The sequence below is a fragment of the Bos mutus genome, chromosome 1 (assembly GCF_027580195.1).
Source record: "Bos mutus isolate GX-2022 chromosome 1, NWIPB_WYAK_1.1, whole genome shotgun sequence".
Taxonomy (NCBI): Eukaryota; Metazoa; Chordata; class Mammalia; order Artiodactyla; family Bovidae; genus Bos; species Bos mutus.
In genome coordinates this window covers 82,525,458-82,597,546 of record NC_091617.1, presented here as the reverse complement: position 1 = coordinate 82,597,546, position 72,089 = coordinate 82,525,458, and the positions used below count along the sequence as shown (strand labels likewise).

Below are 72,089 nucleotides of genomic sequence, written 5' to 3'. Positions count from 1 at the left end.
ATTGTACAGGAGGCAGCGATCAAGACCATCCCCAAGAAAAAGAAATGCAAAAAGGCAAAATGGTTGTCTGAGGAGGCCTACAAATAGCTGAGAAAAGAAGAGAAGGATATACCCATTTGAATGCAAAGTTCCAAAGAATAGCAAGGAGTGATAAGAAAGCCTTCTTCAGTGATCAATAAAAAGAAATAGAGGAAAACAATAGAATGGGAAAGATTAAAGATCTCTTCAAGAAAATTAGAGATACCAAGGGAACATTTCATGCAAAGATGGGCACAATAAAGGACAGAAATGGTATGGACCTAACAGAAGCAAAGATGTTAAGAAGAGGTGACAAAAATAAACAGAAGAAATATACAAAAAAGATCTTCATGACACAGACAACCACAACAGGGTGATCACTCACCTAGAGCCAGACATTCTGGAGTGTGAAGTCAAAGGGGTCTTAGGAAGCATCATTATGATTAAAGCTAGTGGAGGTGATGGAATTCCAGTTGAGCTATTTCAAATCCTAAAAGATGATGCTGTGAAAGTGCTGCACTCAGTATGCCAGCAAATTTGGAAAACTCAGCAGTGGCCCCAGGACTGGAAAAGGTCAGTTTTCATTCCAATCCCAAAGAAAGGCAATGCCAAGGAATGTTCAAACTACCACACAACTGCACTTATCTCACACGCTAGCAAAGTAATGCTCAAAATTCTCCAAGCCAGGCCTCAACAGTATGTGAACTGTGAGCTTCCAGATGTTCAAGCTGGATTTAGAAAAGGCAAAGGAACCAGAGATCAAATTGCCAACATCTGCTGGATCATCAAAAAAGCAAGAGAGTTCCAGAAAAACATGTGCTTTATTGAATATGCCAAAGCCTCTGTGTGGATCACAACAAACTGTGGAAAATACTTAAAGAGATGGGAATACCAGACCACCTGACCTGCCTCCTGAGAAATCTGTATGCAGGTCAAGAAGCAACAGTTGGAACAACAGACTGGTTCCAAATTGGGAAAGAAGTACGTCAAGGTTGTATATTGTCATCCTGCTTATTTAACTTATATGCAGAGCACATCATGCGAAATGCCAGGCTGGATGAAGAACAAGCTGGAATCAAGATTGCTGGGAGAAATATCAGTAACCTCAGATATGCAGATGACACCACTCTCATGGCAGAAAGCAAAAAACTAAAGAGCCTGTTGATGAAAGTGAAAGAGGAGAGTGAAAAAGTTGGTTTAAAGCTCAACATTCAGAAAACAAAGATCATGGCATCCAGTCCCACCACTTCATGGCAAATGGATGGGAAAACAATGGAAACAGTGACAGACTCTATTTTGGGGGCTGCAAAGTCACTGCAGATGGTGACTGCAGCCATGAATGTAAAAGATGCTTGCTCTGAAAGAAAAGCTATGACCAACCTAGACAGCATATTAAAAAGCAGAGACACTGCTTTGCCAACAAAGGTCTGTCTAATCAAAGCTGTGGTTTTTCCAGTAGTCATATATGGGTACGAGAGTTGGAGTATAAAGAAAGCTGAGTGCTGGAAGAATTGATGCTCTTGACTATGGTGTTGGAGAAGACTCTTGAGAGTCCCTTGGACTGCAAAGAGAGCCAACCAGTCCATCCTAAAGGCAATCAGTGCTGAATATTCATTGGAAGGACTGATGCTGAAGCTCAAATTCCAACACTTTGGCCACCTGATGCGAAGAACCAACTCACTGGAAAAGACCCTGATGCTGGGAAAGATTGAAGGCGGGAGGAGAAGGGGACGACAGAGGATGAGATGGTTGGATGGTATCACCGACTCAATGGACACGAGTTTGAGCAGGCTCTGGGAGCTGGTGATGGACAGGGAAGCCTGGCGTGCTGCAGTCCATGTGGTCTCAAAGAGTCAGACATGACTGAGCGACTGAACTGAACTGATGTACCATTTTTCTGTAACCCTTATGATAATCACAGATCAAAAACCTACAGTAGACACACAAAATATAAAGAGAAGAGAATCAAAGCACACCATTACAAAAAATCATCAATTCACAAAGGAAGATAGCATGAGAGGAAAAAAGAACAATGGAACAAAATAGCCAGAAAGCAAGCAACATTTCATAAGGCTATAACTGCCATAGATAGTGATTCTTCTGATGAATCTAGGCATAGTAAATTGAAAACCATCTGGTAAGGATTCTCACCATTCTATGTGTCATTAAGAACATCCATGATTCATGGGAAGAGGTCAAACAGAGGTTAACAGGAGCTGGGAAGAAGTTGATTCCAGTCCTCATGAATGACCTTAGGGGATTCAAGATTTCAGTGAAAGAAATAACTGCAGTGGTGGAAGTAGCAAGAGAACTAGAATTAGAATTGGAGACTGATTTTTCTGATGTGGACCATTTTTCAAGTCTTGATTGAATTTGTTACAATATTGCTTCTGTTTTATGTTTTTGTTTTTTTGGCTATGAGGCATGTCATAGTTCTTGACCAGGGATTGGAATTGGAGCCTGAAGATACAAGTAACTGAATTGGTGCAATCTCATAAAAAAAACTTTTCATGTTATGCAATATGATAGATTTTTTTCTGTGCCTCATTTTGAATTTGAATTGCTATGGCTTCAGCTTCACTGATTTTTTTTCCTTCTGCAGTATCTTATCTGCAGACAGCAAGGAATCAAACCAGTCAATCCTAAAGGAAACTAACCCCAAATATTCATTAGAAGGACTGATACTGAAGTTCCAATACTTTGACCACCTGATGCCAAGAGCTGACTCATTGGAAAAGACTCTGATGCCGGGAACAATTGAGGGCAGGAGAAGGGGGTGACAGAGGATGAGATGGTTGGATGGCATCATCGATTCAATGGACATGAGTTTGAGCAAACTCTAAGAGATAGTGAAGGACAGGGAGGCCTGGAATGGTGCCATCCATGGGGTCACAAAGAGTCAAATATGACTGAGTGACTGAACAACAACAACAAATCTCATTTACTATATTTTCATCCTTAGAAGTTCTATTTGGATCCATTTTGCATCTTCTATTTCTGTCTCAGGTGTTCCTTCGCCCTCTTGAACATATGGAGTATATTTATAAAAGCTGCTTTAACATTTTTGTTTTCTCATTCTATCATCTCTGTCATTTCTGAGTCTGTTTATATTGGTTGATTTTCTCCTGCTTATGGATCTTATTTTCCCACTTCTTTACATGCCTGGTAATTTATTCTATTGGATGCCCGATAATGTAAATCTCACACCTGGGGGCTCGGTTTTGTTAAATTTCCTCAATTAGTGTTAGATTTTGTTCTGGTGTACAGTTAAGTTACCTAGAATCAGTTTGTTCTTTTCAAAGCATTCCTTGAGGCCAGAGCAGCCTTTAATTTAGTCTAGGCCTAATTTAGCCTCACCACTAAGGAAATACTCCTCTGACATCTCTAGCTGATGCCTTAGAAATTATGAGCTCGTTCTACTCTGCCTGCTGGAGCAGACTATTCCCAGCTCTGTGTGAACTCCAGGAATGGTTCAGTTTCCTACTTTGTGGAGATCCTTTCTGTAGCATCAGTAGCTTCCCCTCACACATGTGCAGATCACTGAGCCAAGGACTTATCCAGAACTCTTTCTTTGTGCCTTTCCCTCCCCTCCTGTACTCTGCCCCATGACTTCTAGCTACATTAATGTCTCAACTCCAGTTTACATCTTTTAGCCCAAAGAGTTTCTTCGTCCTACACTAAGTCCACTCAGGCAGTACGCTGAGTCAATTGTAAAACTCACCTCACTTTTTTTTCCTTCTCTCAGGGGCTACAGATCTGTTCTAGTTGCCATCCAAATTCCAAAAATAATTTTTCTTAATGGATATTTTGTCCAGTGTTCTAGCTGTTTAAGGGTTGAGGGTAAATCCAGTCTCTATTATTCAAACATGTCTGGGAGCAAAATCAGCTTACAGAAATGACAGGAATCACCCCTTTTGTTTAAACTACCACTAATAATAGGGAAAATATTATCAGTCAGGATAAAAAAAGAAAAAAAATCAAGGTAATATTATTATGTATTTAGCAAATACAAACACACTACCTGTACTGTGTCAAGACTATTCCTGGTCATTTGAGTTTTGATGCAGTTCTTTGAGAGCTGTAATCAAGAAGAGTACAATGTTCCAGTCCTCAACAAACAGGAGAGCCTGGGGAGCCCATGTCCAGAAACCAGTAAGAGAATGGCCCACACTTCTCTGCCTATTTCAATCAACACTTAGTCACGAAGTTACAATCATGCTACCCTCTTGTACTTCATTTTATTACCACTAAAGATCCTATGTATCACATTTTTCTTATTTTTAAATGTATACTGTCTGCCCATGTTCACAATAGAAAAAAATCAGAAATATAGAGAAACTAAAATGGGAGGAACATTGACCCAAAGTTTAGATACAGGTTACAGGAGATGACAACTAAAATACAATAAGATATTTCAAAAACTAAAATTCCTTAGTGAAATTTAATATGAGAAAACTACCAAGAATATGAATGATCATTTAAATGGATGTAATCATAATTATGAAATCTGTTTTCTATGGAGCTAAAATCAGGAAAAAATGACAAAATTAAACCGAGTTGAGCACCCAGAAATATATTCAAGATACCAGACCTGAAGCACCTACTATACACAAAATAAGTAACACCTATGAAACATTTAATATTGGCAAATGAATTAACATTAAGTATTTAACACCTACTCTTCACTATTTTAAGCTGCTGATGTATTAAAGAACCAAATACATTGAAATTTTTTTGTATAAGATGTAAATTTTTATATATAAAATTATATATTTCGGTACAATGAAATGGAAAAAGAGCCAACCACAAATGATGCAGACTGGGAAAAGGTATACAAGGCAAAAGGGATTGAAAACACTTACAAAATGTCTGAAATTTTGAGCCTTACATAAAAGAGAAGGTCTCAGCACCCATCACAAATGTAAATATTTTTAAAGTATCACTATTTCCAGGATTTTGGAAATAAATACACCCAGATGTTAAATTTGCATTTCAAATTGGCCCAGTTTTTCTTGGTACCAACTAGTATACAACTGTTTACACATTTGACCTAATCATTTCACTTCTAGGAATATAGCGCCAAAGAAATTTGCATTCAGGGCCAAAGCTTTTTTGCTAGCGCTGTTTTGAATAGTTTAGACAACAAACCTTAGAAAATTTAAACATTAAAAAAAGCTACAGCTACAGAAAATATATAACCAAACTAATATATTTTAGTTTGATGGGATACTATACAAAACAATATTAATCATTTTAACCATCTATTGAGCACTTGCTATGTGTCAGGTGCTGTTCTGGGCATTTTATCCTATTACGTATTTGCATTTAACTGCTTAATAGTCTGTATCTTAGGTACATATTTACAGATGGGGAAATTAAGGCTCAGAGAAGGGCTCTGCAATTAATAATAGCAGACAGACAAATCAGGTCTGTCTGACTCCAATTTCTGCGAAGGGGCCCAGAATGCCTTTGATACATGGAAGGCATGAATTTAAAATGTAACTGATGGTGGAGGGACTGTACATTTTTAAATGATCTGAGAATCATCTGGAAAACCTTCACATACATATTGATAATGAAAGAGGAGAGAGAGAACCTACCTGCATTTACCTAGGACTGTCCACAGGAGAGAGACAGGACTTAGTGAATTCTAATCTCTAGAAAAGTGTACTTTAATAGTGGAGGAGAAATTCTCCTCACTGTCATAGCCCAGCTGATGCTCACACACACACAGGACTGAACTCAAAAGGTACGAACAGGAAATGGCTTTGTCTCCTAACACTGTCCTTTAACATGCCTCACCGGATCTCTTTTTTTAGTCCCTGGACAGGATCTCAGGAAGATCTTAAAGTTTTTTAGGCTCTTGTGGCTATAGGAATAACCTCAGCTGGAGACCTTAAAAAAAAAATCCAGTCCATGGTAAGGAGAAAAAAAAAAAAACAACTCACATCGAATTCTGCACTGCTCTCCACCCCTCAGGCTTGACCTGTGGCTAGGGGATCAACACTAGGTTAGAAGGCATGTGTGGTCTGCAATTTCACTCTCTTGTTTCACCTCATCTTCTGGCTCTTCCAGGATCGGGTTAGGGGGAAGGGAATGGTCTTTTAACTCAGGCTGGTGCAGTTTGTGGTTTCTCTTGGCTAACTTGGCTGAGGGTCACATACTAGGTCTTCAGAGGGGGAGCATTTGTGGGTTTGTCAGAGGCCACATGGTATCTTTGCTGTGCATGGTTCCCTGATGTGGGTGATGTCTTGTACCCTCTGGCTAATTTAATACAATCCACCCTTGCATCTCTTGACCTCCAGAGATAACCACCATTTCCTCATACTCCTGGATTCCTGGCAGATAGCCCTCTGGGACAGGACCCCATCCAGGCAACTGAAAGCCCACTACCCACTGCAGCATCCATTTGGCCAGGGAAATCACCATTCATGCTCCACTAAACTATTGCCCTCTCTTGAACAATACCATCATAGCCTTCTCCAGCCCACTTTCTACTTTCAGAATTCTCCAGATCAAAAGCAAACACCAGTGCCTAACCTCATTCCCACCTTCCACCTCAAATTTCAGAGTCTGTATGTCAGGCTTCCCTCAAACTCTCTTAATCCTATGCTCTGGTTCTACAGAAGCACAGGGGCTGTAATTCCTTGTCAGTCCATTACTTAACCACATCACTCCCTCCAAGGCAGATTCTGAAATGAGCCCCCTTTAAAATCCTAGTCCCCTGTGAGGCTGGAGGTGGGTGGCAGAGGCTGCTAGTCTCAGGACCAGCTCTGTCCTCTTTTTTTTTCAATTGGAGGATAATTGTTTTACAATGTTGTGTTGGTTTCTGCCGTCCAACACCATGAATCAGCCACATGTATACATATATCCCCTCCTTCTTGTACCTCCCTCTCACCTCTGTCCATCCCACCCCTCTAGGTTGTTACAGAGCACAGGGTTGAGCTCCTGGTATTATACAGCAACTTCTCACTAGCTAGCTATTTTACATATGGTAATGTATACGTTTCAATGCTACTCTCTCAATTCGTCCCACCATCTCCTTCCCTCGTTGTGTCCACAAGTCTGGTATCTTTTTTTTTCCTGTAATATTTTAGGAGATCCTAAAAGTATGTCTGACAACGTTGTTTAGAAGGGAGAGAGGTATTTATTACTGGCTTTGAGCATTTGGCCAAAATTCTGAGACATCAGAAAAATCTCATTTCATACCCTTTTATATAAAGAACCATTCAGTTATATTTCTTGACATGGTTATTGGTTACTTCAGCGTGTTCACATTAAGAAAAATTCACTGAACTGTGTGCTTATACTTTGTGTATTTGGGTTGTTGTTGTTGTTTTGTTTTTGTTTTGTAGGTTATACCTTCACAAGGAGCTTCCCTGATGGCTCAGCAGGTAAAGTATCTGCCTGCAATGCAGGAGATGCAGGAGGCACGGGTTTGATCCCTGGGTGAGGAAGATCCCTTGGAGGAGGGCATGGGAACACATCCCAATATTCTTGCCACGAAAATTCCATGGACAGAGGAGGTTAGTGGGCTACTGTCCATGGCATTGCAAATAGTTGGACATGAATGAAGCGACTGAGCACACACATACTTGCATAAAAATTTACTTACAGGAAATGATCCTGAACCCATGGTGCACTGAATTTTGTGCCAGACCTTTTACATATCTTATCTCATTTAATCAGGTTGACTGTCATTTATTAAGCACCTACTATATTTTCCTGTGGTCATGTATGGATGTGAGAGTTGGACTGTGAAGAAGGCTGAGCGCTGAAGAGTTGATGCTTTTGAACTGTGGTGTTGGAGAAGACTCTTGAGAGTCCCTTGGACTGCAAGGAGATCCAACCAGTCCATTCTGAAGGAGATCAGCCCTGGGATTTCTTTGGAAGGAACGATGCTAAAACTGAAACTCCAGTACTTTGGCCACCTCGTGTGAAGAGTTGACTCATTGGAAAAGACTCTGATGCTGGGAGGGATTGGGGGCAGGAGGAGAAGGGGATGACAGAGGATGAGATGGCTGGATGGCATCGCTGACTCGATGGACGTGAGTCTGAGTGAACTCCGGGAGTTGGTGATGGACAGGGAGGCCTGGTGTGCTGAGATTCATGGGGTCACAAAGAGTTGGACATGACTGAGCGACCGATCTGATCTGATCTGATATGTCTGCACTGTTATATTCTTTCTTTTTTTATATATATTCTTTCTTTTAATGTTTATTGAGATGTATAATATATATACAGAATATGTTCAGTTTAACAAATAGTTACAAAGTGAACACACATGTAAGTACCACCCAGATTAAAAAAATACATTGCCAGCATCCTAGAAGCCCTTTTCCTGATAACAATCCCCTGCAATATCCTTCATATGAATTATTTGATTTAATCTTCACAAACAATCATGGGAAATTATCAGTGGTTGAGGTTGCAAGCTGGAAAATTCCCAGTGCTCACCTAGATCTGGGACACATTTGAGTCTGATCAGGCAGAATTTGGAAACCTCACTAAGCACCTTGGTCATTTAGCAAAGACCCCAGAAGGGATTTAGGTCTTTCTCTGTATGACCTATTTTACGTAATAGAATGCCTTCCAGGTTCATCCGTGGATCAAGCATCTTAATCAGAAATTGAAGCTTAAGTCCCTGTTTATTTTCTATAATAGTAGGTTCTGCTCTGCTCTCAAAACCCAGAGGGTGGACCAAGCTCCTGAGGTCCAGTTCCTGGATGTATAGCTCCTACATTTTTCTGCTTATTTCCTTAGCTCTGAATTCCTAGACGTGCCTGGCCACTGGCCATTAGAACTTACTTCTTTACTTGCTCCATCCTCATGAATCCCTAGGCTCTGGTTCCAACTACCCAGGATGTGGCTCACTCATTCAGTCTACAAACATTTATTGAGCACCTACTGTGTATCAGGCACTAAGCAAGGTGTTGAAGATACAGCCATGAACAGGACAGACATGGTCACTTTCCTAAATAAGTTGTAGTCTCATGGGGGATACAGACAAGTCATAAGACACTATGATCAGTCCTATGCACAAGCAAGTCCAGGGGCCTTTGAAAGTGCAAAGGGTGGATGCTTAATTTAGACTTCAGGTTTAGGAAAGACTTTTCAGAGGTAATAAAATCAAAACTGAGACCTGAAGGATGAGAGGAGTCAGTCAGAAGGACAAAAAGAGTAGTAAAAGTTGTAGGCCTGAAGTTCTCAAAATGCGTTTCCAGACCAGCAGCAGCAGGATCAACTGAGAACTTGTTAGAAATGCAAGTTTCCAGACCTACAAAATCAGAAATCCTAAGTATTGGGCCCATAAGTATTTGTGATTCTAAGACACCATATAATTTAAGAATCACTGGACTTCCCTGGTGGTCCAGTGGCTAAGATTCCACACTCCCAATACAGGGGGCCCAGGTTCAATCCCTGGTTGGGGAACTAGATCCCACATGACACAGCTAAAGATCTTGCATGCCAAAACTAAAGAGCCTGCATGCTGCAACAAAAAAGATCCTGCGTGCCGCAATGAAGATCGAAGATCCAGCATATCGTAATAAGAAACAAAACATCAAAAGGCCTGGAGAGATTGTGGCTTCCTTCCCCTACAAAAGAATCATACCCCAGTTATGAGAATGATGATTGCAGTGCCTTATCTGAGATGGCAACTCCAGGCCCAGTTCAGTCGAGTGACAGAAAAACAGAATAGAGAAGGACTACCATTCATTAAGGGCTTCCGAGGTGGCGCTAGTGGTAAAGAACCTACCTGCCAATGCAGGAGACATAAGAGATGAGGGTTTGATCCCTGGGTTGGAAAGATCCCCTGGAGAAGGGCATAGTAACCCATTCTAGTATTCTTGCCTGGAGAATCCCATGGACAGAAGAGTGGGCTTCAGTCTGTAGGGTTACAAACAGTTGGACACGACTGAGTGACTAACACTTTCACTTTGTTTCAAGGGACTTAGGCTTTCAGATGCTGACCTAATCATATCTATAAACAAACCATAACCATGAGAATAGTCACGATATATTACTAAGAAATATAAAAAAGGCGGAATAAAATTATACATACAGAGTGATTCTAATAATTTTTAAATGCTGAATAAAAAGACTAGAAGGGAACACACCAAAATGTTAAAATAGCTTTCTTCCCATCTAATACTCATAAAACAGGTCAAATTTAAGAGAATGATTTATGTGACAACATGTTTTTTATTGCAGGGGTCCCCAATCTCTGGGGTCTAATGCCTCATGATCTGGGGTGGAGCTGATGTAATAACAATAATAGAAATAAAGTGCACAATAAGTGTAATGAGCTTGAATCACCCCAAAACCAGCCCCCTGACCTGGTCTGTGGAAAAACTGTCTTCTGTAAAACTGGTCCCTGGTGCCAAAAAGGTTGGGGACCACTGCTTTTTAGTACTTTAACAGAAAACTAGAAGCAACTTAAATACTCAGCATAATGAAAAGGGATAAATAAATTATATTTTGATCATGTGATAGAATGTAAAGCAATCATTCAAAGTGACAGTTTAAAAAAGTTTTTTTGTCAAATCCTTGGCTCTGGCCTGCACACAATCTGCCCCCAGAGGCAGGGCCCACATATACTTCCAAAATTACGGTGGAAGGCAGGGTCACAGAGAACAAAAATCACCCATCTTTTCTGGGGCTTCCTGGAATTTCACTTCCAGATAAGGTCTTAGCTTTCCTCTCTAACAGAATTCATACCACTGTTTTAGATATAAACATGGACCCAGAGAACCCCAGACTAACTGGGGTTTAAACAGATTTAAACAAAAGGCAGTCTGTTTAGATCTCATCTCGTGCCAACTTATCCCCCAGCACCCTATCCGTCATAGATGATGAGTTTCCTCTAAGGAGAAATGTGACCAATTAACCTCTGAATCCTGGAGCAGAACATCTTCATTTTTCATTCTCAATCGTGACATTATCAATGGCTACCCCTTGTTCTGCACCAGGGCAGGCCAGCCATTGGACTCTCTATACCCAGAGTCAGCCAGCTGTCCCCCAACAAAATCTGATGCATCATCTGCTTTGTAGGTAATTGTATTGGAACACGTGCACACACAGTATAGTTGTAACCATGAGAACAGTTGTAAGGACTTCCCTAGCAGTGCAGTGGTTAAGAATCTGTGCTTCTACTGCAGGGGCCTGGGTTCCATCCTGGTCAGGGAGCTAAGATACTGCAAGCCATACGGTAGGCCTTAAAAAAAGAGAGAGAGAGAGAGAGAGAATAGTCACGATATTTGTTAAGGGAAAATGTGAGGAAAAAAATATGTATATACAATGTGATTCCAGTCTTAAAGTGCATAATGGAAAGAATCAAATGAAACTTATCAAAATGTTAAATAGCTTCTCTCTCATCTCATGTAACAATCCAGCATAGTAATTATGTCTATTTCACAGTTGCAGAAGACAGGTGACTGTCTTTGAAAAGTGGAATTGTGAGTGGCTTATTCCATATTTTTACACTACTTTCTATATTTTATATAATTCCACCCCTCATTCCTTTCCCCAGAGGTGGGAGGCTGGGTCCTGCAAGAAAAATCCGAAGTTGATCCCTGATGCACAAATGAATGCCCTCTGCCAAAGGACCAGCCTGCCATCTGTCATGAGCCTCTGGGGAAGGGAGGGTACAGGCAGGCACTGCACTTCCCTGAAAGGTCTGGTTCCCTGAAGGCCTAGAAGGACCATCCTGTGGGTGCAACTGTCTGTAAAAATTAATTTTCAAATTAAATTTCAATTAAAAAACCTGAGCCATCCCTGATTAACTCAACTTAATCCAGTTTCTTTTTTAAAGAGAAAAAACTTAACCCAAGGAGAGCTATGCCCGAAATTTGGAAATTTCCTGGTGCTGTCTCTAGTCCTCCAGCCTCAATTTCTGCCTTATCCACTCCCCTGGCTCAGAATCTGTGTGTAAACCAGAGAACCCAGCTTCCCTCTGATGGTTTACTAATCTAATGCCTCTTTACGACCATAGCTCACCCGGATCCTGTTTGAGCCTGTTGTGACCCAGCCCTTGGCTTCTGCCAAGCCCCTGCCTCCTAGCTCTGCCCTTCTGGCTGCCCACCCAGCCAGCACCCTCACACCAGCTCTTGGTCCTGCCCTCAGCACACAAGACAGACACAGCATTTTGTTAGTGAAGGTAACAGTGTGGAGGAGTCAGATTTTACTTCTGGTGGTGACATCAGCAGGAGTTTGGGTAGCTCCTGGCTACAGTTAATGGCACAGAGACTCCCTCAGACAATTTGAGTGCTCAGCAGTTTTGTTCTTTCTAGCTCTTTGTCTGCACTTGCCACTGCCACACTTTTCCCACCAAGCTTTGCTGTTACCATTAAGTATCTCAAATAGAAGTTCTCTGATTCTGAATGGGGTCAGACCCATCAACCAGACCTGAAGTCCCCCAGCTCCCAATAGTTCTTCAAAAAAGGTTGGAAACTTGTGAAATAAAAAAAAAACGAAAGGTCTTAGCACTGCCCGGCTCCCTGCTCTGCTTTATATTCACCTCTCTCTCAGCTGCAAGTTCACCTTACACTCCAGGGCAAATTTCATTCCTGAGCAATATGAGGTGCCTGGACCAATAATTCAATAATAACCAATAATAACCTCTACATCCTTATCTTGTGGCCAGTTCTACTCTGAACCCGCTAATAGAATGGGAATGATTTGTAACCAAATCCTTGCCTTGGAACCTCAGACAATCTTGATCCTCGCTTCTTGGGTTCCCAAGTCTACACCAGCCTGGCATCCCAGGGATATCAAGGCAGTTACCTTATAGAAGAGTCATGTCTCAGGTATCTTGACAGGTACTACTGACTACTATTGTTGGTTACATCTTGCAGCCCGACTGTTCCCTTACGTGGTCACAATGTTTCACCCATCATCTTAGTCATTGTCAACTTTAGTATCTGTTTTAAGATGTGCATGCGTGCTCAGTCACTTCAGTCGTGTCCAACTCTTTGCGACCCCATGGACTGTAGCCTGCTAGGCTCCTCTGTCCATGGGATTCTTCTGACAACTGAAGTAGGTTGCCATGCCCTCCTCCGTGGGATCTTCCCTACCCAGAGATCGAACCCATATCTCCTGCGTCTCCAGCATCTCCTGCACTGCAGGGAGATTTCTTTACCCCTGAACCACCAGGGAAGTTTTATGATGTAAGTTTTATCATTATTCAAGTATAATGAGGCCAGCACAGGAGGAGGTGATTGCCATTGAAAAGATTGTTGTTCACAGTTCCCAAAGGGGTACATTGTGCCAAACACGGCCATGTGGGGGAGCAGAAGGGTTGATGAGGAGTGGAGGAATTGAGGGGAAAATGTGGGCAAGAGCCTTCATTATGGTTTTCACAGGAAGGAATAAAGGTAAGCAGGTTTAAGGTTGGCTAGTTTGAATGATTTCAGTCAACTCTGGGGCACTGGGGCTGTCCTTAGTTGTCAGGTACATAGCCCTGGGGGGATTAGGACAAGGGAACAGTGGCCCAAAGCTGAGTCCTGTGAACACCTAATAAAGCAGATGGTTGGGATATAATCTTGAGTTGGTTGGTTCGCGCTTCCAGGAAATTTTTTGCTATTGGTAGGGATTTGCTAACCCTGGGAAGGACAGATGGAGAAGGAAATGGCAACGCACGCTGGTATTCTTGCCTGGAGAATCCCTGTGGACAGAGGAGCCCGGTAGGCTACAGTTCATGGTGCGGTCACAGTCGGATACGACTGAAGCGACTGAGCACACCTACTCGCACGAAGGACAGAAGCTCCCAGTGTCAGCAAAGCTCCCAAAAGCATCAAAATAAAGAGACTTAACCCATCCCGATGCTTAATACACATCCTCACTAGGTATTAATTAACTGTCACAGTTAGTTCAATTGAAACTGAGTAATATTTGAATGAAAGATTTAATCTTGTTGCCAATTTCTCTTTAACAAAAAGTGAAAGGGAGGAATATAAAAATAAAATGAAAAATAAAAAATAAGGGAACACTGATGCTTTTGAACTGTGGTGTTGTTGAAGAAGACTTTTGAGAGTCCCTTGGACTGCAAGGAGATCTAACCCATTCATCCTAAAGGAGATCAGACTTGGGTGTTCATTGGAAGGACTGATGCTGAAGCTGAAACTCCAATACTTTGGCCACCTCATGTAAAGAGTTAACTCATTGGAAAAGACTCTGATGCTGGGAGGGATTAGGGGCAGGAGGAGAAGGAGACGACAGAGGATGAGACGGCTGGATGGCATCACCGACTCCATGGACATGAGTTTGAATGAACTCAGGGAGTTGGTGATGGACAGAGAGGACTGGCATGCTGCAATTCATGGGGTCGCAAAGAGTTGGACACGACTGAGCGACTGAACTGAAGAAATTTTTTAAAAAAACAATAAATTTGTCCTGGGATTCATGTCTGCAGAGTTGATGAGCCTAAATCGCCGTCAGTTTGGGAAGTGATATCTAAGCATGTAGAACTCTAACTCATCTCAGTAATAACATGCTGATATAAGCCAGTTCCACACTGCAGGTCAGTGTCATTGGGACTGCCAAGAGGTCAACCTAGATCAGAGAGAAGGAAATAGAAAGCCGCCTATTAAATGGTAATACACAAGAGTATATTTTTCATGTATATATTATTAAATATTCAAAAATATGTATAAATAGCTATAGAAAGTAAGAAAGTGCTAGTCACTCATGCCCAGCTCTTTGTGACCCCAAGGGCTATAGCCCACCAAGCTCCTCTGTCCATGAATTCTCTAGACAAGAATACTGGAGTAGGTTGCATTTCCTTCTCCAATAAATAGCTATAGATACACTATAAATACAGATACAAAGAAATAAAAGATTGGAAATATATTGCTAGCACGTAGCTCTCTTTGGGTTGAAAGATTATAAATGATATCCAATTTCTTCCTTATCCCTCTCAAGTTTTTTACAGTTGGCACATAATACTTTAAAATTTAGAGGAAAGGAACTTTACAAACTACGTATTTCTTCTTTCTAAAGCAAGAGATTAATAATGAGAAGGTAAGAGGGAGAGTGAGAGCCAGTACTGTCATAATTCCCTAGGGCATGTGATTATGTACTCCAGAAGTTCCTGAGTTGAGAAGTAAAAATAGGAAGAGCTGGGGTTAAATTTGGGGAAGCAATGAGTCTCATAAGAAGGGCTGTGAGCAGGGCAAACTAAGGTGAGGCACAGGAGTGGGGTGACTTAGAGGGAGGGTGGGGCTGCAGGGACAGGTGGCACTGATCCAGGAATTCAGCCGGGAAAGGCTTTGGGGAGGGTGTGGGAGAGTTGTTTTAAAGGTTCAGGCGAGGACCCGAGTTCAGTTTGATCCCAAAGGAAGCAGCTGCGTCCTCCCCAAATCCCATTACCCTATCAAGCAGGCTTTTCACTCTCAGAGTTGGAACGTGATTTCTGGTCATTCGTGACCTCTTATATCCACCCAGCTCTTTCCTAAAGAGTTCTATATGCCCCCAGGAATGTCCTGATTTGGGTGCTTGTTAAAACAAAAGAACTTTTCCACTGAAGTCCTTTCAATCAAAAAAATTCACAGATTTTTTCCTGTACTTCTAAAACTAGACAGGCCTCTAGAAATACTTTAGCCAAACAACTTCATGGGTGCAAAGCACAGTGCTCCTTTTACAGATGAGGAAACTGAGACCCCAGGAGATTAGGTGAGGTGTGCAGTGTGACTAAGTTATGGCAGGGCTCCCTAGGACTCCTCTTTTTTCTGTGTATTTTTTCCATTACCCCATGTTGCTTCTTGTTAAACAGATCTTTGCGAAGATTTGTCAGTGCATCATCATGTCCTGTCATAATAGTAATTATTATTATATTTTACAAAATAATATCTACCATTATGTCCTGATTGAATAATACTTAACTGTTTGTTGGGGTCTATGTGCCCTTACCAGAAGCAGCCATTTAATTCTTATAGGAAGACAGTATTATTATATTTCATACAAAGAAGCTGAATATCAGAGCAGTTAAATAAACCATTCACTATCACTGTGTCAGTGGTAACAAAGTTAGGATCTGAACCCAGTCCATCTGAATCCAAAGTTACCTTCTTGACTCTCCATAAAGAAACACTGTTGGGTATATACATGAATTGGAATATTATCCAGCCTTAAAAAGGAAGGAAATCTTCTATGTGCAACAACATGATGCATGTAAAGGACATTACACTAAGTGAAAATAAACACAGAATGATAAATACCTAATGACATCACTTGTGTGTGGAGTCTAAAAAATGCTGAAACTAGAAGCAGAGAGGGCTTCCCTGGTGGATTAGCTGTAAAGAATCCACCTGCCAATGCAGGAGACGCAGGAGATGTGGGTTCAATCCCTAGGTTGAGAAGATCCTTTGGAGAAGGAAATGGCAACCCACTCCAGTATTCTTGCCTGGGAAATCCCATGGACAGAGGAGCCTGGAGGGCTACAAAGAGTCGGACATGACTGAGCATGCAGCCACATGTGGTGAGAACACTTAACATCTACACTTTTAGCAAACTTCAGGTATACAGTAAAATATTATTAACTATATTCATGTTGTCACATGTTAGATCTCTAGTACTTATTCACCTTGCATAACCGAAACTTTACCTCCTTTGATCCACATCTTTCCATTCTGCCACCTTCCAACCCCAGCTCCTATCAGAACCATTCTGTTCTCTGCTTCTATTGTTGTTGTTTAGTTGTGTCTGACTCTTGCAACCTCATGGACTGTAGCCCTCCAGACTCCTCTGTCCATGGGATTCTCCAGGCAAGAATACTGGAGTAGGTTGCCATTTCCTTCTCCAGGGGAAATCTTCCCAGTCCAGAGATCTAACCCACATCTCCTGCTGTCTCCTGCCTTGGCAAGTGGATTCTTTACTACTGAGCCACCTGGGAATTAATAGTCATTTATATACCTTCCCCTTCCCACCTGGGAAGCCCCTTCTCGCCACTTAAGAAAAGGAAAAGAAGCCGGGAAAGGGGTGGCAGGCACCATGTCCAGCTGCAAAGGTGGTAAGAAGCCCCTGAAGCAGCCCAAGCAGGCCAAGAAGATGGACAAGGAAGATAAGGTGTTCAATCAAAAACAGAGGAGCAGAAGAAACTTGGAGAGTTAAAAGCAAACGCTGCAGGGAAGGGCCCCCAGATCACAGGTGGAATTTAGAACCCTGGCAAAAATTAAGTTGTTCCTTGTGCCTGAGGTGATGATGAGTTTTAATTCTATTCCTGTTTAAACATTTGGATTCCCTGCCATAACCGTTGCCACCTATAGCTAGAATGAAGTGTTGTCTTAGAATCTATTATATGTTTAAGAATAAACGTCTGTGATAAAAAAGGAAAAGAAGAAACCAGTAACTGTCTGATGTTAATTATGTTTAATATGTTAATTATGTTAAATATGTTAATTAGCTTGATTGGGGTAACCATTTCACAATATATATGTACATCAAATCATGAAACTGTACTGTCAAGTAAATCCCAGTAACATTTTTAAAATAAATATAAAAATACCTTGTACTGTACACACACAAAAAATATCTTTGACTGTACAGACAAAAAAATATTCTGTTGGGGCCAATCTCTCAAGGAGCTGATTCTCCATTAAATTCAGCATTCCTTAAATTTCTCTCATTAGTCAAATTGTCTTTTCTTCAAATAAAATGACAACATTTAAGCGTCTTGAACTAAATTCCTAAACCGGATTCATTCTAATCACCTCCATAGAGTTACTAGGATAAGAATTTTTACCTTGGCTTTGTTTTTATTTCACTTGAGTGTACAAAGTACTATTATGATGTATTACTCTAATATAATAATTATTTGCACACTCAAGGAAATAAAAAAGGAACCCAAGGTGTAATTTTATGAGAAGCCTAATGGAGAAATCATAGATACTCCCTTGTGTTTGTTATATTTTCCAATAATATGGCAATCTTCAAATATTTCACATTATAAAACATCACCTCTGGTATTTAAATTGATAAATAAAAAGCAAGGTGCCCTCCAATTCCTGACTAGTGCTGGGGACAAAGATCATTCAGAGTTCATCCTGAAAAGCATCTAAATTTAGAGATTTGCTACCGGAGCAAAACTTTCATGTACCAGTAATAGAAGCAGGCAGCCTTTCCAAAATATGTTAAGTATGTGTTTGCGATGCTGTCATAAACAGGGTCAGAGAATCTGTCCCTGTGTGCTGGTGACCTGGGAGCCCTCACAGTTTTCTAGGCCAGTTACAGAGAGATCTGGGGCTGGAAGCAAAGGAGATTGCACAATAGTTAGCAGGGTGCTTAATTTAATCTCATCAGTTAGGGAAAGGCTTTTTAAAACTTTTTTTTTTTTTTTAATTTGAAACATGTATATTTGTGCACAGTTGTTTATTTGTCTTTTAACGTCAAAAGCTTATTGAGGGGCTTCCCTGGTGGCTCAGTGGTACAGAATCCACCTGCCAACGCAGGAGACACTGTTCCACTCTTGATGCAGAAAGATCCCACATGCTGCAGACCAACGAAGTTCGTGTGCTACAACTACTGAGCCTGTGCTCTAGAGCCTGGGAGCCATGACTACTGAGACCAGGTGCCATAACTACGGAAGTCCGCATGCCCTAGACTCCATGCTCTGCAACAAGAAGCCACCTCAATGAAAAGCCGGTGCACCGCAACTAGAGAATAGCCCCTGCTTACCGCAACTAGAGAAAAGCCCATGCAGCAACAAAGAACCAGCAAAGCAAAAAATAATTAAAAAAAAAAAAAAGCTTACTGACAGAAACAAAAAGGTCTCCCTCCACCCCTACTCCTAGTCCCTTGGTCTACAACTCAAAGGTAACCATGGTTTAATCTCAGTGGTCTTTGAGTTTGGATATTGTATGACCAGAAGCAAACCGCTTTTCTACATCTTAAGGGCAATCTCTTTCTTTTTTAAATATTACAAATGCCCAGACAAAAGAAGTTAGAGGACAGGATCCTGGTGAGTGTTCAGAAAGTCTGGTTTTGGGTTCTGGGTTTTCTAAATCGCTTCATTTCTTCATGTTTATTTATCACATCTAGATTATAGAGGTTATGAGTTCTTCCACTCTTCCTTGCGCTCCTTCTTTTGCCTACCTAAAGCAAAGGATAAGGCATTCCTGAGGACATAGCTAGAATTGGTGGGGGAAGGGACAGTAATAATACAGTAATAATTTTGGTTGCTGTTCAGCACTTATTATATTCCAGGAACTGTATTTTTTTTCTCATTTTGTCCTCATAACAATTCAATGAGGTAGGTATTTGTATCCTCATTTTTTTACAGATGAGAAAACTGAGGAAGAAGAAGTAATTTACTCAAGGATATATACAGGTAAGAAAGAAAGCTAAATTTTGAACCTAGACTCTTCAAGTCTAAAGCCCCAGTGGAAATACCTGAGATTTCAATTCTTTATAGGGAGACAGAGAATATAACTGTCAAAGTGCTAAGCTAGGTAAAGAACTGAAAAATGATATAGCATAAATTAGGGTGCTCCTGGATTAGCAGTGTGTGGGAACTGCTCTGGAACCTGCATTCAGGTTTTGGGGAGGTTGCATTGTTCACAACAGATGCTTCTGATAGCCTAAAATGAGCACAGTGATAGGCACGCTTACTAAACTGAGAATTCTTGGGTTGGAGACAGGTGTGCCAGCCTCAGCCAACACAGTTTCTTAAGAAACTGGATGGAAAAAAAAAAAGAAAGAAAGAAACTGGATGGAATCTCTCTAGAACAGGAGATGTCTGCTGCAGATATTCGTGGTTAGGTCCAGCCCTGTTTATACCTGCTGAAAGATTTCTGGAAGGCTGCCCATCAAGCAAAAGGGAACCAAAGATGGACAAGACACACTGTCAGAAACTGCAGGCATTTGGAAGGACAGTGCCAGAGCCAGCAGAGGAAGATCAAGTTGGAGTTAGTACATGCCTCTTAAATGTCACGGGGTGGCAAGAAACTGGAGATGGAGGCAAAGTCTGCTGGGACCAGCAGCAGGAATTCCATATGGATTCACAGCCACCTATGACTGAGACAAGATGCTAAGCAGCACTAGAAGTGGCATTATGATCATTGTTTAAAACAGGCAGACACCAGAAGCAGAAGACACTTTCTGTATGTGTTGATACTGTTAGGGGAAGTACACTGATTGAAACCGCCCACCCTGGCCAGGCACCATAGCAACCATTTGTATGAGTTGTTTTATGGCAGGAGATCCTGATAAGGAGTATGGAACTAATAAGCCACCACCAACCAGAAGAGTTCGGGAAAGGTCGAAAGGAGACACCGGTTGTCCGTCCACTTCCCAGAATCCCTCTCACTAGCATCCATCTTGGCTGAGCGATGCGTGCGCCACCAGGAAAGACTCTGAATTAGAATGATTGGCCAAAGACCACCCAGAAACTAATCCCATCACCATAAAACCCAAGACTGCGAGCCACGCAGCAGAGCTGTTCTCCTGGGTTCACTTACCCTACTGCTCTCCACCCGGGTGCCCTTTCCCAATAAAGTCTCTTGCTTTGTCAGCACACGTGTCTCCTCGGACAATTCATTTCCGAGTGTTAGACAAGAGCCCAGTTTTGGGCCCTGGAAGGGGTCCTCCTTCCTGCAACAATACCTGAGATGGTTTTGCAGCAAGTCATGTGACAAGGTGCTATGAGGTGTCCTTTGGCAAATCAGGCCTACCTAGAGCAGTCAGGGCAGGAGTCACTTCCAAAACATCACGTTTCTTCAGAGACCAGAGGGCCCACCCTAATTCTCATAACTGAGGAAGTAATCAAGGAAGAAGAGAGGGGGTGAAATCAGATGTCCTTGAAAAAAAAAGTGAAGTCGCTCAGTCGTGTCGGATTCTTTGCGACCCCATGGACTGTAACCTACCAGGCGTCTCTGTCCATGGGATTCTCCAGGCAAGAGTACTGGAGTGGGTTGCCATTTGAAGCGGAAACAAACAGGGACTGGCATCCTGTGCCAGGAGATGCAAGTATGCCCCAGTCTCCTGAAGTCAGAGTCCGGGGCTCACGGTGATAATCAGTCATCCTTACCTGCGTGTGCTGTGGCAAGCTTGGTCACAAACAGGATCCAAGGCCACCTAGGTAACAGTTTCTGGCACCCCATTGACTTCAACCTGTGAAAGATGATTTCCAGAAGAAAGCAAGGATTGTCACCCTCCCACTCCATTCCCAGAAGAAACACTTTTGTTTCAGAAGGAAAACTCAGGAGAGAGGGTAGGGAGCTGACTTTCCAGGTGACAGAAAACTCACCTCTTTTCCCAGATCTCAAAATGGAAAATTTTCCAACTATGTCTACCTGGTTAAATCCTAATGCTATTATGTTTGACCCTAAGGTTTAACTGGCCTAGTGGGGTCTATGGCTGTCTCGGCTGGAGTGGGACAACCCTTCCTGGTAACTATAGAGCTGGAGAGAGTCAGATCTCTGCATCCAAAAGAGCTGCAGAGATGAGTCACCTCTCTTACCAGAGAAGGGAGAGGGGTGGGCCTCAAGACTGGAGAGGCTTAGGTGCCATGAGCAAATAGTGTACTGTGTTCACTCATGTCTGCACTTAGCACTCTGAGGAGGTATTGTGTAACAGACTAGCTGAGGTGTTAAATGCGTCTGTGGAGGAAAACAGGGTAGGGTGGGGCATGCTGAGATACTTTGTTATTTATGGTAGTCTCAGTCTTCTGAAGAATGGAACTCTGTTGTTTGAAAGGTGATGAGTGTGAATAATGCAAATTACTGAAAAAGAGATGGAGGCAGAGGGCTAGAGGGGATTGTCTAGGAGGAAGAGATCACGAAGAGATCGTGGAGAGGGAGAAACCCCAAGATTGTGGCTGGAGAAAGGCCCAGAGAGAGGGTGTGTGGTGGGAAAAGAGAAGTAGCTGGTACTGAGGAGGAGCGCAGGTGAGGCCACAGAGATGTGCAAGGGGAATTGTTATGGAGCTGTGTGGTGTGAGATGCCATGTATTCTCTCTTTGTGAAACCCTCTTTGTGAAAACCTCTCTAATATCTTTGCTCTTCAGTGCTTTGCAGCTGGGGCTTTTATTGCAGGGGTGGCACAAATGTGCTAAGCACAGAGCTGGTTGAAGAATCCAGTTGCATTCAAGGGCTTGGTATAAATACAGTGCTAGTGTCACATTATAAAGGATGTGGGAGGTGTGCACAATTTCATAACAGGTGAGGGAGAGAGGAGAGGATCAGAACAGTTGGCATCAGAGTGAAACCTTAAAGGACGACCAATATTTCTCCTAGAATTAGAGATGGAGAGACTTCAAGTGCAAGGGACCTAGAGCAGAGGCAGGGTGGTCTAGAGGCAGAGTGGTCTGGAAGCGTGTGGTATGTTTAGGGAGTGATGACTTACTACCTCCCAACCATCATCTCCATGGGGAAGAGGAGCAGGCTGGAGTGCAATAAAGCATGGCTGGAGGAACTCTGGATGCTTGGCCACCTTCAAATCATAAAGGCTGTCATGAACGCCCTGGAGAGTAAAACATGGGCTTCCATGTGGGATGTGCAAGAAGACAAAATAGAGAGCACTATGCTGTATCCCTGGAAGGAGAGGAAACAGTTCTGAAAACTGTCTGATTCCCCTCACTCTTGAGTAGCTGCCTCCTTCAAATGACTAAGCTGACCTGGATTGTAAACACTACATAAAATATATCGTGTTATGGGACTTCCCTGGTGGTCCAGTGATTACAGCTCCACGATTCTACTGAAGGGGGTATGGATGCAATCCCTGGTTGGGGATCTTAAGATTGCATGTGCCATAAATTTTTAAAAAAATTTTTAAATAAAAATTAATAACTCATGTAACAATCAGTTTCAGCAGATTGTGCTGGACTTGACAGCTCAGCTTCTATTCCAGTCCCACCTGAGGACAAGGCCACCAGTGGTGGTGCTCACTGATGTGTAGGGTAGGCATAGATCCCAGGGCCCTCTACCAACCTCGAAAGCACCTCTATTCTGGGGGTTGCCTGAGGAGCTCCCCACCCACCAATAGGCCTGTCTCTTGAGGCTGCTGTCCTGTGAGTTCCCTCGCTCCCTTCCACTCTCAGTGACTGATCAACTCGCAGCCATTTGCCCCAAGAGAATCTGAGGACCTCGCCGTGCAAATCAGTTCAAGTGGATCCCAAGTGGTCTCGAGGCACTTTTTTTTTCCCTCTCAAGTCCCCTTAACCTAAGAAGTAGAGATCCACCTGCCAGTTAACAGATACATACTGAACATCTGTTGCTGCTGCTACTGCTAAGTCGCTTCAGTCGTTTCCGACTCTGTGCGACCCCATAGACGGCAGCCCACCAGGCTCCCCCGTCTCCAGGCAAGAGTACTGGAGTGGGGTGCCATTGCCTTCTCCAACTGAACATCTACTAGGTATCAGTTCAGTTCAGTTCAGTCACTCAGTGTGTCCGACTGTTTGCGACTCCATGAATTGCAGTACGCCAGGCCTCCCTGTCCATCACCAACTCCCTGAGTTCACTCAACCTCATGTCCATCGAGTCAGTGATGCCATCCAGCCATCTCATCCTCTGTCGTCCCCTTCTCCTCCTGCCCCCAATCCCTCCCAGCATCAGTCTTTTCCAATGAGTCAACTCTTCGCATGAGGTGGCCAAAGTACTGGAGTTTCAGCTTTAGCATCATTCCTTCCAAAGAACACCCAGGACTGATCTCCTTTAGGATTGACTGGCGGATCTCCTTGCAGTCCAAGGGACTCTCAAGAATCTTCTCCAACACCACAGTTCAAAAGCATCAATTCTTCAGCGCTCAGCTTTCTTCACAGTCCAACTCTCACATCCGTACATGATCACTGGAAAAACCATAGCCTTGACTAGATGGACCTTTGTTGCCAAGTAATGTCTCTGCTTTTGAATATGCTATCTAGGTTGGTCATAACTTTCCTTCCAAGGTGTGTCTTTTAATTTCATGGCTGCAGTCACTATCTGCAGTGATTTTGGAGCCCAAAAAAATAAAGTCTGACACTAGGTATACTACAACACAAAATGAATAAGCCATCATCCCTGACTTCAGGAATTTGAGAGAGTACTCAGTTGGGAAAGGCATGTAAATATAGTTGACCCTTAAACAACAAGGATTTGAACTGCAAAGATCCATTTATATGCAGATTTATTTTTTGCAGTGGTAAATACTGCAGTACTACACCATCCAGGGTCGGTTGAATCTGTGTATATGGAAGCAGGGATACAGATAACAGAGATGTGTGGAGGGCTGACTATAAACAGTACACAGATTTTCAGGTGCACAGAGAATGAGAGCCCTTAACTCCTGCATTAGGGTGATGTCACACAATCAGTATGATAACTGCTGGGAAGGAGGTAAGGACCAGCTGCTGTGGGAAGACAAGGGGAGATATTTAGCCCAGAGGGCAATGAGGAGGACTGGAGGGTTTCCAAGAGAGAGGATCCACACGCTGACTCCTGGGAGGAAAAGCAGGAGCTAGCCTAGTAAAGGGGGTGAAAGAGAGGAGAGAGTATAAGAGGCCTAGGGAGCAGGATACAGATGGGAATGGTCTGGAGACAGACAGCAAGAGCTCTTTGGGCAAGAGTCCTGTGGGAAGTTCACTGAGGCTGGTGTTCAGGATTCGGAGTGGGGCCTCAAGGTGCATCAAGAAGAACCCTAAATACACTGCCAGGGAGTTGGAACTTTATGATGGCAGTGAGGCCCCACAGGTGCTTAGCTGCCTGCCTACCCAAGAAAAAATGAAAAGCCGTCCAAGAAAGTAAGTTGTATACTGTTAATCTTATCATTCAATAATAAATACATATCTTATAACATAAACATTAAATAATTATTTAACCATAAATTTATGATATTGGAAGGATGCAGAACAGGGATGACAGCTCCCTTAGTAGGAAATAGCCATATGTCATTCCCTGGTGGCTCAGACAGTAAAGAATCTGCCTGCAATGTAGGAGACCTGGGTTCAATCCCTGGATCAGGAAGGGCTCCTGGAGAAGGGAACGGCTATCCACTACTATATTCTTGCCTGGAGAATTCCATGGACAGAGAAGCCTGGCTGCAGTCCATCAGTTGCAAAGAGTCAGACATGACTGAGCAACTACACTTTCACTTTCATATGGAAAGATAAATGTAAATATCAGAATAGGTCAAACTGGTTACCTATGGTAAATCAGAACTGAGGAAGGATTGGAGACAGAACTACTGTTGCACTATTAGATTTAAAATATTTAACTCTGTAAACCGGAGAAGGCAATGGCACCCCACTCCAGTACTCTTGCCTGGAAAATCCCATGGACGGAGGAGCCTGGTAGGCTGCAGTCCATGGGGTTTCGAAGAGTGGGACACGACTGAGCGACTTCCTTTTCACTTTTATGCATTGGAGAAGGAAATGGCAACCCATTCCAGTGTTCTTGCCTGGAGAATCCCAAGGACAGGGGAGCCTGGTGGGCTGCCGTCTATGGGGTCGCACAGAGACGGACATGACTGAAGCGACTTAGCAGCAGCAGCAGCAGCAACTTTGTAAATACACTTTTTAGAAAGACAATTGTGTACCTATATTTATATAATTATTTTTAAATGTGTGAATGCCAGCCTCAACACGTAATAACTGAGTGACCTCAGCCATAAAAAGGAATGAAACTGTTCCATTGGCAGAGATGTGGATGGGCCTAAACTGTCATACATAGTGAAGTAAGTCAGAAAGAGAAAAACAAATACTGTATAATATCAAGCATATGTAGAATCTAGAAAAATAGTACAGATGACCTTATTTGCAAAGCAGAAATAGAGACACAGATGTAGAGAACAAACTTATGGATACCAAGGGGGAAAGGAGGATGGGATGAATTGGAAGATCAGGATTGACACATACACACTACTATGTATTGGATACAACAGATAACTAATTAGAATCTACTGTATAGTAGAGGGAACTCTAGTCTGTCCTCTGTGAATACCTAAATGGGAAGGAAATCCAAGAAAGAGGGGATATGTGTATACATATAACTGATTCACTTTGCTGTGCAGCAAAGTGTAAACCAATCAAACTCCAATAAAAAGTAATAATTAAAAAAAATGGGGGGAACTTCCTTGGTGGTTCAGTGGTTAAGAATTTGCCTTGCAGTACAGAGGACGCAAGTTCAATCTCTGGTTGAGGAACTAAGATCCCACAGGCCAAAGAGAAATAACCCCATGTGACACAGCTAGAGAATCCATGCTCCATAACGAAAGATCCCACATGACTCAGTGAAGATCCTGTGTGCTGCAACTAAGACCCAATCCAATCAAATACATATTTTTAAAACATTTTAATTTTGAAAAAACAACTGAGTGACCAGTGCTAAATCCTTATCCTCTCCATGGCTTAACTTCTTCACCTGTAAAATGGGATAACACTCTCTTGCTGGGTAATTATGAAGATTAAAGGATATATACAAAGTACTTAGCACTCTGTTTGCAGCTTAGAAGGAAACCCAATAAATGGTAGGTAATTTCATTTTTAATAACAGATGGAAAAGAGGACTAAAAATCATGTTTAAAAGGCCTGGACACAAGCCTTCTCAGATCAGATCAGTCGCTCAGTCGTGTCCGACTCTTTGCGACCCCATGAATCACAGCACACCAGGCCTCCCTGTCCATCACCAACTCCTGGAGTTCACTCAGACTCACATCCATCAAGTCAGCGATGCCATCCAGCCATCTCATCCTCTGTCGTCCCCTTCTCCTCCTGCCCCCAATCCCTCCCAGCATCAGAGTCTTTTCCAATGAGTCAACTCTTTGCATGAGGTGGCCAAAGTACTGGAGTTTCAGCTTTAGCATCATTCCTTCCAAAGAAATCCCAGGGCTGATCTCCTTCAGAATGGACTGGTTGGATCTCCTTGCAGTCCAACGGACTCTCAAGAGTCTTCTCCAACACCACAGTTCAAAAGTATCAATTCTTCAGCGCTCAGCCTTCTTCACAGTCCAACTCTCACATCCATACATGACCACTGGAAAAACCATAGCCTTGACTAGAAGAACCTTTGTTGGCAAAGTAATGTCTCTGCTTTTGAATATGCTATCTAGGTTGGTCATAACTTTCCTTCTAAGGAGTAAGCGTCTTTTAATTTCATGGCTGCAGTCACCATCTGTAGTGATTTTGGAGCCCAGAAAAATAAAGTCTGACACTGTTTCCACTGTTTCCCCATCTATTTCCCATGAAGTGGTGGGACCGGGTGCCATGATCTTAGTTTTCTGAATATTGAGCTTTAAGCCAACTTTTTCACTCTCCACTTTCATCAAGAGGCTTTTGAGTTCCTCTTCACTTTCTGCCATAAGGGTGGTGTCATCTGCATATCTGAGGTTATTGATATTTCTCCTGGCAATCTTGATTCCAATTTGTGTTTCTTCCAGTCCAGCGTTTCTCATGATGTACTCTGCATATAAGTTAAATAAACAGGGTGACAATATACAGCCTTGATGTACTCCTTTTCCTATTTGGAACCAGTCTGTTGTTCCATGTCCAGTTCTAACTGTTGCTTCCTGACCTGCATACAAATTTCTCAAGAGGCAGATTCTATATTACCAGTATTTACACCTCCAATCACTGGAACATGCATGTCCTCTTATTTCATAAAGGCTTGACTGTATTCATAAAGAAGAGAAAGAAAGTGAAAGTCGCAAAGTCTTGACTGTATTCCTAAAGAAGGAAGAGAAAGAAAGTGAAAGTTGCTTTGTCCTGTCTGTCTCTTTGCGACCCCAAGGACTATAGTCAATGGAATTCTCCAGGCCAGAATACTGGAGTGGGTAGCTGTTCCCTTCTCCAGGGGATCTTCCCAACCCAGAGATCAAACCCAGGTCTCCCGCATTGCGGGAGGATTCTTGACCATCTGAGCTGCAAGGGAAGCCCAAGAGTACTGGAGTGGGTAGCCTATCCCTTCTCCAGAGGATCTTCCCGACACAGGAATCAAACTGGTATCTCCTGAATTGCAGGCAGATTCTTTACCAACTGAGCCATCAGGGAAGCCCTTAGGGAGAAAGAGAAGTTGTAATTCTGATATCAGAAACCAAAAACTAGTTAAATGTTTCAAAATTTGGAGATACACTCAACTTTGAAAAAAATAGTGGAAACAAAAAGAGAAAATAATGTCTTTTGGAGCACCTGCTTCAGAAAACAGGGATTTGTGATAACTTTGATTTGCACATGAGTGTAAAATAAAAACGTAATCTTTGCCAACAAAGGTCAGTATAGTCAAAGCTATGGTTTTTCCAGTAGTCATCTACACAACGTGAGCACTGGAGCATAAAGAAGGCTATTGTTGTTGTTTAGTCACTCAGTTGTGCCTGGCTCTTTGTGACCCCCATGGACTGCAGCAGGCCAGGCTTCCCTGTCCTTCACTATCTCCCAGAGTTTGCTCAAACTTATGTCCATTGAGTCAATGATGCAATCCAACGATCTCATCCTCTGTTGCTCCCTTCTCCTCCTGCCCTCAATTTTTCCCAGCATCAGGTTTTTTGATGGTGGTGCTGAAATTGCGGTGCTGAAATTGCGGTGCTGGAGAAGACTACTGAGAGTCCCTTGGACAACAAGGAGATCAAACCAATCATAAAGGAAATCAATCCTGAATATTCATTGAAAGGACTGATGCTGAAGCTCCAATACTTTGACCGCCTATTGGGAAGAGCGGACTCACTGGAAAAGACCCTATGCCTTGAAAGACTGAAGGCAAAAGGAGAAGAGGGCAGCAGAGGATAAGATGGTTTGATAGCATCACCAACTCAATGGACATGAATTTGAGCAAACTCCGGGGAGATAGTGGAGGACAAAGGCTGGCATGCTGCAGTCCATGCGGTCGCAGAGTTGGACATAACTTAGCTACTAAACAACAACAGCCCAGGATGACACAGGTGCCAGTAACAGATTTACAGAGAAATTTGGTTTCCCTGCGCTGTCTAGCTACCAGGGTTCTAGTCCCTTTCACTTCTCAGGTCCTCATATTTCCCGATTGTATACCAAAGGGTCAAATGAAAAGATCTCTGAGCCCAGTCCCCCAAAATTTAGAGTTCTGAAAACTCTTGGTTATGAGATTTTGCTTTGGGACGTAGCAATAAACACCTGACTGAGTTTCCCACAAGTCTCCTAAGACGTATGTATTTCCTTAACCGGTATCTACCTAAAACTGCTTCTGAATCAGCAGCCCTTGGATCGGATCTTGTTAAGCCTCGCACCCGACACCCGAACTATAGTGGGAAATCCTAGCGGCAGAGCGGCCACCCTCGGAATGGGGACTACAGCTCCCAGGGTGCCCCGGGACGGGGGCGCCCCTTCGGATTGGCCAGAGGTGCGTGACGCTTAGTGTTTTGGCCCGGGCGGTCACATGTTTCCTTTGTTGTGAGCTGTGGAAGGGCTGGTGGCTTCAAGAGACGCCGGCGTTGGATAGAGTGCTGCGCCGCCGGCTGCTCAGGGACAGCGGGGGCCGCCGCTGTTGGCCACTGCTGCTGGCTTCTTCCAGCCTTCGCCGAGAGGTACCCGGGGATGACAGATCCGGGACTGACCGAAAGACGAGGAACCGGCCAGAGCCGGGGGCGGAGGGGCGGCCCAGGTCATGCCTACGGGGGTGTCTGCAGGAGGGAAGCCAACGGCCGCCGGCCTCTCGAAGCCAGAGAAGGAGGGTCTGAGGAGAGATCGCAGCTGGGACTGCAGGGCCCTTGTCTGCGGCGAGGGGGGGTCTCTCGGAGTCTCCTGGGGGTCGTCAGGCCCGGTTCCGTAACGACACTCTGAAAGGAAGGGCACTGAAAGGCTGGCATTACCGCCCCGGAACCGCGACGCTGCTGGCGCGCCCGCCGGGGGGCGGGTTGGGAGGGGCATGGCCTCTGGGGCGGGGGCTAGCAGGTGCGGGTCAGTCACCCCGCCGCCTGCGGGATTAGGGGCAGCTGGAGAACAGGGCCGGGGGAGAGGGGTCTCGCGTGTTGTGGATGGGCTTCGAACGGAGCGCTGCTCTTCTTTAACCGAAGGAAGCGCTGAGAATGCAGAGTCAGAAATCAAGCCTTCGCGTTTGGTGGGGGCGACAGTTTGTTCCAGACTGGGAGGACTGACGGGGTCAAGGTGGGTCCCAGGGCTGGGGGCCAGAGAAGTCCTTTTAAAGCGGTTGCGAAACGTGCTCGGCGCCGTCGCCTGACCGTTACCCCCGCCCCCACCGCCCGGGAGCCTTTGTTTACCGCTGCTTGCCGCGGGGCCCGCGCCGGGATCCGGGCCCTGGAACTACAGCCCCGCGGGAGCCGAGGCGGGCGGGGGAGCGGGGGAGCTGCTGACGGGAGTCCCCGCCTAACCTCGCCTCCTTCCCACCACTCCAGGCTTGGGTTTCTTAATTTAGTTCCTAACGGCCCCGCCCCCAGGCTCTGGACTCTCGGGGCAAAGACTGTTAAGGCCGCGAGGATTGGGGCCCTGCGGGTGCTTGAGGGCGGGACGACGGGGCGTCTTCTGTGTGTTTATTGGCGGGTGTCTTGTCGCTGGGTGGACGTACCCAGGCTGTTATTACCCGCCCCGCTGAAGGTGATCTGGAGGACACGCGGGAGCGCGCGCTTGCCTCTTCTGCAGCTGAGGCCAGAGCGCAGCTGCCGGCGGCGCGCGCTTCCGCGCCCGAGCCTACCGGCGCGAGGACCAGCTGCCCCGCCATCGTTGGGTGGCCGCCACGGCTTCTGTCTGAGCTTGTAGGCAGTTCTGGGGCCCGCGGAGGACCAGATAATTAACCTTCTTTAACTCGGTCCCCTAGTCCGCCCAGATGGTGGAAAGAGCCCTCAGGCGAATTAGTGTTTCCCTGTTCTGTAATAGCGCTTCCCTGGTGGCTCAGACCGTAAGGAATCCGGCTGCAACGCGGGAGACCTGGATTCGATCCTTGGGTTGGGAAGATCCCCTGGAGAAGGGACCGGCTGTCCACTCCAGTATTCTGGCCTGAGGCCTGGCAGGCTACAGTCCATGGGGTCGCAGAGTCCAGTACGGCTGAGCGACTTTCACAGCACCCTAACACCACTTTTTAGAGTGCCTCACAGTCAACTCCTAAGGCAGATTGACTCTTTCTCAGTTAATTTTAGTGGAGTTTAATGATTAATCATTTGCTCTCTTGAATAGCTTTTTAAAAATCGTGTCTTAGTATTTGCAGCTAAGACCGTTTAGGCCCACTAGCGAGGTTGGTTTTTGTTAAGTACGGGAAATAGATTAAAAATCTGCCTCCTGTCACCTAAAATGTGAAATTAGAATTCTGTTTTTTTTTAAAGATAGCTTTGTATGGCTGAGTCCTTTCTCTGTTCACCTGAAACTACCACAACTTTTTGTCAATCGGCTGTACCCCAATACAAAATAAAAAGTTTAAAATTGGAAAAAAAGATACCTTGATAATATCCTCCCTCCACCCCCTCCAGAAAGTGAATTCTGTACCCGGGTTTAGATGAGTTGTTCGTGGAAACAAACATCATAGCTCACTCTTCTATGATGACAGTTATAAAATCTATAAAAACAACTGTTTTAGCCACAGTGTATTGAAGATGTGGTTTTCCTAATCTGATTTAATAGGATACTAGGGTTTTATCAGATTTTTTTTTTCCCTATAAATCTGTAGGAATTCACCCAAGAAAGTACATTTCTGTAGAAGGTAGATTGAGTTCCTTGGGTGAAGAAAGAATTGCATTTGAATAGTTCTCGTTGGTTATGCTTTCTTAATTTATTTTTAAAATTCAAGTTGGAATGACTACACCAAAAGGAGCAGCCTCTGTGATCCTGAACTGCCTCATCGCTTGTGCATTGAAGGCATTTAACATTTCTAAATAAGTACAAGATGGAAACCTCTAACCTTTATAAAAAATAAAACCACCACTCATAAGCCTTCTTATCCAGACAAAGCCTGTGACTTAGTCTCTAAACAGGAAGAAGAAATAATATTCTGAGTTGGAGCTTACTATCAGCTTTAATTTAAACTTTCTTGGCTTTTGTCCAAGTTGCTAAAACTACTTAATGCCTTTTCAAAAACATTGTTTTAGCTTCCTTGTTTTTTTTGCCATTTACTTAAAACCCAAAGGTCAAGCCTGTGAAAAACAAAAAATACTATTTATTAAATGAGGGACTGCAGTTATTTTTGTATATACTTTTTTCTTACCTAGGAATTTGGGACATCCTTTTTCAGTAAATATTTAGGTGTGAACTGTATAAAAATGTAAATAAAATATTCTAGTATATCCTCATAAGTATATGAAATATATAAGCATATATATTTTATATGATTCTGTTTTGACTAAAACAGTATATGGCCACTTGACAATTGTTGACAATTTGAAACCTTTATTCTTTCTCCTGTTAAGAATGCTAGCTAAGCTGCTGCTGCTACTAAGTCACTTCAGTCGTGTCCGACTCTGTGTGACCCCATAGAAGGCAGCCCACCAGGCTCCCCCATCCCTGGGATTCTCCAGGCAAGAACACTGGAGTGGGTTGCCATCTCCTTCTCCAATGCATGAAAGTGAAAGGGAAGTCGCTCAGTCGTGTCCAACTCTTCACGACCCCATGGACTGCAGCCTACCAGGCTCCTCCGTCCATGGGATTTTCCAGGCAAGAGTACTGGAGTGGGGTGCCATCGCCTAGATTTTTTTTAAAAAAAGTTTGTCACTCTGCCTAAATTTATCACCTAAGGGCTACCATTTTTTAGCATTTGGCACATGTTAAAGTACTAAATTGATAACTTAAGAGTCATTAGGCTTTGCTCTTTACTCAGTGCTTTCTAAAACATACTTCTGCAAATCATTTGTGTTACCACAAGGTAGATAAAAATCACTGACTTAGAAGTGCTTTTGTACATAGAGCAGCCATGTAGTAAAAAATTGGATCTCAAACTTGTTCGAGTGACAGAGTACCGGATGGTGTCCTTGTAGATTTAATTAATTCTAATAGAACCAAAAATATTTTTGCTAAAAGAAAACATAACTATATTATATATCTATAGGTCTTAAGATTTTAAAATAAAACAATGCATTAAATACCTAAAGGAAGCACGTTTCTAGCAAGATAAAACCAAAGACATTTAAGCTTACATGACAAGTAGGTTTGGTAGGATAGCTTTAAACCATGTATGATGTCTGATAAACAATTTTTTTCTTCCTTTGGGGTTTGGGAATATTAATAGCCAAAAGTTTTAAAACAAGGGAGAAAAACTGAATGGAGAAATTCAATTTTTTTGTTCTATGATATGAGAGAAGACAGTATTCTTTTTTCAGTTATAGAACCATAATTGTTTAGTCTGACACACTATTTAAGCACTCCTAAATTTTTCATCATTGGATATCTTTTATTTCTCTTTCTCTCATTAAAGTAATAATATATTGACTATTTGAGGTTCATGTAAACAAGGAATAATAACTTGGTATCATTCTAGACAAAGAAATGTAAAGCTTTTGTTGGTTTCTGGTATTGTATGGGTGTAAATAGGTTATTGGTGGTTTCAGAAGAAAAATAGAAATGTTGAAAATAACACCTTGAAGACTGGACTTTAAATATTGCATTTGTAAAATTTGTTTCGGGAACCACTACTCCAAGAGTAAAGTTTTAAGTTGAAAGTTTAAGAGTATAAATTTAAAGTGGCCGTTAAATGGAATGGTTCAAATAAATCAGCGTTTTAGAAAATGGGGTGAAAAAACTTCTTGGTTTCAGATAGTTCAATGTTAAATATGGTTTTCTAGTAATTTTTAAATAACGAATATCTATGTTACAGTATTTTCTGGCTTTCCTTCTGTTGAGCTACTGTTTATCTTTAAAGATAAACCTTTTATTCATTAGTCTTTTTGCTGTCTCTGCTGTGTTAGTCTTCACTTAGAGTTCAGTTTGAGAAAATGGGAGTAGTGTGGAGCATAGCATGTAGCTAGTGGCAGTTCATTACCACAGGTTGTTGGACCATGTTAGTCAAAACTGTTGGTTTCCTTTGCCATCTGGAATTTATTAGTCATTGTAAGCCCCTTACTAATCCATTCGATTTTAAGGCTGATAGTAACTTCTTTCTTTGTATAGGGTTCCTGTATTCTAAAGGAAAAATAAACTTGATTGCAGTACAACTACATTTTAAGATCAGTTCTGATACTATATATCTCCTTTGGACTTTGTACACTGACCTCCCCTGTCCCCTGGCCTTAACTATTAGGTTGGTAAGTATTACCTAAAAACCCTCCAGAAAATGCCCAGGTGAATTGCCTTGCCCTTCTAGCTGAAACTCCAGTACTTTGGCCACCTCATGCGAAGAGTTGACTCATTGGAAAAGACTCTGATGCTGGGAGGGATTGGGGGCAGGAGGAGAAGGGGACAACAGAGGATGAGATGGCTGGATGGCATGACTGACTCGATGGACGTGAGTCTGAGTGAACTCCGGGAGTTGGTGATGGACAGGGAGGCCTGGCGTGCTGCGATTCATGGGGTCGCAAAGAGTCGGACACAACTGAGCGACTGATCTGATCTGATCTGATCCGTTCCTTAAGGTATAATTCTAGACTAGATCAGGCATGAGAGAATCTATTCCAGTTTGCACTCTAGCAGAAACAATTTGTTTTCTGCAAGAGAAACATTGAGAATTTAAATCTATTTTAGTATCAATCTTTGAGTTCTTGTTAGATTCTAATCTTAGCCTACTCCACAGCATCTAAAATTGGATCTGAATCCGATATTCACCACCCCAGTGCCAGACAGAGGGGTAGGCTCTCTAGAATTGTTTCTTGAATTGACTTGAGTAGGCTCAGGATTTTATTGTTTTCAGATTTAACAATCCCCTATTTTGACCAAGTTGACATATTCTTTACCAAAGTACACACAAGTTAGACTGACTTCTACAAATAAGGAAACAAGGTAACATTCACCTCACAGTCAAAGCTTAATCCAGGTATGGAGATGTGTGTTTTTTAATACATGCAGAAATCAGTAGTTTGTATCTTGGTTTTTGAGATCAACATTTGAATTTGCCTAAACTTGTTAAGAATTTATGAGTTCTATTTATAAATATCTAGGCCAGAAACCAGAAGTACTTGTAGTTAAATACTGTTGGTATTCTGTGCACTGTTCAAGGTTCCAGTATTTTCTCAGAAGCATTCCTCTCTTTCCAACATACGCACACAGAGTTGTGCTGAATTGGTTGATTTCTACAGGTACTAGGGTCCATAAGATAAAGAAACAGAAGAAATATACATTTATATATTAAAAGATGTAATTATTTGATAAGCATAATGATTCTGTATGGATAATCTAGATAACAATTAAAAACTGAAATGTTTTTTCCTGAATTTCCCAAAATACTTGAGATTTTCTTATTGATTTCATAGGTACATAAAATACAATGACTGAACTGTTTGCCTTGAGTAATATTGATAAACCAACTCAGAATTATTTAATGACTGCAGATTCAAGTGAAACTTTATTATCAGACATTCTTCAAATATCCAATGCAGAGTTACCATAGGAATGTTTCATCATCTCAACTCCACCATTGTTTACTCATCTTTCATTCAAGAAACCTTACTGCAGGATAAAATTGTCAAGAAAGGAATTGGATAAATAAGGAAACTGTTTTAGGTATAGAGTAAAATTTTTAATTCACTGTAAGGAATTGTTAATCAGGATTGGTTTTTTATGCAGAAGTTAACTTCTAGTCACAAATTGAAATCTATTAAAACCTTTTTTCAATGTATTAGTAAATAATGCCAATTGTACATGAAGTAATTACTATCTGACTTATATGTTGCTGTTCTCCATTTATTTTAGGTGTGGAAAAACTGGGGCTTTGATCAAGCAAATGCTGGAAAGGTATTATATTTATAATGTTTATAAACTCTTAGCATCGTTATTAGGAAATATAAATCATTTTCCTTTAACCAGAGGTCACTTAGACCACCTGAGTAACAGGGAACAAGATCATATAGGAAGACAGCATCACAGTCATTTCTGTTACCAAATAAACTATCGACACACTCCTTTCTAACCCTTACAGATCTCCTCAGTCTCCCTTCTACAGTTTCGCCAGTCCCAGGGACACTGAAATAAGTTATCTCCATTCATTTTTCTGGAACATAGGCCAAAACCATGTAGTTTTTAAATCTACCTAACAATTTAAAACTAGGTCTACAACATTTATGAGTTCTACAGTTGGAAGTAAACTCTAGAATACCCTTAACCAGAAGAATCTATCTTAAAAATCTTCCTTTCAAGTGAGAGTGTAGCTCTAGGAGTAAAGCTCCTGAAGAAGATGAGGGAGAGAAAGAAAAGGATACTAGCTTTTCTAGGCAAATTGTGTGACTTTGGCAGTCAGTCATTGAGACTCCAGTCACCCTTGCATCCACTAAATTATGTAGGTATTATTTTCCATCATTACATTTCTTTGGGACAAGTGTTTTCCTCTTGTTTTGTCCAGAGATGCCTACTTATTTGCTACCTTTTAGTGATGGGAATAACAATGCTTTGATATCTGCTAATTTTTTAAAAGAACTCAGTCAATTTTATGTTTAGTGGCAATCCACTCCAGGACTATTGCCTGGAAAATCCCATGGACAGAGGAGCCTGGTAGGCTACAGTCCATGGGGTCGCAAAGAGTCGGACGCGATTGAGCGACTTCACTTTCACTTTGTTTATATATTAGTTCACTTACGATAAATCTTAAACCTATACTAGATACTGTATTTTGAAATGTGATTAAACTTGTCTTTACTAGTTAAAATACTTTGTGTAAAACGGGAAAATGAAATCTACTGAATTACACCTGGAAGCCAAAAAGATGCTCTGAAATGTCCCATATTCCTAAGACATTCTTGTGTAAATCGTTTAGTCTGTCATCATACAAAGAGTTTATATTTTATGGTGTTGTGGACTAGTTCATGGAAAAGTTCTCAGAAAGTCTAGAGAAAGTGAGGCTGCCCAAAAAGCCAGGAAAAAGTTGCTTGAAAGGAAACAGCCCAGATCTATGAGATAGTCTCTTTTCCATACAAAGCAGTAGACAGATGTCTTGTTGCTGTTGAATGCTTTAATAATGAGTGATTTTATAGCTGTTCGTGTTTTCTGGTAAAGCAGTGGAAGACCTCTTGGCAGTCATCTATCAAGGGAAATAGGCATGGGAATTAAGAAGCTGAAAATAACATAAAAGACCTTTAACTCATATAAAATTTTAAGACTTTTATTAATACTACTCACTCAATATGCTATTCCCAAACTTATCAGATACACATACTATAAGATACCAAATAATGAATACAAGATACAGTAAAATTATTGGATACAGAAAGCAGAGCATCTTTTCATTTATGTTTCTTTCTTGTCCGTTTTAGCCAAAAGGGAAATTCTTAGTACTTGCAGTATGTTGTTTTGCATTCTGAACATAATTTAATTTAAAGTTTGAGAAAACAAAAATGTTTGCAGGCAGAAACCAATTACAAGTACATTTTGGATCACATGGCAACTTACTGAGAAGTGAAAAGAGTAAAAGGAACCTCCTTAAAAATAAAAATTTAAGCCAATTGATAGCTGTAGTCCAGTGCCTCAACCCATCAGTTACCTATTCATAGCATTTCTGAGGCAGACTTGAGGTTGTTTCTTATTAGGGAAAGGGAGGAGGGGATAAATAACATATATTTAAGAAAATACGGTACTATATCATTGTAGTGCGAATTTGGGGGAAATAAAGACAGAAGATATATCACGTAGCATTTAAATATATGTATCTCCTTTTTTCTATGCCTAGATGCACTGATACAAGTATTTTCTATTAATACAGCATTGAACATCTTTAGGTAACTCTTCCCATATAATCTTGATTATTTCCTTACGATAGATTGCTAGAAAGGGACTTAATGGTCAAACAGCATACATATTCTTAAAGGCCATTGATAGATACAGATGAATTTTTCTGTAGCAGCACTATATTAAAATAATAAGTATTTATATTAAGATTTGAATTCAGTCAAGTTCTGTGTCATACAGCGTTCTGACATAGCTCTACCTTCAGTAGATGAAACCCAGTTTGTAAAAGGGAAACAGAAGGTAATATATTAGTAATTCACAAAGTATGTAGTATCCTTTCAACTAGGGGGTTTAAGGAGTACTATTGCAAATTGCCCCTAATGTTTTCATTGTATAAATTTTTATCAATCTTTATCAAAATGAGATAGTGCTCTATACCCTGTATGAAATAATGTAATTTTATTGTGTTTACATCAAAATGAAATTATGTAATTGGAGTACTAAAACTTTTTACATACTGAAATGTTTTAATTTTTTTACTTTTAGCCACATAAAGAAAATCTGTAACAGTTATTTCTCAACAATTATATAGTCAACTGATGTAACAATGGTACTAATATTGGGACGAAGACTAAACAGAGAGGATCTCGGGGTGCGTGATTCACCAGCAACAAAGCGTAAAGTTTTTGAAATGGACCCTAAATCTCTGACAGGCCGTGAGTTTTTTGACTTCTCTTCAGGATCATCCCATGCTGAAAACATCCTCCAGATATTTAATGAATTTCGAGATAGTCGTTTATTCACAGATGTTATCATTTGTGTGGAAGGAAAAGAATTTCCTTGCCATAGAGCTGTTCTCTCAGCCTGCAGTAGCTACTTCAGAGCTATGTTCTGTAATGACCACAGGGAAAGCCGAGAAATGTTGGTTGAGATCAATGGTATTTTAGCTGAAGCTATGGAATGTTTTTTACAGTATGTTTATACTGGAAAAGTGAAGATCACTACAGAGAATGTACAATATCTCTTTGAAACATCAAGCCTTTTTCAGATTAGTGTTCTCCGTGATGCATGTGCCAAGTTCTTGGAGGAGCAACTTGATCCTTGTAATTGCTTAGGAATCCAGCGCTTTGCTGATACCCATTCCCTCAAAACACTCTTTACAAAATGCAAGAATTTTGCATTACAGACTTTTGAGGATGTGTCCCAGCATGAAGAATTTCTTGAACTTGACAAAGATGAACTGATTGATTATATTTGTAGTGATGAACTAGTTATTGGCAAGGAGGAGATGGTTTTTGAAGCCGTCATGCGTTGGGTCTATCGCGCTGTTGATCTGAGAAGACCACTGTTACATGAGCTCCTGACTCATGTGAGACTCCCTCTGTTGCATCCCAACTACTTTGTTCAAACAGTTGAGGTGGACCAGTTGATCCAGAATTCTCCTGAGTGCTATCAATTGTTGCATGAAGCAAGACGGTACCACATACTTGGGAATGAAATGATGTCTCCAAGGACTAGGCCACGCAGGTAAGACTGATGTGTATTAACTACAACATAATTAGCAAAAGTTTTTGTTTTTTTAAAATATTTTAAAGCTTCCTGAGTGTAATCTCCATGTAGTCATTTATATGTATCATCTACATGTGGTTTTATGTAATTTGAGATTTGTTTTGGATTATAACTCATTAGAATTTCTCCCAATGAAGACTAGATTCAACAGTAGCACTTTTCGTTATTGTTGTTCTGAGCTATAAGACGGTATTGCAAAGGGTCTTTGGAGCTAGCATGTTTCAGCCTATATCTTCTTAACCTGTCTTAAAAAGGTTAATTTTTCTTAACCTTTATAGGGTACCAAATTTATTCTACGTTTTCCCAAAAGATCTTTGGAAGTTAAGTAACTAAAGACTGTGTTAGAGTTTGTTGGACTGCCTCTACTTATAAAAAACAATTTGTGTATTCACAGACTAACCTTTTTCCTAATAGACAACATGAAATATAGAGATCAAGTAAGTAAGTTGATATACATTGAGGGAATTCTCAGATGTAAAATCAAGGTTTCAGATCTTTTCTCATTGCTGCAGTTATTATATTTAAAATTATTTGAAAATGAAAGTCACTCAATTGTGTCCAACTCTTTGCAACTCCATGTACTATACAGCCCATGAAATTCTCCAGGCCAGAATACAGGAGTGAGTTACCATGCCCTCCTCCAGGGGATCTTCCCAACCCAGGGATCAAACCCAGGTCTCCCACATTGCAGCAGGATTCTTTACAGCTGGGCCACAAGGGAAGCCTGAGAATACTGGAGTGGGTCACCTATCCCTTCTCCAGGGGGTCTTCCCAACCCAGGAATCAAACCGGGGTCTCCTGCATTGCAGGAGGATTGTTTACCAACTGAGCTATCAGGGAAGACCCATTTAAAACACCTGTAGATTTTAATTCATAAACTATAGAAAAATAATCTCTGTGCCTTAAGAATGGAAGGAACAGTATTAAAGATTTTACTGTGAATAAGCAAAAATCGGCTGTTGTGAGACATAGTAAAGAATCTTAAATATTTTTCTAATAGAGCTGACTTTTGGTGTGTGTGATATAAAATACATAATATAAAATTTGCCATCCTAACCGTTTTTTATTGTTAAATAGTGCTAAACATATTCACATTGTTGTGCAACTGGTATTTATTTTCCCATACTATCTTCATTTTGCCTATAAATCTATTATAGCATAGCTCTTAAACCATATTTTTAGCATTAATTTTGATTATCAAAATTATTCCCGTGTTTTGGAATGTGATTAAAATTCAGCATGTTGTGAGATCTCATGTTTTTAATTATAATTCAGCATATTATGACCTGTCTTTAAAATCTACACTAGTTTGGATATAACAAGATTTGATCTGTTTCCTCATAAGTAAAATGAGATTTATGATAAACAGTGCTTATTTCACAGGTTTTGCTGTTGAAATTATTAAATGCAATAGTCTTAAGGTACTCAGCATAGAAGGTGGTACATAGGAAGTGCTTTAAGAATTATGGCTATAGTGTAGTGTTAGTATGACTCACTTTAAGAAAACTTCCAGTACTTGACAGTCTGAACATTTTTACAAATGAGATACAACATTGAGTAACTATTATTACAAAAATTAATGTAATATTTCTTTGTATATTAGGTTTAGAGTGCATTTTTTCTTCAAAGTCACTTGACTTTAGTTAAAAGTAATTGTTTTATAAGAAATAAATATAAAATATTTTACTCCTAGTCTTTTAACAAAGAACAAAAAACTATTAATTTTATTCTATAAAATATACTGATTTTTTAAAAGTTGTTTTTAGGACTGTTAAGAGACTTCAGCTGAGCTTAAGAATGTAAGACCAGAGTTCTTAAATTTATTAATTAGGAAAACTAAACAGCTTTGGGGCTGTTCCAGAACTTTTCTGGACAAACTGTATCTCTCCAAGGGGAGAGTCGTATATTTTTCCAAACAGAATCCCCTGTGGCAGACAGAATGATTTGGGGTCAAACATGGTTAATAGTACCTATACCCAATACCTTCCAGTACTTGGAATAGGATTAGAATAGAGACCAAAGAATATGTGCTGTAGAATCAAAATTATTTATATTAAAATTACTTATAAAGATATGACCAGAATGAAATCAGAGTGCAGCCTAAAGGTAATTAGAATCAGATTATAATTAGAGAATTTTCTGATTTTCTTAGTTATTCAATTTACAAAAATACAGTTTTACATCATATTTTTAAGGGAACCAATCCATTTCATACAGTGAAACACATCTGTATATATATAAGATTATGATACCACTTTTCTCTAGGAGACTAGCAGAAAAAAAATAAAGCTGTAGTTATATTGAATTTTCAGACTATTATAATAGCAGATAATTATTTTATATAAATTTTATATTTTATGAATTACGTAAGAACTCTAAAAAGGAATGCTTTATTGTAGAACTCTGCTATCACCTGTCCTTTATATTCTGTCCTCCACTTATCTGTTACTACATTTAGTACTAATCACTAGGAATTTCCTTATCTGAACAATATGTATTCTTTGTAGAGGTTCTCATCTTTCTGAGAAACTACAAACTTCTTTGTAAGAGAAGTGACATCTCCACCTCTTCAACTACAGCTCATTCTGACTTCTCCAGTCACTCTACTGAAACTCCTCTCAGTCAGGTCATCTATTTGTTCTTTGTTAGCCTCTTTTCAGTCTTTATTCACCTTGATCTCTCTTTCAGATTTGACATTTTTAATTGCTTAAATCCTTCTTGAAACTCTCTTCTGATAGCTTCAGGAGTACCATTTCCCTCATGGTCCTCTTCTTCAGTACTCTTTTTCAGTTTGATAGTGCTTTGTCTATTGTTTGAAATGTTGATATTCTCTTGGTTCACATCTCGTCTTGCCTTGATAGTTTCGTAGATGATCACATCTATTCTCATGGTTTTGATTAACATGCTTACTATTGACTATGAAAACTATATCTCCACCCCAGGCTTTTTCATTCATTTATTCCATCATTCAGCTAATGTTTTTTTAAAAAAATAATATGTATAGTTACACATATATATATATTTGAAGATGCATCTTTAAAACAATAACATAGCCAAAATAAATCTCACAGTTAAAAATAATTCTTTCATAATATTTAATATCCAGTCCATATTCATGTTTCCCTAGTCTTTTCCAGGCTGTTCTTTAATTAACTTGAATCCAGTCCAGGACTAGTACAGGTTCATTGCATCTGTTTATTTCCATGAAGTCTCTTATTCCAAAGCAGTTTTTCATGAATCTTACTTGTTCATGGGCAAGTTGTCCAGAAAAATACTCCATGATGTGTATTAGTCTGGTCACTTCCTTGTGATATCACTTAGCTGCATTTAGCTGTTTCCTGGAAACTGAAAGTTAGCTTCAGCTCAATGGTGAATAGTTAAATACTTTTTTGCTAGAATTCATTCTAGGTAATGCATGTATCACATTGCATCACATTAGGAGAAAGACAGCATAACTGGTTGTTGTACCATTAGTGATATAAAGATTAGCTGTTGATTAGGGAGATGACAGTCCAAACCCACCACTGTATAGTTAGGTTATACTCTCACAGCATCCGATATTTCTTTAGTGTTTATTGTGTGCCAAGTATTCTCCAGAGCTCAAGCCATACTGGACAGTGATACCTGTATATACCCATGTGTCTCTTAAATGACAGAGAAAACCCCAAGATACACTGTATTAAAAACAGAGTGTGAAAAAAATTTAAAAACGAAAAAAAGAGTGTGATGGCAGTTTTCTAGAAAGAGGACATAGAACATAAGACCATAAAAGCTTTGCTAATCAGTATTGCCAGTCGTAAACCCTGGGTCCATAAAGAAAAAGTAGTGGCGATCTATCACAGAAGTAAAAAGCTTGAGAATAGCTGTTTTTATTAATATATGTCATGCAACTTTAAATTCCTATACTAAGGTATAGCACGTTTTTAGTGAACACCTAGTGCAAGCTTCATGGCGTGTTAAGGGCACTGGCTTCAGAATCAGGGAGACCTGAGCTGCAACCTACCTCTGCATAACTAGTTAATTCTGTGACATTGGGCAAAGCACCTTAACTTCTCTATGTGTCAGCTTCCTCATCTGTAAACTAAGCATAATACCATCTACCCTGTAGGATTGTTGTGAGGATTAGAACTACTGTGTGAAAAAGGCATAGCCTAGTGTTGGACACAAAAATGCTTAATAAAAATTATTGCTAGTTTCATGAATAATCAAAATACAGTTAAAATTTGCACTATACTTTTACAGAATAGGAAATAAAGTTTGAGAGACATAAATGCTTGCTATCAAGTGGTTTAAGTATAAATTGTTCATATCTACAGAAAAAATCTGCAACACTCCATTAAACAATAGAGATAGCTATGATCTAATAAGTTCATCATTTTGAGTTTGGAATTGGTTAATTTAGTACTTGTTTCTTCTAATATTTCCTACTACTCTTGTCTAATAAGCAGTTACTATATAATGAAAATAGGAACCTATTGCCATAATGAGGACAGGGTTCAAGTTCTTATTGAATAAATCAACGAGAAGACCAAGGTTAAGTTTTTTTTAAAGAAATAATATTTTAGAATTCAATGTTCTGAGTTTCTGTTTGTTTTTCTTAAGTGATAATCTGCTATATTGGATTCATGGTCTACCATTTTTATACGTGTTAGTTCATTGTTATTTTGAATGCATTTTTATATTACAGTACTGTGTAATGTCAGAGTCTCCCTCTACCTGACCCTTGATATATCAGTATATATATATAACCCTTTCATCCCCAAAGGATTACCAGTTTTTTTCACTCTTTTTAAAAATATTCTTTGTATACAGAAGTGTGTGTGTGTCTGTCTCTGTGTGTACATGTGTCCCTACTATTCTTTATATAGATGGTAGTATATCTTATTTTTACCTCCTAAAAATATCTTGGAGTTTCTTCTATATCAGCACATATACGTCTTTATTTTTTTTTTTTTTTTTTTAGCTCTTCATTATGGAAAATTTCAAATTCACTCTTTTTTAAGAGTTGTATAGTATCACACTTATGGATACTATAAATTATTTAATCCCTCTCTTAATGATGTACATTTAAGTTGTTTCTAGATTTTTTTTCATTGCAAACAGTGCTCAGTGAATACTCTTATACATATGTCTGATAAATTACAGCATAAATTACTAGAAGTGAAATCACTAAGTCATAAAATAGGTGCATTTTTAAAACTTTGCCAAGATATTGTAAAAATTGACTTCCAATTTATACTTTTCCAAAAATATGAAAATCCCTATTTCTTCACTCCTTTCCTTACACAGTATTGTAATAGTTTTTATAAATTTTTGCTACTCTGGAAAAGTGAAAATTTGTACCCCATAATTTTTTTTGCTCAAACTTTAAACTATATTTTGTATTGGGGTATAGTCGATAAACAGTGTTGTTAATTGTTATTTCTTATAATACTTCCTACTACTCTCGTCTAATAATTAGTTACTATATAATGAACATTGGGTTGGATGTATTCTTTCAGATCATGTTTTTCTCTGGATATATGCCCAGGAGTGGGATTGCAGGGTCATATAGTAGCTCTATTTTTAATTTTTTAAGGAACCTCTATACTGTACCAGTTTACATTTCCGCCAACAGTGTCGGAGGGTTCCCTTCTCTCCAGACCCTCTCCAGCATTTCTTGTTTGTAAATGTTTAGAGGATAGCCATTCTGCCAGTGTGAGGTGATATCTCATTGTAGTTTTGATTTGCGTTACTCTAATAATGAGCATGTGTCCCATAATCTTGATTTGCATTTCCTTCATGTGAAAGTTTGAGGTTTTCCAAGTTTGAAAACCATTTATAGGTTTGTTTTTTTCTCCACTTCATTGGACTCTAGTGTATCAGAATTCTGATTGGAAGTGATTGAAAACGGCGTTAGCATAGAAGGGAGATAGATGTTTTAAAAGAGTATAAGAAGGCATTATCTTGTAGAACCTAAGGGCAGATGTTCAACAGGACTTACAAGAAGACTGGAACAGGCTACTGAAAATGCATCAGAAATCTAGCCATGCCCTATCTCTGCCTCTTACCTCTGCCTTTCTCTCACTGCTGCTGCTAAGTCGCTTCAGTTGTGTCCGACTGTGTGCGACCCCACCATTCATGGGATTTGATTTCTATATTACAAGGTCAGTCCAGAGACACTGAATGTCTCCCTCTCATGTGGAAAGATAATCTCTGATCCAGACAGCCTTCTCTGGAGAGTTACCTGTGGCCTTGGAGTAGGATCATGTAGCAGGAAATTGATAGCTGAAATTCTTGTCCCATATGTAAGAGCAGACAAGCTGATAGTGGCTATTAATAGTAAGGTGTGGATTTTCTCCTTTGTTCTTTCTTAACTTGAGGCAAGAGGAAGGGATGGAATAATTTGTGTTCATTGGAGACAACAAAAAATAATATCCATGTTTCTGCCTAGGAGGTAACACTGTAGCATTCGGCTTTATTCTTCCCTTTTATTCTCTAAGAATTTATTATTTCTTTTACAAAGTTGTAATCTATTTCATATCATAGTCTGCTGTTATCATTTATTTAATATTTTCATGACATGAAATCTACAGTACCATAACCATCCCACCCACATTTAAACTCTTCCTGATTTTTTACCAGTAAATGAGATAAATATCTTTGTGACTATATGAGCATACCTGTAATTAGTTCCTGATAATAAATTCTTAAATAATTGCTTCTTTTAAAGAGTAAATATTTGAATCTTTCAATTGGTACAACTATTTCCTTATAGAACCCATTTTCCCTATTCCAGTTTCAGGTAGAAAGCCTTACCACACAAGTTGAAACTGTCCTTATTAAGTTTAGAAAGCCGTATGGTTTATGGCTGTCATAAGTCTCTTTACGGGGTCATTTATATACATTTATATTGATAAACCATACCCAGTGATTCCTCTAGGCTCAGGAACTTTTGTTTTTTGGATACAGTAAGATCAGACTATCAGGGAACAGACTTAACGTTAATTATGAGGGACTGATTAATTTATCTTTTAGTTTATATATATTTATTTGCAATAAGAAATGGAACTGTCAACTGTTCCAAAAAATGGAATGGTTCAAATGGAACTGTCAAAAAATATTTTAAGTCAATGTAGCCAGCATATTCTCTTACTATGGGCAACTTACCAGTTGGGAAGCCAACGTTTTCAAAGATTGTTTGGAAGCTAGTAGACCTTTAGAGCCAGACTCTTCCCAGCTAGTATAGTTTGAGGATGTCTCTCAAATCTCACCCAGCATAAAATATTCTTACCAAAGAACCAGTAATGTTCAAGTTAGCTTAGTTAAGCTTCTCCTTTCCTTTAGACGAGTTACTTGAATGGACACAGAAAATGTTTGCCTCTGTGATTACTTACTCTTTCATTCATTTGCTCATTCATTTATTTATTGTATATAGGGCTGATCAGTCCCCTCTTTTGATATATAGTTAATACATTGAGTTTAGTACTGTCGTATTCTACACACTAAAGAGTCATTTGGTCTCTTTAGGGCTTTTAAAGTCTCATATCTCCATTTGAATTCATTATTTTGGTGCAATGACTCGGTATTCAGGTATTTTTGAGTCTTGAAATAGACTGTGTCACTAATATCTCTCCCTTCTTCCTTCCAGCTTCCCACTATATGGAAACATTTCTTTTTGTGTTTTCTAAATGTGTTCAGTCATTTTTCTTATTACCAAGGATCACCCTTAGACCCCTTTTTGTTGATGAAAATTAATTTGGCAGTTCATCTGTCCCTGGCATGTTTGCATTGACAGTAAGAAGGTCTGTTATTTTGGCCAGCAAGTCTTTCTGAGGTTCTTAACTGAACCTGGCAATTACTATACATTTTGTTCATATGGTTTAGAATATTTTGTGGATTTATAATTCTTTTCCTTTCACATAAATCAAAGAATATGATCTTTTAATTTAAACTTTTCTCAAGTTTATGATAAAAGAGTATGATGACTTTTAAAAAAGTATTTACCATTGTAGGAAAAAAATAATTTTCTTATCGCACTTTCCTAGGAACAAGTGGTGAGACTTGTTTCAAATTTCAATACTCAAGACTTAATACTGCTTAATACTTAAGCTGCGAATATTTGTTAGTTTGTTACAGCAGAAAATGAGAATTTTCACTTTAAAAGATTAATAAAGTAACATAGTCTCTAAAAATAGATTGCATGGGTATCTAGAATTTTATTCATCCTATACTATCATCTTGACTGCTTTTTTATTCTCCTCACCATTATCAGCTGCAGCAACTCATTTCCTTTAAGGCAATCATCTTCCTGCCTGAGATAAGTATTTTTCCAAGCTCAAGAAATAAAAATAGCTATTAAATTGAGTTAACACTCTCTAATGAGAACACCAGACTTGTCTCAAATTAAGTTAAAAGCCATTTGGTTGCAAATGAGACCTTCAGTTAGGCAAAACTACTAGTTTGCTGATCCTTTCAGATACATAGACACAGGCACTGAAATAATCCTTTATTTAGTAAGACTAAACGTTTTAGCCATTAGCTTTTTGTGCTGTTTTCTCTTCTTGTCCCAAGGTGCAAAACAACAGACAATGTATGTTTATTGGGCTAAGAAGTCTTGGAAAACAAAGCAAATTCAAGAAAAGGGAAAGTATAAAACAAGTAAAATGCTACACGTGCATGCTAAGCCTCTTCAGTTGTGTTGGACTCTTTGCGACCCTATGGACTGTAGCCCTCCAGGCTCCTCTGTCCATGGGATTCTCCAGACAAGAATACTGGAGTGGATTGACATGCCCTCCTCTGGGGGATATTTCCAGCCCTGGGACTGAACCCGTGTCTCTTACATCTCCTGCATTGGTAGGCGGGTTCTTTGCCACTAGTGCCACCTGGGAAACCCAAAGAAAGTATAAAACAAAATTATATCAAAATTACCTTAATTTTGTATTAAAACTATTAGGAGTGACTCAAACCCAGTAACAGTATTTAGCAATTTTTGTTTTGCTCAATCAATAGGTAAGACTTTGAAGACTAACACATGGGTTTGTCTTAGAAGTATTTTAAGTAAGATTTAAGGAAATAAAACTAATATGGAAAGAAGGATATCTTCTGGTCATTAGTTATACTACTAAGTGGCTGGTGCTATCTACTATTTACTTTTAATATTTTCATTTTGGAATTATTTGGAAAATAGTAAATATTATTGATAGTATTTGAGTCCTTCTGATAATATTTTACTATATACTAGATTAGGGTTATATTATTCGCTGGGTTCTTAAAAGTAATTTTTATTGCATCTGTGGACAGAATTCTTTTCTATGATATTTATTTCTGATTTTATAATGGAAAAAGTATGCCTGGCATGGACTGACTAGGTGAATGATTGTTAGCTGAAATAACTGCAAGTATGTATAGCTAGAATATCTTAGCAGCTCTATCAAAGGGATGTACCAATGCTACTTAATTCTGTTTTTTCCTAGTGAAATTATAAAACATCACACTGACTAAAACTACAAATAAGTGTTTTAACCTGATCTTTTTTCCTTCATTTAAGAGAAGAGGGATTGTTAAAATTTTTGTTTGTGAGATTTAACATTGCAGCAGCCATAAAATGTAATTACAAGACTTTTTTATTTCCATGAGCCTTATGAACAAAAAGAAAAATCTTGGCTAAGCTTTTAGTTTTTCCTGTCTCTATCTTAAGTTTAAACTACAAAGTAAAAGAAGCCTGTAATTAATGTAAACCTCAGGATTCCCTTAGGGCACTTAAAAGTTATCTTTTCCACTCTAAAAGTAGCCCATGCTCATTACTGTTTTGAAAATTTGTGTTGATATAAAGGAGGAAGCCACACAATCGAGAGAAAACCATCATTAGCACTTTGCTGTGATCTCTCCAGACACATTAATTACATAGTATTGATCAGACTTTCTGTACAATTTTTCATCTTGCCTTTTTCCTGTAGCATTCTTTATTATAAGCTCTGTTAACATCTTTGGAGACCACCTAGCCTTTTCAGTTGGATTAAGTTTACTTAAGTTTAAAAAAAATATATTTAGGGAAATCCTTGGCAGTCCAGTGGTTAGGACTCTGCACTTTAACTGCAGAGGGCGTGGATTCTATCCCTGGTCAGGGAACTAAGATTCTGAAAGCCATGTAGTGCGGTTAAAAAAAATTTATGTTTCAAAATGATATCTGAACAAATACATGTATTGCTCTAAAGGATACTTAGCTTGTACTGTGAATTTGTCTTTTTAGAACTAACAATCTGATGAAAAAGCACCATTTTCCTACACTTAAAAAGTGCATTGTCTTATCTTGTGTGGTTATGCTTATCTGAATTGCCGTTAAGATTCCATTTGAAAGTCATCCTTAATATTACCAGGGTTCCAGTTCAATTAGGTATAATCTTTGGACTGCTACTCATAGAAAAAGTACCCATAGAAGTTTCCTGTGAAAAGATTATGTTATTAAACTCCTTATAAATGTTCTCAAAGTAAATAACTGATAGCTTCTATTGGTTGGCACATACTCAGAAAATAAATTTAACTTTATAATAATGTTCCACTTTTTTTATGACAACGGTATGCTTTTAGGAATTTAAACAATCGAGTGTGTGTTATTATTTATGCATTCTTATAATAATTATTTTAGGTCAACTGGCTATTCTGAGGTGATAGTTGTCGTTGGAGGCTGTGAACGAGTTGGAGGATTTAATCTTCCATACACTGAGTGTTACGACCCTGTAACAGGAGAGTGGAAGTCTTTGGCTAAACTTCCCGAATTTACCAAATCAGAGTATGCAGTCTGTGCTCTAAGGAATGACATTCTTGTTTCAGGTAATAAAGAATTATTACGTAGCTACTTTTAATTTAATCACAGCTTGGCCATTTGAAACCATTACAGTGTCTCAAAAGAAAAGAGTGAAAGTAGAGATGCCCTCTTTAATCAGATCATATTATACAACAAATAAAACTGAAACTGACTTATTGCTCTTAAAAACAGGTACAAGATAATTTAGAATAATTTAAAAAAGATTCACCAGAAAATGTCTTTAACCATATCATTTTTTAAAATTTATGTTATTGATTTCTTGTTACTAATTTCTACTGAACAACAAAGTGATTCAGTTATACATATATATTATTTTTCATATTCTTTTCCATTATAATTTATCCTAGGCTATTGACTGTAATGCCCTGCACTGTACAGTAGGCCGTATTATGTTTTAAATGCTCGCAAACGCATATAGAATATGTACAGTTTTTAAAACTTCTTTACTCTAAGAACACAGTGAAATATATAAAGTGAAGAGTGTTCAGAATTAAGCATCTCTCATCCACCCATGTTTTCTGGAATTCTCCCCAAAGTTTATGAAATAAGATTTTTCTTAAAATTCTTAACTTGAACTTTCATTATAATACATGATATGTTACCTCTAAAGTCAGACAGACAGTAATGTGACAGACACTACAGTGTCTCTAATTTTAAATTTGTTAATTAAACAATTTTACCAGTTTTGCAGGTTACTCTGTTATTACACATTGAATAATATAACAACACATTATTTTGTGTAGTGGTATACAAAACGGCTGATTTTTTTAAATCTTTCTAGAATAATTCTTTTGTCCAGGTGCTTCTGTTCTCTGACTCTTTAATGAACAGTCTTATACATTTGACCATAGAATAAAATGTAGAATAGTAAAATTGTAAAATTCTACTATTCTACGTTAAAATTAGAATAGTAAGTTTCATATTCTACATTTTATTATTTGGGGCATGTAATGATTATTTCTCAAAATAACAATGGACAAGGTTAAATCTGCTCTGTGATCTATTTCCATTTGAAGTTTTAAGGGTCTTTGTTTTATTTATTGAACTGAATCCTTAAATTCTTGGACTGGGTGAATATTTCAGTATTTTCATTATTTATGCCTTGGGCATAGATCCCTTGGTGATATACTTGTTAGTGTGTGTGCAATGTTTTGCATTTATAGGTGGAAGAATCAATGGACGTGATGTCTGGATTTATAACTCACAGTTAAATATTTGGATCAGAGTTGCTTCTCTAAATAAAGGCAGATGGCGTCACAAAATGGCTGTCCTCCTTGGTAAAGTAAGAGAAACCACTTTTTGTTATTATTGCTGGTACCTTTCCAGAATAAATACCACAGATGAATCCTTCATTTTACTCACCCTCTGGGTATTCTGGACTCAGCTTGTATTTCCTTTCATTTCTAACCTCAGTACATAAACTGAAGATATAAACAATTTGACACTGTACTTTTGAATGGATATTTTGTTCTCCCAACTTGGAATTCATAGCAGTGCAGCACATTTCTTTTCTCATGCACCATTGGCTTCTAAATGCCTGAGAAGCGCTCGAAAATAAAGGAGTACATCAAGTACAAAAACAGGCCAGTGTCTAATCCAAGCAGTCTTTTTCCTTTTACTGACTTCGGCAATCAGGCCAAGATATATTTATCTAGAGTCATATTATTTTATCTTTCTTATTTATACAAGTAGGGACAAAGCAAATAAGTGTTAAGATAAACTCACCAGCTTATTTTAAAGCAAACTTACTACTGGCTGCAGCTAATAAATATAAAAAACATATAATCTGATTCTGGACCATTCACTGTCCTTAGGAACTTTGAGAATCACTGGTAGACTAGTGGCAACTACAACCAGTTTTTCTGAGTTAAATTAATATAAGAAGCTGTTACATAAGCAGATAAAAATACAGCTGTGTAACAAGGGCTCACTTGGATTCTTTTCCTGCCTCCGTCTCTATCAGCTCCTCCAAAGCCACTTCAGATTGCTGAGCAGTCTAAGTATAAGCAACATAGTTGGCTTGCGCATTTTTTTTGAAGTGTGGTTGATTTACAGTATTGTGTTAATTTCAAGTATATAGCACAGTGATTCGTGGTTTAGGGGTTTTATTTGTTTGCTGATTATATTCCATTATAGGTTATCACAAGAAACTGAATATATCACACATAACATTTTTTATTCGTCCCCTGTTACCCTCTACTAAAATGATTGCTACCTCTTAAGCCCTCTCGTGGAGGCATTTTAGAGCCACCAATGAGAAAGCAGAACTGCTCTAGTTGGAACAGAGATGATGCCAGGAACCCTTCCCACTCAGTCACCTATCAGTTCTCATTCCTTCCCTCTTATCTCCCCACAAAAGCGTCTTAAAAACTCTGTACTGTAGAGCTTCTCAAAGTGCAGTTTGAAAGCTACTGTTAATTCCTAAGGGTACTGATCTAGTGTGCTGCTGCCACTGACAAAACTAGTGAAATAATGAGGACCTTAAGGTAGGTGTAATGAAAATAAAATACTAACAGTATTTTCTAAAACCACTGGTTTGTTAATAGAGTTTTGGTAGCTATATATCAAGGATGACAACATAAAAGGGGCAGGTTGAAAGAGATGAGGTCAGACTAAAAACATTATAATTCTTTATTCTGAACAGAGAAAAGCATATGAAAATGATTGATGTTCCAAACATCATTTATGGATTGATGAACACAAATTTACTTGATAAATATTAGTATACTTGACTTGAAGTTACCCAAAACTTAGAAGCACTAATTCAAAAAATAAAAAGATTCCTTCTGTCCTTCCACAGCAAGTACTCAATTCATGGAAAACAGTTATTCCAAAAATTACATTCAAGGCTGAATTCAAACCTATAAAGTTATTTAAAGCATAAATGTTTTCTGTTAAGGAAACCTAGGATGGTTTGGAATATAGTATCGTAGAGCAAGAAGCAATCTTAGAAAATATTTAATGTAACTTTTTCAATTTATGAAGAAACTGAATCCAGAGAGATGGAGTCATTTGCTCAAGGTTGCACAGAAAGTGATAAAGCAGGGGCAAAAGCTCAGATTTTCTCAATCTAGGAGCCTTTTATCTTGAGGCTCATAGCATATATTTTTAGTTTATGCATGTAGTGTAGTGTTAAAGTTTAACCCTCAAAATTATGTGATAGGTACTATTATTTTATACATTTTCAGATTGAGGAAATTAAGACAGAGTTTGAGAGAGTATAGGTAAACTGCCCAAGCAAGGTCTTATGTGCAGTGGCAGAGCCAATGTGGACTCTACCTCTCCTGACTTCAAAGTTGTGCCTTTAAGTACTATATTATACCTCAGTTTCTGTACCCCTTCTGTACCCCTATGACCTTGAATAGGTTACCTAACCTCTCTGGGTTATATGGTGTGGGGAGAACAGACCCACCAACAGATCATTTTAAATGTGAGAAATGCAAAATTGAAGTAACATTGGCTGCTAAGGAAATTTGCAAGAGTACAGAAAGATAGATTGTGAACATACTTGAATGACAATGTGTAAATATAAAGTTTGGCCTTGACCATTTGGCATTCATTGTTAGACTAGTAAAAGGAGTTGATGAGGTATTTTAGGAAGATTAATCTATGGTTTAGAGAGTACAAGAGTGGAGACCAGGAGGAGATTGAGAGGTATGAAATGATACGGACCCTGAGGAAGGATAGTGGCAGCGGGAAACAAAAGGAAGGGACAGATGCGAGAGATGCTGTGAAAGAAGGCTCAGTAGAACTTAATAGTTAGATATAGATGCAGAGAAAAGTTGATGCTGCTGCTGCTGCTGCTAAGTCGCTTCAGTTGTGTCCAACTCTGTGCGACCCCATAGATGGCAGCCCACCAGGCTCCCCCCGTCCCTGGGATTCTCCAGGCAAGAACACTGGAGTGGGTTGCCATTTCCTTCTCCAGTGCATGAAAGTGAAAAGTGAAAGTGAAGTCGCTCAGTCGTGTCCAACTCAGCGACCCCATGGACTGCAGCCCACGAGGGTCCTCTGTCCATGGGATTTTCCAGGCAAGAGCACCGGAGTGGGGTGCCATTGCCTTCTCCGAAGTTGATGATGATTGTTCATTAAAAGAATTGTAGATATTAAACTGGAGAGCTTCTATAGGTTAAAGATTTCTTGTATATCTCATGATGCTTAATGGATTATTCTGCATATAGCTGGTTTAATAAATGGCCTGTTGATCACTTGTCCTACTTCCTCATATTTGTGAAAAGAAAATGTATATGAAAGCTCTTTGAAATATACAGTCTAGAGTTCATTATGTGCCAGGTACTTTTCTAGGCTTTATAGGAACTAAATTAAAGAACAAAATAGGCCCTGCCTTCAAAGATCTCACAGTCTAGTAATCCTTACCTAGTATTTTAGTTTCTAGCTTTATTCTATTTTAGAGCTTTAGTCTAGCTTTATAATATTCAAATATTTTCACCATACGTGAATATGAGTACTTATGCTAAATCCTATAATTCTCAATGCAAGTAGTATTGCTGCTAGTGGGATAAAGATTGCTTCTTACTTCAAGCTATACATGTCCTTTTGTGCATAAAGCAGAGATATACATATAGTACATAAACACATATACAATGTATCTATGGTATTAAAACTTTCATTGAACGGGGCTATTATGAAAAGAAATGTCTAAAATATCTCCTTGGTGGTAGTGAGAGGATGATAATTTTTTAAAAGGTCCAGAAACGGAGCTAAGTATATTGCAGTTACAGTCACCAGGAACTTTTAAAGGGAAGAGATCCCTTAATTCTTTAGCCAACTAGTTAAAAATTCAAACTTTTGATAATTAAGATTTTTTCCATGTATTTTACATGTAGGTATATGTTGTTGGAGGCTATGATGGGCAAAACAGACTTAGTAGCGTAGAATGTTATGATTCCTTTTCAAATCGATGGACTGAAGTTGCTCCCCTTAAGGAAGCAGTAAGTTCTCCTGCCGTGACCAGCTGTGTGGGCAAATTGTTTGTGATTGGTGGAGGACCTGATGATAATACTTGTTCTGATAAGGTAAGCCATGTTTTCTTGCAGAAATAACCACTGATATACACAAGAAGAGAAATACAAATGGCCTAACAAGTAGGTAGTTTGGTTCCCTAGTGTGAAAGGCCTTTTAAAAATTGTCTGGTACTTTATACTTTGGGAGGAAAACATTGAGTTTCAGGTTACTAAAGTGAAATGGTTTACAGAATCAAAAAATTATTTGTTCAGAATACAGTTAGTAAGTGAACTAACAAAGGGTGAGACAGTAACCAGTTATACTGCTTTCAAATGGGTCATTTTCTGTGTACTTTGAAAATATTGTTTAGAACAAAGATAAGGGAAGAAAACCTCTCTAATGTAAACATAGGATGGCTCAAAGGTGCTGCAGTTCATTAAATTCCTGGGACAATGAGCATGTGCCATACTGACAGCTCTGAAAATACCATGTTTATTCTGGAGACAAGTGTCTAATGCCTGATTCATTTAACAATAGTTTACTAAATTTTGTCAATCAATAAATTTTTTCTCAAATTTTAATGTCAAAAGTTACATATTTAGAATTCATTAATTCAGAACTTGTGATAATTTAAAGTATAGTAAATTGAGGTTCGCTTGTATTCTTTTGAAGACTCCCTAAATATGTAAAGAAATTGTATTCAAATTGAGGCATACTTATCTTATGTAACAGAATTTTTTAAAATCCAGACATTAATTTTAATGGGAACAAAGCAAACCTGGTAGCCATTCATCCTAGAAACAATCTGTGCTTGTCTGTCACTCTGTTCTGCTTGATAATTCAGATATTTCATTCTCAAGCCAGCCTCCCTTAATTCTATGAATTAATGGAATTTTATTTTAATCATATTTTTGTATATTGGCAAACTTTTTATTAAGTAAATTTGCATTCTTGTTGAGAAATTTTAATTAAATGTTTCTATATATTACTAGGTTCAATCCTATGATCCAGAAACCAATTCTTGGCTACTTCGTGCAGCTATTCCTATTGCCAAGAGGTGTATAACAGCCGTATCCTTAAACAACCTGATATATGTTGCTGGTGGACTGACCAAGGCAATATACTGTTATGATCCAGTTGAAGATTACTGGATGCATGTACAGAATACATTCAGCCGACAGGTAATAACATAAAACAGACCAAAAGAAAAATCAGTGTAGGAGAGACCAAGTATAGTACCAATATGAATATACAGTACTGGACACTATTTCATGTACACTTGGATTATTTCACAGTTCTTTCAAAGTTCCACATACAGCATATGGTGTACTTGTTTTGAACTTCTTCCAAGGAATGGATTATTGAAATAACTTTTTACTGTCCCGTGGTAAAGTAGGTACTGTACTTGGTATGTTTGGTTTTTTTCCCCCTTGACCTTTTTCAGACTCCTGCTCCAGTTCTTATCCCTCTCTGTTGTACATTTCAAAAGAGAAGAAATGCTCCCAAACTGGTTTCTTTGCTTCTGCAGTAAGAAATTAGGTAACATGTTGTTTTGTTATAAAGAAAATGGCTGCACTTGGTTCTCTTTCATTCACACTGCATTTGTACTCTTTACTCTGCTTCTACCCCACCCCAAAAAGGCGTTCCCTTGGCCTTTTAATTCATAATTCTACCCTCCTTCCTTCCACCATCAAAATGTTTGATGGCCCTGACGCTGGAAATCTGGCTCGACCCATACCACTTTTGAGGTGTTGTACCCACAAAGGTCATTACTAATAATTTTCTGAGTCTTATTCATGTTCTCTTGGTTTTTTTCTACCCAACCCTTAAATATGGGTATTGCCTGAGCCTCTTTTCCCTGCCCTTTTCCCAGTTTATACTCTATTCCTGCTCAGTACTGATGACTTCAAATCTTATTCTCCATTAAAGCCTCTCTCCTCTGCTCCAGACTCAAATTTCCAACTGCCTATTTAATATGTTCTAAGGCTTCAAACTTAAAACAGAATTCACCTTCTTCCCTAAGCTTACTTTTTCTGTTCCCAAACAACCTAGTGGGTAGAAAAACTCTGTTTCTCCCTTATTCACAACACTTCTGACACCAGATATGTGAGTTTATTCCCGTACCAATCAACTCTCCATCTCCAACTGGTGTCTTACAGTTCAATTCAGATCTGACACAACCTGAAGTTAGCTTCAGATTTTAAGGACTCAATCCCACAAGACTGCCACTGCTTCAGATGCCAGTCACAAGTCTCAGGTTGTCACCAGTACTTCTGAGCAGTCAACTATAAATCAAGGTTTTCACAGTCCCCCCCATGAATTCAGTAATTTTCTCAGGAAAAACACTTACTTATGTTTACAGGTTATTACAAAGGACAGAGATGGGCAGCCAGATAGAGAGGTACCCATAGTCAGGTCTGGAAGGATCCCAAGCACAGAACTTTCTGTCCTCATGGATTTGTGGTGCTCCATCCTCCTAGCACATGGATGTGTTTACCAACCTAGAAGCTCTCCATGTCCTATTTTTTGGGATTTTTATGGAGGCTTTATCATGTATACATGATCAATTATAAATCAATTTCTAGCCCTTCTCCCCTCTCCAGAGAAGGGAGAGTGGGGGAGAAACCTTTTTCAAGCTTCTAATGTCTTGCTTTTCTAACCCATTTTACCACTAGTATCTGTTGCTTGCGTTTGCTATCCAGATGGTATGTGTTCTTGCCTTTGTTCATTCTATCCACTTAGCCTTTAATGCCTTTTCTACCTTATCTACTTGTCTTTCAAGGACTACTGCATAGTTACAACAATCTGAGATTGCCCTGTTCCGAAATAATGCCTTTTCTTTCTGATCTGTCACTATACCTAACCTCTATTAGTAAATATTTATTGAGTAAGTAAACAAATAGAGAATGAAGTAACAGAGGGTCCTAATGTTAAGACAATTTTATATAAAATATAAGAAATATAGACTGTAAGGATAATGACTAGGGTTTGGCTATAACACTATTTTTCTGAAGCTGTTGACATTGAAGTATAGTCTCCAATTAGTAATGTATTCAGAGTAACATTGCCTCAGTTGATGAAAGGGACATAATAGGATCTTCAGTTTCATGGTAAAAAGGGAACATAGTCTTTTGTCCTTCTTATATCCCATTTAAATAAAATGAACTGCAATTCTCTAGTTCATTGTCCTCCTACAAGAGACAGGTGAGAATGTGCCCTGCCACAGAAGAACCCTTGTTATGGTCACGTCCATTTGCATGACAAGTGTTTACACTTACTTCTAAGTTTTTTAACCAAAGCTTTTTTAAATTGGTTTATTACAGTGAATATTTTTAAATATAGTGCGTTTTCACTAAGAGCTTCTATTCACTGAGAAGTTGACTGTACTATACAAAACAATAGTAGAGCTTAGGAAGATAACTGCTGGCATCTAGCATAACACAGGGCATATCAAAAACATGTTTTTTAATTGGAGGCTAATTACTTTACAATATTGTGGTGGTTTTTGCCATACATTCACATGAATCAGCCATGGGTGTGCATGTGTTCCCCATCCTGAACCTCCCTCCCACCTCCCTCCCCATCCCATCCCTCAGGGTCATCCCAGTGCACCAGCCCTGAGCACCCTGTCTCATGCATCGAACCTGGACTGGCAATCTATTTCACATATGATAATATACTAAAGAATATATCTTTAAAATGATTGAGATAAAATTAAGGAAAAACAAGAGGACATATATGGCACATTTTCCTTAATTAGACAGTGCCTGATAGTGACTTCAGAAATTTCAAGGAACATTTAGATCAGAAGTGTATTAAATCTATATTGAAGTCTTAAGACTAGTATGTCGGATTCATTTTGATATTTGGCAAAACTAATACAATATTGTACAGTTTAAAAAAAAAAAAAAAAGACTAGTATGTCAAATCTCTTAATTTTTGTTTTATTTTTTCTCCCCTGGGCCATTCTTAAAACCAGTACCTCTAAATGTATCTATGTATGTATTATTGATAGGCAGGTTTTGAACCATCTGTGAGTCTTTGCCTACCCTTTTAATACTAATCAAATGAAAAATGATGAATCAACTATTTCATGAAATCTACCAATTTCATGGTAGAAAGCTATTTGAACAGTTTTAAAGTGCTTAGAATATCGAATGACCAGAAAAGAGTTGAAAAATGAGCTCTTTTTGTGCAGTCATAATGGACCCAGCATTTTTCCCTGCTGTACCTTGATATTTTCATGCCTTTTGACATTGCATAATTCCTAAAAGCCACAACTTGATATTATAAACATATTTCACTTTTTAATTTTTATCAGGAACACATTTTTTTAATTGTGAAATTTTTTTACTGACGAAGTATTTTTTTAGCCTTCTTCAGTGGACTAGGTATTTAAAATGTCATTAAAGTTTAGAATAATAAATCTGATTCTTTTTCTTTATTGGCATTTTAATGATTCAGCATTATTTAAAAATAATAATAAAAAATAATTCTGTATTGTTGGCATTTTAATGATTCAGCATTATTTAAACATAAAAATAAATAATAATAAAAATAATAATTTAAAAAATAATAATTAAGGAGAGAGGTATGTTTTACAATATTAAAATTGTGTTTCATTTAAGTCATGAAAAATAACATTTAAAACTTAATGTGTTATTAAGTTATTTTTATTAGTAGCTGTCATTACTCTTGAGACTAACATAGAGTAAAATAAACTACTATGCAAGTCATTTCCTGATACGAGTGAATATCAGTTTTGAAGATTGCTTGTTTCAATTAATTCTGAGCACTATTTAAGAAATGATGTTAATAACAATATCCTATAATTATATAGCTTAAGAATCATCATCCAAATGACTATAAAGTTCAATAGTATAAGCCAGCTTGTACTTGAAAACTAAGGATATTGTTTTTTGTGGTATTTAAAACTTTCAGAATTTCTAGAAAGAGCTCATTGTGCTTTAATTGAAAAGTATTATAGTTTGGCACATAATTGATACAATTCATAGGTGGTATTCTACATAAAAATTTTGTCATTCGCTAGTGATAATGGGCCAAGTCATTTTGGGTGTATATAAACTCTAATGTAGGCATTTTTAAGTACTCACTTACTCTTCTAGACCCAAAAGTACTATCCTCTATTATATAAATCCACCAAGGTTTAATTTTTTCTACAAGAGTGAAATTTATATATAGCAAATCTAATCAAGTAAAAATGTTTGTTGTACTCACTGGTAGAATCTATCCATTGCTGGCTATGTGGAAGCAGGATAATAATATACAATAACTGTCTGAATTAATATGAAATTTAAATAGAAGAATAATTGACCTGCAGCATAAACAGATTTATGCAATAGACAGTTTTAGTGTAATTTCTTTTTTTAAAGAATCACTCATCCTTGCAAAATATATATTATTGACAGATAAGAGTAAATTTAGCTAAGAATATCATTGTGTAGAAAGTTAACTATAAAATGTTATTTGGGGAGTTTCTATACCCCAATCAAGGCACCCTAGTAACAGTGCTTTCTTAATCTGGTTATAACTCTCTCATTCATTCAACTTGAGGGTAATCCCATATAACTAATAATGTTCCTATCCCTTGATCATGTAATAGACACTTTTTATAGTAAAGGACTGTCCTATAATATTATGATGGTTGTATCATTATAAAATTATGAGGTCCTATAACAGGAGAAGCAACTCTTTAAGGATATTTTTGTTCAACCACCATTAGGTTAACTAAAACCCTTTTCTCAGCCACAACCCCCAGTTTACTGCCCATATCTTGACCCCAATTACTGACATTTACTCTGTTTTAACACTCCCTTCACCCATGCAAATGTGTCTAGTATTCACACATAGAGCAGGAGTTGGGCAAAAGGGAACTTATTTCTTTTCTTCCTTTTGACTGTGTTCAGTTCAGTCGCTCAGTCGTGTCCGACTCTTTGAGACCCCATGAATCACAGCACGCCAGGCCTCCCTGTGCATCACCAACTCTCGGAGTTCACCCAAACTCATGTCCATCGAGTCGATGATGCCATCCAGCCATCTCATCCTCTGTCGTCCCCTTCTCCTCCTGCCCCCAATCCCTCCCAGCATCAGAGTCTTTTCCAATGAGTCAACTCTTCGCATGAGGTGGCCAAAGTATTGGAGTTTCAGCTTTAGCATCAGTCCTTCCAAGGAACACCCAGGACTGATCTCCTTTAGAATGGACTGGTTGGATCTCCTTGCAGTCCAACAGACTCTCAAGAGTCTTCTCCAACACCACAGTTCAAAAGCATCGATTCTTCGGCACTCAGCTTTCTTCACAGTCCAACTCTCACATCCATACATGACCACTGGAAAAACCATAGCCTTGACTAGATGGACCTTTGTTGGCAAAGTAATGTCTCTGCTTTTGAATATGCTATCTAGGTTGGTCATAACTTTCTTTCCAAGGAGTAAGCGTCTTTTAATTTCATGGCTGCAATCACCATCTGCAGTAATTTTGGAGCCAAGAAAAATAAAGTCTGACACTGTTTCCACTGTTTCCCCATCTATTTCCCATGAAGTAATGGGACCAGATGCCGTGATCTTAGTTTTCTGAATGTTGAGCTTTAAGCCAACTTTTTCACTCTCCTCTTTACTTTCATCAAGAGGCTTTTTAGTTCCTCTTCACTTTCTGCCATAAGGGTGGTGTCATCTGCATATCTGAGGTTATTGATATTTCTCCAGCATGTCTAATTTTACTTTTCCTTTTGCTGCCAAATTCCTTAAGGTCAATAGTTAATTTTTTTTTTTAATTTGGTTCAACAGGAAAACTGTGGTATGTCTGTATGTAATGGTAAAATATATATCCTGGGTGGAAGACGGGAAAATGGAGAAGCTACAGACACTATTCTCTGTTACGATCCTGCCACAAGTATCATCACAGGGGTAGCTGCAATGCCCAGGCCAGTGTCCTATCACGGATGTGTGACTATTCACAGATACAATGAGAAATGCTTCAAGCTCTGACGCCAGCGTACCTCACCCAGGAAGCCACAGCAATCCAAGATGAGAGGTTTTAAAAACTCCAGAGTGGGAACTTGGTTTATCTCCTTTATGCCATATGCACAAAAAAACAAAAATAATAATTGTCGTGCCTTTCTCCCCCAAATACCAATCTTTTAAACTGTAATAAAGCCTTTTCTGTAATTGGGGAAAAAAAAGGTAATAGTTTTGAAGGTAATAGTGGTCTTTGCTTGGGCCGTGAGAGTGTACCTTTGTGAGTATTTGTAAAAAAAAAAAAAAAAAGCCTATGTGGCATAGGAAATAATGTTTGCCTGCATACCATTTAGGAATTTGTGAATGGTCTCTTCATTTATGTATGTTTATCTGGAAGACTGTTTATTCCTTATTTTGTCACATAAGTGTGTATGTGTGTGTATATATATGTAGAAAATTGCATGACAAGTTTTCATTTAGGTCAAATCATGTAATGCTTAGAATGCTTAGAATCATTCTAAGGAGGGAAAGACAGTTTTAAAAATCTTTTTCACTAAAAAATACATCCAAATTGATTAACTTTATTATGTTTTTTTTCTGTAATTGATAAAACAGTAATGACAACAATCTGAGTATCATAAAATACTAAGTTATTGTGACTTCATTCTTGGAATTGCTTTCTTATATTAAAGATATTTTGGGGAGAAGATACAAAAGCAAGTCCCCCTAAAATGGGGATTAAAATTAAAGATTAGTTCCTAAGAAAAAGTTATCTAAGACCCTTGAAGGAAAAATGACCCACTGTGGCTCTCAAAAGTATTTATGTATCATCTCTAAATCCTCTAAGGGAAGTGCCTTTTCTTAAACCTGGCAGAAGAGCTGAAATCCACTTTGCAATATTATCTTGTGAAAAACAGGGACAGATTTTCTCCCTAGCCCAGTAGGGTTTGACCTCATTGGAATGGTGCTTTGGGTGAGGACCTCTTCCTGGTTATCCTGTTTTCTTGTGAACAGCTAAAAATCCTGGGAGTCTCTACTGTTAAGCTGCCCTTAAAGGATAAAGCAGGGACCACCTATCTCAGTGGGTCCATATTTCTTTTAAAGTTGACTATCTGAAGAAACTAACAGTAGTAGTAGCAGTTTTCTAAGATAAATCTTCATTTGGTACCCACTGTGTGAAATGTCGATCAACATTCTCACACTTCTCTACATCAAATTGCCTTTGTCTAGATGTTTCAACTCAAGTTTATAAAGCTTGCTAGTTTTCAGAGAAGAGAGTGAAATTTTTTTTTCTAAGGCAAATGGGATGGCAGGAACTACAGCACAAGTGATTGTTGTTATTCCTGGGTAAACAGATACAATTTACAGTATTTTAGGGATGTTCCAGGTAGCCTGCTCTCTTTCAGCTTCCCAGGCATTATTGTCATCTCACATCTTAATTATATATTCCTTGCCATAGGAGAAATGATGCAAATACGTGATTATAGTGTCACCAGGTTTTTGTTAAAACCAAAGTAGTAATCAAAAACCTAACATTGATAAACTTACTCTTCTTTTCCCATTTTAGAAGATACAGAGATTTCAAATACACTATACAGTATCAACTTTAATGCCTAGCTGGATTGTGAATTCTGAGGAAAATTCTAAAAAACTTAACAAATTTTAGGGAATTTTTATTTTTCAAATCATAATTTGAAATTATCTGTACCTTTTTGTGATAATTATCAAAGCAATTCATAAGCCAGTTTTCTACCATTTTAGTTGAAAGACAATGGTAGATACAATTGGGAAACCTGTTTTAATTTTAGAGTAAGCATCTACTTCTGCATCATACCCTTTGTAGGTTATGGAACCTATTTAGTTCAGAAATTCTTTGTGGTGTGTGAGATAATGTATGAGAAAAGTGTTGGTAAATGCTGAGGACTATACAAATGATACTTGTTATTTTCATGTGTATTTGTAAGGTCATGCCCATCCGTAAATATAGACACTTTCTTACAGAAAAGCCTTTCTCAGTGTAACCTATATTTTAGTACTTTTGTAAGTATTAACTATTTACTTGTATTTTGTTATATGTTTATTTTTAATATTCATGTGTTTATTATAGTAAATTTGAAATGAAATCCTATAAACCAGAATTTGTTTAAACATGGACCTTATGCCAATATTTTTAAATTTTTTTCTCTACATAATTAAAAACCACATAATTAGGTCACCAAGAACTTAGCTTGAATCCTATGAAATTAAAGTAACAATTTTTAAAGTTACCCAACAGATACTTTAATTTCCTTTCACTTCCTTTACTGATTTTTTTATAATGAGGTTAGCATAGATAAAATAATGAAGAATTTTAGGGTATAATTAGTATATCAAAAGGGATTTATCAACAAAATCGGTGTCAGATTATATTCATACTGTCATCACATAGCTGACATTTTCTTTTGGTTTGTGATGCTCATATAAGCCTTTGGGTTAGGTTAGTATGTATATACATGTGTATATATGTAGATAGATAGTATGCTCAATCTACACACATATATACAAAAACCAAGAATTTCAGCAGTTTCTGGTTTCTGATCAGAGAAAGGAACATAAAGTAAAAATTAGTTGATCTTACTAAATTCAATTCCAGACGTTGTTTTTTTTTAAATATTGGGCATCTCTAGCGTGCTCTTGTACATACGAAAATATATGATGAATATTATTATGATGACTCATACAGTCAGAGTCTATATAACGCATACAATTTACAAGATCAGGAAACAAATTGGAGGGAGATACAAGTTTGGTAAACATAGCCATTGATACCTCAGTGGGAAAGGAATTCAAAAGTAGGTTTTGTGGATCAAGAGAAATGTACTTTTTTTTTTTTTTTTTCATGAACTTTAATCATTTTTCATGTGGTTCCTATATGTGAGTGAGCTATAACGTGATCTAATTTTTACAACAAAAAGACCTTCCTCTTCTGTTCTAATCTTCCCACTGACTTTACTGCACAGGTATGAAATGGTAGCCTATTGGATCTTTAGTAACTTTTTTTTCCCCTAGATGACTGAAACATAGGTATTTACTCCATTTAAACCAGGTGTTTAAAAAAATGATGTAAATACTCAGGGTATTAACTTGTCATTTTTGCCTAATTGGAGTGTTTAAAGTGCCATATCTAAGCAACTTTCAGTTCATAATTCTAGAGTAAATTCAGTTTGGTAAAGGGGCTTCACACGTGGTGGTGGTTAAACATTCACTTTTTTATATTTAGATGAAAATGTTTGTGGACTGATACATTTTCTCTTAGTGAATACGAATTGTTTATATATCTCTACTGTCATACCCTTTTTGAAACTCAGGAAAGACAAAGGTTCAATTCTACTACTTTTGTCAGTATACAAACCAGGTGTGTTATTTTTCCTGTTGTCTGGATATGGCAATAGATTTTTTAAAAAGAAAGGCTGTGAGAACCCATACGTGAAAAGAGAGGATTGAATTGTTTGTGCCTTTTGTTTCTTGAGATTTATATGTGGAAAGGACATCATCTACTCCAGACTGTATTTTCAAAGAGACGAAATTGCTATTTATGTGGTGCCAAGTGATAAAATAATGTCTCTTAAAGGCTTCCTGTGGACTGCCTTTATTTTCCTAAGCTCAAGACACCAGTTAACCTCAACATAATTTTGGCCTTTATTAGAATTTCTGTGCATTATATTGAAAGCTAGGTTTACATCACCTCACCCCATTATTCCTTTTAGTTACATAAATAAATTCACCATACCAAGAAACCAGAATGGGGCAATTTGGTTGGCCTTTAAGGCAACAGGTTTGACTAGCTAGCTATACTTACTGTCACATCTAATGCTAGGTATCAGAAACCACTTGAGCCGGAAGTGTGAACTGATAATTCCAGAGACATTGTCAACGTACTTCATACTTTTTTAAAAATGTTTTTTATGGATGTTTTACATTTGTGTGATTGCCTTAGATATTAAATTAGTGCTAAAGATCATCATTAAAAATTTTTTTAAATAGCAGTAGTTGTAACTTATTTTATATATTGTCCCAAAGAAAAGAATTTGTTTTAATGTTTTCAAAATAACTGCATCTGTATTTGCTTATGTGCCTTAAGTTCTCTAGTTCTGTTTCAACTTTTTTTTTAATCTAAAGTTTACCTTAGATAAGTTCCATACTTATTTCCTATAAATTGCTCTTAAAATGTTCAATGAGCATCAACTATGTGGTTGCTTGGCAGGAAGGAAAATGTTAAGAAAGTGGTTTGGTGTTTGGAGTTTTACTATATTTGGGAAGGTTTTTTGTTTGATGCCAAGCTGCTTTTTAAGATTTTAAGAAAAAATCCTTGTAAACATCATCAATATCTATATCCAGTGTCAAAAAAGTAAATCTACTTACTCTTGTTCCATTCTTAGGTACTGTTTTTTTGTTTTTTCCTCTACAGACTCTTTTTTCATTTATCTTTTTTGAAAAAGTTCTTAATCTTTCCTACCCCAATACCTACCCCATGGTTTCTTTATTTAAATCTTGTTGAAAGTCTCTGGAGCTAATCTAAGACAACACAATTATAGAGTTGAACAAAAGCATACTGTGCTTTACAACATGTACAGACCTTGGCAGCCAGATGTCATTTGCTTTCAGATGCTCCAGTCTTCACAGTTAAAAAAAAAATGCTCCTTGTTTCTTTGTTTTCATCAGTTGCGGCACACTAATACTTTCATGTCTCGTCTAAAATATACTTTGTGCATAGTTTTTCTTTAATTTTTAAAAAGTTGTATCTAATAAAAAAAATGTCTTTTAACCATTATTACTTGACTACAGTTGTATTAAATTTTATTTACCAAAAACTAGTTGTTGTGTCTTAAATATATTCAAGTGGTTGTTTGAAAAAGGAATGGGGGAAATTACAAGTTAACATATGTGTTTATTGGTAAGTCCACAAAGTAACTAGAAGGCCAAACAAAAAACTGAAAACATTGGTGTGTGTGAGGAAATGGTGGCTTTTTTTAATGATTTTTTAAACTTAATTATGAAAGTGATCCATCACATTTGCACTGTAGTATTCTTTTGATTTGGCTCTCAAAAATACCCCTATAGTAGTATCAAGGCTAAAGAACTTAAATTTTATTCCAGGTATTGAAGAGAGGGTACATTGTTCACTAAAGAGGCAATGTCTGACTTTACGTTAGCAAAAGTAAAATCTTGAGAAGGTGCATTACAGAAGCATAAGCAGCACTTAACTTGTTATACTTAATTTTTAAATTGTGCCATGAAAATAAAAAGGCAAGTTAGAATGTGTCTTCCCCGAATGAGGGCATGGCGACTCAATCCACTATTCTTGCTGGGAGAATCCCCATGGACAGAGGACCCTGGTGGGCTACAGTCCATGGGGTTGCAAAGAGTCGGACATGACTGAGTTACTAAGCACAGCAAAGAGTGTCTTAAATGGCAGAGCTGTTTTCATTTCATTCATTTCCTCTGCACCCACACCTAGAAAGTGGATAGTGCTCTGCCATAAAGCCGTTTAACCTCTCTGAGCCATACTTACTTTGTTCTAGGAAATGCACTCATAATACTCAATTTACAGGCTTATGGGATAACCGTGTATGTTGAGTTCTGGCACAGAAGAGAATATAAATGTTGGTTTCTTTTCTGCATTTTGTTTTTAGAACAGAAAATGCAGTCAGGGAAGGAGTTGAAAAACTTGTTAGCTTGTATTTGGAAAATCATGGACAATGGGTAAAACGTAGAAGCGTCTTCTAATTAAAATTTTCTGTTGAAAAAATAACCTGTGCTGTTAACAATATGAGAGGGGGAAATGGGCTAAAACTGCCTCTGCCTCTCAGCCATTAACTGTTCAGTCACTCCGACTCTTTGCGGCCCCGTGAATCTCAGCACGGCAGGCCTCCCTGTCCACCAACTCCCAGTGTTCACCCAAACCATGTCCATTGTGTCGGTAATGCCATCCAACCATCTCATCCTCTGTCATCCCCTTCTCCTCCGGCCCTCAATCTTTCCCCTCATCTCAGGTGGCCAAATAATTGGAGTTTCAGCTTCAACATCAGTCCTTCCAGTGAACACCCAGAGCTGCCTGATGTTTAGGATGGACTGGTTGGATCTTCTTGCAGTCCAAGGGACTCTCAAGAGTCTTCTCCAACACCACAGTTCAAAAGCATCAGTTCTTCGGTGCTCAGCTTTCTTTATAGTCCAACTCTCACATCCATACATAACTACTGGAAAAACCATAGCCTTGACTAGACAGGCCTTTGCTGACAAAGTAATGTCTCTGCTTTTTAATCTGCTGTCTAGGTTGGAGAATCCCAGGGACGGGGGAGCCTGGTGGGCTGCCATCTATGGGGTTGCACAGAATCAGACACGATTGAAGTGACTTAGCAGTAGCAGCAGCAGGTTGGTCATAAGTTTCCTTCCAAGGAGTAAGCGTCTTTTAATTTCATGGCTGCAGTCACCATCTGAAGTAATTTTGGAGCCCAAGAAAATAAAGTCTGACACTGTTTCCCCATCTATTTCCCATGAAGTGATGGGACCAGATGCCGTGATCTTCGTTTTCTGAATGAATGTTGAGCTTTAAGCCAACTTTTTCACTCTCTTTCACTTCCATCAAGAGGCTTTTTAGTTCCTCTTCACTTTGTGCCATAAGGGTAGTGTCATCTGCATATCTGAGGTTATTGATATTTCTCCCGGCAATTTTGATTGCAGTTTGTGCTTCATCCAGGCCAGCATTTCTCACGATGTTCTCTGTATATAAGTTAAATAAGCAGGGTAACAATAATACTGCCTTGACATACTCCTTTTCCTATTTGGAACCAGTTTGTTGTTCCATGTCCAGTTCTAACTGTTGCTTCCTGACCTGCATACAGGTTTCTCAAGAGGCAGGTCAGGTGATTTGGTATTCCCATCTCTTTCAGAATATTCCAGTTTATTGTGATCCACACAAAGGCTTTGGCATAGTCAATAAAGCAGAAATAGATGTTTTTCTGGAACTCTCTTGCTTTTTCAATGATCCAGCGGATGTTGGCAATTTGATCTCTGGTTCCTCTGCCTTTTCTAAATCCAGCTTGAACATCTGGAAGTTCATGGTTCACATATTGCTGAAGCCTGGCTTGGAGAATCTTGAGCATTACTAGAGTGCGAGATGCGTGCAATTGTGTGGTAGTTTGAGCATTCTTTGGCATTGCCTTTCTTTGGAACTGGAATGAAAACTGACCATTTCCAGTCCTGTGGCCACTGCTGAGTTTTCCAAATTTGCTGGCATATTGAGTACAGCACTTTCACAGCATCATCTTTCAGGATTTGAAAGAGCTCAACTGGAATTCCATCACCTCCACTAGCTTTGTTCGTAGTGATGCTTCCTAAGGCCCACTTGACTTCACATTCCACGATGTCTGGCTCTAGGTGAGTGATCACACCATCATGATTATCTGGGTCGTGAAGCTCTTTTGTGTACAGTTCTTCTGTGTATTCTTGCCACCTCTTCTTAATATCTTCTGCTTCTGTTAGGTCCATACCATTTCTGTCCTTTATCTAGCCCATCTTTGCATGAAATGTTCCCTTGGTATCTAATTTTCTTGAAGAGATCTCTAGTCTTTTCCATTCTATTGTTCTCCTCTATTTCTTTGCATTGATCGCTGAGGAAGGTTTTCTTATCTCTCCTTGCTATTCTTGGGAACTCTGCATTCAAATGGGTATATCTTTCCTTTTCTCCTTTGCTTTTTGCTTCTTTTCTTTTCACAGCTATTTGTAAGGCCTCCTCAGGCAGCCATTTTGCTTTTTTGCATTTCTTTTTCTTGGGGGTGGTATTGATGTCTCCTGTACAATGTCACTAACCTCCATCCACAGTTCCTCAGACACTCTGTCTGTCAGATCTGATCTCTTAAATCTATTTCTCACTCCCACTGTATAATCATAAGGGATTTGATTTAGGTCATACCTGAATGGTCTAGTGGTTTTCCCTACTTTCTTCAATTTAAGTCTGAATTTGGCAATAAGGAGTTCATGATCTGAGCCACAGTCAGCTCCCAGTCTTGTTTTTGCTGACTGTATAGAGCTTCTCCATCTTTGGCTGCAAAGAATATAATCAATCTGATTTCAGTGTTGACCATCTGGTGACGTCCATGTGTAGAGTCTTCTCTTGTGTTGTTGGAAGAGGGTGTTTAGTATTAACTGTTAATAGAGACCAAAAAATAAAAAGGCATGCCTTCCTCCTGATTATGTTGGGGGTCTTGATTATTTTCTGTATGATCTTTGACATCTTTGGGGAACCTTGCTGGCTGGAGAGAAACTGTTCCTCCCAGAACGAGCTAATTCCTATAGGCAATTAAGCAGCTTGTTAGTGAGCCCAGTTTTCATACATATACCAACTAATCTCCTATCCAAACCTCCAACTGCCTCCTTTAACTCTCACACATCAAGCCAACATTTCCTGTGCCCTAAATCACCCTGAGTCCAGATACCAGATGACTAAGAACCACCCACTATGTTCCCAAACGAGCTGGAATTATTCAAACTAGCCAATCCTAAACTCTTTACCCTGCCATGCCTTGACACTCCCATGGAAGCCCCAGTAAAGACTGATCTCCACTTTCTCCCCATTTCTTTCTGCCTCCTGACTGACACTGATGCTTCCACCCTGACCCTGTGTGACATATTGTGCCTCTTGATTCTAGGGGAGCTGTGAATAACATTGAACTTTTCTTTCAATGGCATTGACCACTTCTTGTCACACAGTCACCTTTATAATGACTCACAAATCGTGTTCATTTCTATGGTTTAATAGCATACTCAGTACAGAGATATTAGTACTTACTGTTTTAGTAAATAAAATCACCAATTCAGGTTTTCATACAAGAGCCTAAATATACATTAAAACAGGATTTTTGAGCCATAGTTTTATAAACATAATAATCAATGCATACAGTATGAAATATAACCAAAATGCCAATCACTCTGAAGAGTCAAGACTTTGAATACTCATATCTTTTTATTTAGAGAAAAAACACAGTTGTGTGATAAAGGAGGAAGAAAGATTTTAGAAGGTCATATTGCTTAACATACTCCATTCTACTGAGATGTGGATGATAATCAGAGTAAGAATTAATAGGAATTCAGTGTCTGCGGGTGAGTAAACAGGAGGTAAAACAGACAATGCTCCAGGAAGCTTTCCAGCCTGGTGGGACAGATACGGAAATAGGCCTGACTGATCTCCAACCACAGGGAGCGTAATTGGCCAAATGATGCCACAGTTGCTGGCCTTGAGATCCATCTTGCATTTGCACTGAGGCCACACCTCCTACCAGCTGCTTTAAGCCAATGACTTACAATAGAAATTTGAAGGCACCCTTGTTTCTGGGAGACGGATCTCTTCTGAAAGTGGGTTTGGGCTCCAGGACTTCCCTTCTTTGTGCAATCTTCCTTAGACTACGTGGGAAGGTAAGATGCTATCCAACCTTCTTTCCCTCCTTCTTCACTTGCTTCTGGAATCTAACAGCTCTCCTAGCCTTTTCTCTCTTTTCCTCCCTGTTTTCCCTCAAAGGGCAGGTTTTTAAAATTCTTACACATTTGATCTCATCTTGGCATGTGCTTCTCAGAAGACATAGGGCAAACATAAGTGGTATTTGGGGAAAAAACTTCCCTATGGAATCATTGCGTTAGAAAGAAAAAAAAGATAAAGTTAGCACTGTGGAATGATTTGGGCTTCCAAAGGAGATGGACTGGTGGTAAAGAATCCACCTGCCAACACAGGACATGCAGGAGACACAGATTCAATCCCTGGGTCAGGAAGATCCCCCGGAGGAGGAAATGGCAACCCCCTCCAGTATTCCTGTGGCTCAGCTGGTAAAGAATCCGTCTGCACTGTGGGAGACCTGAGTTCAATCCCTGGGTTGGGAAAATCCCCTGGAGAAGGGAAGATCCCATTCCAGTATCCTGGCCTGGAGAATCCATGGACTATATAGTCCATGGAGTCTCAAAGAGTTGGACATGACTGAGTGACTTTCACTTCACTTCATTCCAGTATTCTTGCCTAGAGAACCCCACGAACAGAGGACCCTGGTGGGATACAGACCATGG

General features: G+C 39.0%; 1 protein-coding gene and 1 long non-coding RNA gene across 7 annotated transcripts; one reads left to right on the top strand and one right to left on the bottom strand.

The window, feature by feature from the left end:
• Window positions 1-10,065: 10,065 nt before the first annotated feature.
• On the bottom strand, window positions 10,066-21,421 carry LOC138989841 (uncharacterized). Its single transcript, XR_011465977.1, has 3 exons — window positions 21,257-21,421; window positions 21,038-21,120; window positions 10,066-11,233 (listed from the first exon to the last, which is right to left on the bottom strand). It is a non-coding gene; the product is annotated as an uncharacterized lncRNA (long non-coding RNA).
• Window positions 21,422-29,314: 7,893 nt separating this feature from the next.
• Window positions 29,315-66,853, top strand: KLHL24 (kelch like family member 24). 6 transcript variants are annotated; one of them, XM_070372742.1, is made up of 10 exons: window positions 29,315-29,469; window positions 33,989-34,122; window positions 35,284-35,533; window positions 35,723-35,764; window positions 38,234-39,214; window positions 49,884-50,068; window positions 51,227-51,345; window positions 54,908-55,096; window positions 56,018-56,206; window positions 61,830-66,853. In XM_070372742.1, the coding sequence occupies exons 5-10, from the start codon at window positions 38,295-38,297 to the stop codon at window positions 62,028-62,030; spliced, it is 1,803 nt and encodes a 600-aa protein (XP_070228843.1). In that variant the 5' UTR covers window positions 29,315-29,469; window positions 33,989-34,122; window positions 35,284-35,533; window positions 35,723-35,764; window positions 38,234-38,294; the 3' UTR covers window positions 62,031-66,853. The 6 variants fall into 6 exon arrangements, with proteins under 6 accessions (XP_070228843.1, XP_070228852.1, XP_070228829.1 ...); XM_070372751.1 differs by lacking the exon at window positions 35,284-35,533 and having other exon boundaries at window positions 33,989-34,118; XM_070372728.1 differs by lacking the exon at window positions 35,284-35,533.
• The last annotated feature ends 5,236 nt before the right edge of the window (window positions 66,854-72,089 follow it).

What these genes read in the sequence shown, in the direction of transcription:
- KLHL24 (XM_070372751.1), top strand. Translation starts at nt 38,295, where the DNA reads ATGGTACTAATATTGGGACGAAGACTAAACAGAGAGGATCTCGGGGTG. An exon ending in CCAAGGACTAGGCCACGCAG is followed by an intron (nt 39,215 to 49,883) that starts GTAAGACTGATG and finishes TAATTATTTTAG; the next exon opens with GTCAACTGGCTATTCTGAGG. An exon ending in GAATGACATTCTTGTTTCAG is followed by an intron (nt 50,069 to 51,226) that starts GTAATAAAGAAT and finishes TTGCATTTATAG; the next exon opens with GTGGAAGAATCAATGGACGT.